Genomic DNA, 72,089 nt, shown 5'->3' with positions numbered 1-72,089 from the left:
GCGTTCTGGATATTGTTTTATGTGCATGTGTGCCTTATGTGTTAATTATGCATGTTTATTCATGTTTATGTTGTGGTGATTAATCGAAACGTAATCGAAACTCAATCGCAATCGAATCGCAAACGCTAAACGCAAGTTAATTAGGATGATAGTATGTTAGGTATATTAGTTGGGATTAAAAGTAATTTGAATAGGAAACCCTATCGCATCCCAACGCTCACAATTGCAATCGAAACCGCAAAACTCGTCGCACCGAACACTCGAATCAAGTGGCTAATCAACCAAGTGACCAGCCGATCGACCAGCCGCTCGATCGAGCTACCACTCGATCGACCTGCCATTCGATCGGGCTGCCACCCGGTCGACCAGCCCCTCTCCTCCCCTTTCCTTTTTGGGAAACCCTATAAATACCCCTGTCAACATCACAACTTACCACTTTGGCACTCTCCTGTCCGACCAGCGCTCCAACCTCACCTTTTCTTCGATTTCTCGCAATTCCGGTAAGATCTCATCCTAAATTTTGTACTTCCTTAATCTACACGCACTCCTACACCTATCTATCTTTTAAATCTTAACTTTTAACGGTGAAATCACTAGATTTGAGGTGTTCTAGGATGACGTCATCATGGTGTTCTTATGAACTTCATGTTTTGGCTTCAATCCACCAAGAACAACTTAGATCTGAACGATTTCCACACAAATAAACAAAGATCTTGCATAGATCTGAACATAATCATGGTGAAAAAGGATTGAAAGATGGTTTCTAACTTTCTTTCAACTCTTTTACACTCAATGCACTCAAAACCGATAGAATTGGACCTTGTTCTAGTCTTCTACTCTTTCTCAGTGTTGTGCTAGTTCAAGATCCGGAATCTATCCAAGAGACCACCGACCTCTGGTTAACCAAGAACAACCGTCTTGAACTGGTTAACTGGTTGAACTTGGGTGATTCCTGTTCGATCGGGCTACTGGGGTCAAGATGGGCTTCTATTGATTAGCGCGTTGTCACACCGTCTCGATAAAACTACAAAACTATCAAAACAACCAAGGAAGAAGACGATCAGGCCGACCAGGTTGAGTGACGCCCGATCGGACTGTTGTCCGAACAGAGTGCCACCCGACCGGGTTGCCACCCGATCGGCTTGCACCTTGGTCCCCACACTTAACTATTATTTCATCATTTCAAGTCTTGAACGAATTGTTGTCCTATCGGACTACCACTCGATCGGATTACCACTTCGACCATGTGACGTTTGACTCCAACACATAATCAATTGTCAAACATGTTTAATACAATGGATTGCCACCCGATCGGAATACAATCCGATCAAGTGACAAACTGCTGTGAACTTGTTCTCACAAAGTGTTCAACCTACCGGATTGTGGCCCGATCGAACGGTCCTTCGATCGATCGACCCGAAGGATAGAGACACTTCTATGTTTTCTTAATGCTACGAAGAAAACTTCAAAAGACAAGCCATCATACACAAACACATCCTTCTCAAAGGAAGAAACAATCCACTCAAAAGGTCACCCAACCGGATGACCATCCGAGCGAATTGTCACCCGATCGATCAGGTTGCCCGATCGGACTGCCATCCAATCGGAGTACCATCCGACCCTTGACACTTCACCCCATTTACATATCGCTTATCGTTATGCTATCGTTCTGATCAGGCTAATCTCACTCTAAGCACTCCCTTCAATCCATCATCGATGTGAGTATTCCCTTTTTGCTTTTCGCACTTTTGGGTGTTCATGCGTTACTTATTCTATAATCACATCGAACACAATATGCAACACTTTATCGCTAACCAATACCGCATGTTATACGTGACTTAATGAATTCTTGTTTGTTATGTTTACACATGGAATGTTGTCTACCTGCCTTAGCAACGATAGTACTATTTGTTTGGACTCAGCACCTGTTCAATCAGGGGTTGTTAAGGACAATTTGTTACATGGCTCACGGTGGTGAGTGTGTATTACGACCTGCCTTGGGCAGTCAAGCCGCATTCATTGGTATCGATAGGTTCATGTCGATAACTAACATGCCTCATTTTACACTGTGTACGTGCTGGTTATGCGTAACGATTTCGAACTCTATTATATCTATTAAACTTGTATGCTCCCTTTTACATTATGTGTATTGACTTTTACTTTAACGTACGTGACAGGTGCTTAGGATGCTTATATGCTTTGCTTGCTGTGAATCGAGGCTAGGAAAGACTCTAGAAACAAAGACAATTTATCTTTTTATTTGTTTAAATCTGAGTTATCGGAACATGCTTATGTTTGAAGAATAACTCTATCTGTAATAACAATATTAACTTATAGGTCATGGTATGGGACATGATATTTTAAACTATTCGGTAATATTAGTTGTTATGGAATTTCTTTGAACAATCTGTTTTGCTCAGTGTCGCGCCTCGATGAGTCCGCCATCGGTTGGGGTGTGACAGGAGTTTTGCTTTTTCCAAGGGAACCAAAGCGATTTCACTGATGAACTTGGAATTTCCTGCTGCCTCCGTCGGGCGGTATATCAAATTGTAATCATGCTCTGCTTCAGGATTATAAACCGCGTGGGGTTTACAACTTTTGTAATTCGGTTGCAATCGATTGAACACGCTTGTACTGTCTCCTCCGTGGTATGTTCTATCATACTCGCTGGTGTGGGTGTCCCGTCGCGGGGCCAACCTGGAGTGAACTGACTGCCTTCAATGAGAATGGGACTCATCATGATACTCTCTTCGTCGATTTTCAGAGTGAGTATACTCATATCTCGCTGGAGATCTAGAGTAAACTTCTGTGTCTTCTAGCTGCACCTGTGATGGTCCATCATGCTGGGAAACATGAGGTACTGATGGTGCTCGAGTACGGGATACAGGCCTTCGTGACTGAGTAGGAGGAGCAGTTTGTGCACAGAGTTGTGCATACACATCATTTATCGCTCCTTGGGATCTGACATACCAGGAGATAGGGGTTTCTCCAGGAGGTAGAATTGAGCTGATTGGGATTTCAGGCTGCATTCCTGGAGTGACAGGGTCATTCGGATGATTATCAGTGTACTGAACTTCATTATCATCTGAAGCCTCTTCCACAATCCCTTCAACTTGGGTATTGTGAGCGAAATTTGGCCGAGAGCCGGTTTGACGGTTTGTCGGAGTTTCTTCCATTGGAAAAACGGAGATGAAAAAGTGAATCGAAACGAGAAAAAATGAGTAAAACTGAGAAATCGGTGGGCGCTAATAAAGAAACACTGGTTTAATTGACCAAAATCAACTGAACCAGGGGGTTTGATTCTACATAAAAGGGTTTATCTCCTCTCGTTCGGTTCGTGGGTGACAGATCTTCTTCTCTTCACAACTGCAAAACAACCACCGTTAGACTCGCCACGGGGAGAATAGGTGTTCTCTCCGTGACCACCCTCTGGCGTGAGAATAAGTACAGCGTTTATGAAGAAGAAGAAGTAAAAGTGAAAGTGAAGTGAATGTAACTTGAAGATTATACCTGAATTATCCTTCTATTTATAACCGAAGTTTGGGCGGGAAAACCTGTTTGTGAAATATTGACGGAAAGTGCTATTTCCATAAGCGGTTATTTTTCCCTCCGTTAATCACTTAACGAGTGTGAAAGCACACGGATCGTGATCTTTGATCAACGGTTCTGGTATTGCCACGTGGAAAGTGGGCAAGTGAAGATCTCTCTTCAATTTCGTGCCATCATCGTGACTTTAAGGGAGCCTGGGATGATAACACGTGGCCATTCGGTTATAACCGTCTGGTGGTGCACGATGAAGTCTTCTAGAAGAACACAGCTGTAATCCTATGTGGCTCTTCTTCATATTGCTTCTGTGGTAGCAGAGAAGTAAATAATATCCAAGTCTGGATATTATTTATGCGGAAGTGTTTGCTAGGGTTTTTATCCTTAACTGTTATGGAGACTGGCGCAAGGATTTTCTTAGTTTCCTTTGGGCGCGCAAGTGTTGCTTGTTGCTTACCTTCTAAGTCTTCTTTGTAGGACCAGTGCGCGGCCGCGCAAGGTCTAAAGAAGGTTAAAAGAATGAGGTTGTGGTATGGTCCTAATGTAACAACTCTCACCAAAACTATTAATTATTATTTTATTTTGTCCAATAGGAAACCCTAATTGAGACCCTCAAGTAGTATTGCACGACCCCTAAAATTTTCAGAATAGTTGGAATCAGGATCAGGGCCCCTAAAACTCAAGGGGGTATCCCCTAATTATGTTTATCTGCTCAAAACGATTCTAAAACACGTAATTGCGAATTTCGTCAACTCAGCAGGCCTAAGTAGGTGACGAAGCAGGCCTAGCCTACTTTGGATTGCCCCGCGACACGCGACAGGGACAGGTGATCCTGTCTTGACACGCGGGCAGGTCCAAATCGTGCTATAAATTCAGGGGCTTGGGACTTGAATTGGTTGCCTGTTTCGACGTCAAAATTCGAATTGTACGCTGAGTTATACACTATTTACTATAAAAACACACACGAACACTAAACGCTGCCGCGATAACTGGGTAATAGCTCGATCACTTCTACGTTTAATGTCTGATCGATAAAAACCAATCCAATGGATGTTTAAGTGCTGCTCAAACTTGGGTTTATACTTTGTTATTCGTCGTAAATGCGATGGATGTTTAACTACCACACTTTGTCATTCGTTTTGAAGGTTTTGATCTCGTGAGTTATCGTAAAAAGTTGGATTAAAGTTACTAACCTAGTTTTCGTGTGCATTGTTATTTAAATTAGGTTACAAGGCTAATCAGTAGGCTAAACTCTGCCCATTTAAACTTGCAATGTGAGTCATTCTCTTTTCATTAACAATGTTTTACAATACTCCAAATTATTTTCAAGGTTATAATTACAGGGATTAAGTCATGGTTATCTTAAATCACTGGCTAGTGGGGTATTTAGCACATTACTAATTTCTCACAGTTAGGCTAATCAATCCTAACAGTGATAATCATCACTACTTGGGTGAAAGGACCCAATAGTGGTATGACCATCGTCACAAGGCTCTGACACGGCGCCAGATAAAAATAAGATAAAAGCCATTGTAATCGCTCTTATGCTGTAATTTATAGCTATGTGTCGTTTTATCAAAATTGAATGACCCACCAGTATTTCCCCGCTGACAAAATATTTTTAAAACATGTTTCAGGTGACCTACTGTGAATCAAGGAAAAAGTGCTACGGAGCACTAATCAAGCTTGAAGTAGTGGCTCAGTTAAATAAATAAACATGTTTTGTAAATCAGGGAATTTCTTCGGGAAATTCTTCTATTGTAAATTACGGGGTTAGTCCCTAGTGATGAAATAAAATAATCGGGCAGTTTCAAGTTTAAAAGATCCTGTTAAAACTTCCGCTGTCAAATCAAATAAATAATTACCACGGGTTTTTCTGCCCCGCGGCTCCTGGACCGGGTAACACCGGGACGGCGGCCGTGACAGAAAAAGGTGGTATCAGAGCCACTGATTTAAGCCAATTAAGTATTTAGAAATACTTAATTTTTCTGATTGCCATTCTGTGATGTTGTGGAATTTATAATTTACAAATTTTAACTTAAGGTTGTGTGCGTCTTCATGTGTTCTAACAGCATGAATGAACTATCAGAAGCCCTTCAAAACTTTACTATCCATACAACAGATATGGATACTACCACGGGCTATCAGGCTAATGTTGAGGAGCCAATGGTATTCCGGGCTCAACACGAGGATAAACCAAAGGTGAAAAAGAGAAGGAGGTTTGTAGGCTGGAGGCATGTGCGTAGGAAGAAACCAACGATACCGAAGGCAAAAGTTAAAAAGGTTGAGGATCCCAAAGATAAGGGAAAAGGGATAGAGATTGGAGAAAGTTATGGGCAAGCTCAAGAAATGCCACCCTGGGAAGAGCTAGATCAGAAACTGGCACTTAGTGACCTCATCGGACCTGCCGATGAAGACTTTTTCAATTACCCGGTGGAATCCCAACTCCCAGTAAAATTTGGAGCCGGGTGTCCCAGATCCCATTGTGAACCCCCAACCTCTACCCGCAGAACTGGAAAAATGGTGGACCACTGACTGGGAATTTCAAAACCTTTTAAATAACCCTAACACCTTTTTCCCCCAATTCGACCCGGAGCCTGCGCCAAACCCACCAATGAGTAATGAGAACTTGGCTGAACTCCGCCAATATGGCGAGGAGCTGATAGATGCAGGTAATAGAATCCGGGGAGTGGGAGAACAGATCTCCTGGAAGTACGACGAAAAGGAACGTCGTTTCTGAAATACCAGCCGATGGGGATAGTATGTGGTGTTGTGGTGTGTTTGTTTAATAATAATAAAATAATAAATAATATAATCTTGTAAAATAACTTAAAATAAAACTTCTGTAAGATAATCAGTGTGTACGGATGCATACTAATAAAATATATAAAATCAGATAGTCGCAAGGTCGACAATTTTGGCTGTACATGTTAGTGTGATTATGTGTTTCTCTGTTTGTTCTTTTTTCGTGTTAGTTGACTATTTGTGAATTTACAGTATGGGTAAGCAAAGAATTTCGGACATCTATCGTCAACTAGATAATTCACCAAAAGATAAGGGAACCTCATCCCAATCAAATTCCTCCAGATATTCAGCAAATACTAAGGAAGGAATATTTGTTCGTAAGGCACAGTTTGAGGAACCACCTACCACTAAGAAAAGACGTCGGATTATTAGAAAAAGTCAAGAAAAAGAAATGATAATTAATAAGGAAACTCAGGAAATAAGTACTAAACCCCCATGGGAAGACGAATTAGATGAAAAATGGGCAGATCTCTATATATTAGCTACTACAGCAGTAAATGCCAACCTTTAATTAAGTTAAACTGCCAAACCCGGACCAACCAATAAAATTAGATCTCAACACCTTTACCAATACTAGCACCCATATCATCCATAAACCAGAAACTTTAGAAAAAGGAAATAGAATAAAAGCACGCTGAGCAGAATATCCCTAGCTAGACTAAAATGCACAACCCTAGTATATTTTAAATTTCAGTTGTTGTAAGTTGTAATAGACATGTATATAAATAAAAGTCGACTATTTTAGCTATACATGTTTGGTGTGATTTCATGCGACTACTTTATTTACATTTGAGTGAAATTATTCATACCAATAACTTATCTATATATTGTTAGTTATCAGATGGAAAACGCTGTGAATGAACCAGTTAATGAAGTTAACCAATCGGCAAACAATAACGAGGATCACTTCTTAAATCGACAAGATATAGAAAATATTGTCGCTCAGGGAATAGCTAACGCTATTCCAGCAATCGTCGCTGCAGTTAAAAGTCCTGTTGAGCCTTCACAAGCTCACCTTAGTAAACGCACGCGCGAAGATAATTTCAGTAATAGTGTTAGCGGAGGAGGCGATAACGACAACTTAATTCAGGCCCCAATACTCAAAAGAATGAAAGCTGCAACACCTGGTTGCATTTACAAGGAATTTCTTGCCTGTAAACCAGCTGAATTTGCAGGCACTGAAGGGGCGACCGCCGCACTGCATTGGCTAGAGAAAACTGAAGCAGTAATTAAAATCAGTGAATGTGCGGAGGAAGATAAAGTCATGTACGCTTCTCACCTTTTTAAGGAAGAAGCATTAGAGTGGTGGAATACGGTATTACAAGCCAAGGGAAGTGACTCGGCTTATGCTATGAATTGGGAAGAATTTAGGCAAATGGTGGAAAGAAAATTTTGTCCTGAATATGAAAAGGAACAAATGGCAAACAAGTTCCTGAGCCACCGAATGGTGGATGTTAACTGTCGAGGTTATACTTCGAAATTTTTCGAGTATGCCAGGATTGTGCCAACTCTGGCTTCGCCAGAGCCAGTACTTATTTCTCGCTACATTTGGGGTTTGATTAGCGAGATCCGTAATATTGTCAAAGCTACCAGACCTCGCACAATTGATGATGCGGTGGAATTAGCCAATACCTTGACAGATGAACTGGTACGCATGCGAGAAGAAAACAGAAAGAAGGACCTGGCTCAGAAAATTTCCCAAGGATTCCGAGGGGGTAACGCTAGTAACAACTTCAGGAAAAGAGGAACTGGGCAATCCTCCACTATCCCATTTTGCAGGATTTGCAAAAGAAAGCATTATGGAAAATGCAGAGGGTATTGCAATTTCTGCAAAAATCAAGGGCATCAAGAAGAAGATTGCATGAGGAAGAAATCGACGATCTGCTTCAACTGTGGAGAAGCTGGACATTTTTGACCAGACTACCCTAAACTGGTCAAACCGGCTGACAATAAGGCTAAACCTGCAGAAGGAACGACTAAGAAGAATGCAAGAGCCTTCCAGTTGACTACACAAGAAGCGGATCTGATGCCGGATGTGATAGCGGGTACGTTTTTAGTTCACAACGTTTATGCGAAAGTATTATTTGACTCTGGTGCAAACCAAAGTTTTATAAATACTTCATTCTGCCAAGCTCTTAAGTTACCTTTAACCCAACTTAAGCAGATTTATGCAGTAGAACCAGCCGACGGTAACTCTGTTAGTATAGATCGAATTTTGCAGGAAGGTAAAATAGAACTTTTAGGTCATAAATTTTCTGCAAACCTGTTACCCATGAACTTAGCTGGATTTGATGTTGTGTTAGGAATGGATTGGTTAGTAGCTAACCATGCTCGAATCCTTTGTGATAAGAATTCCATAGAAATTCATACGCCCACAGGAGAAATAATCATGGTTGCAGGGGGCAAGCCACGAAAACCAATGAAATTCATTTCAGTCATGAAAATGGCCGGATATTCAAGAAAACAGGGTATAGCATATATGGTCTCGGTAGTAATTAATACCAAAAGTAAAGAACTTAATGACATTCCAGTAGTATCAGAATACCCGGATATATTCCCAGAAGAACTACCTGGATTACCACCCAATAGGGAAGTAGAATTTAGAATTCATCTAATTCCTGGAACTACACCGATAGCCAAGGCACCTTATCGGTTAGCACCCACTGAAATGCTAGAATTGAAAAAGCAGTTAGATGAATTACTAAGCAAAGGATTTATATAACCGAGTTCATCCCCTTGGGGAGCACCGGTGTTGTTTGAAAAGAAGAAAGATGGTTCGATGCGAATGTGTATCGATTATAGAGAATTGAACAAAGTTACAATTAAGAATCGATACCCATTGCCTAGGATTGATGATCTTTTTGATCAGCTTCAGGGAGCTAGATATTTCTCTAAGATAGATTTACGCTCCGGATATCATCAATTGAAGGTACAAGAAAAAGACATACCTAAAACTGCTTTCAGAACTAGGTGTGGTCATTACGAGTTTACAGTCATGCCTTTCGGATTAACAAATGCTCCTGCAGCATTTATAGATATGATGAATAGGATTTGTAAACCGTATTTGGATAAATTTGTAATTGTCTTCATCGACGACATACTTATTTATTCCAAAAGTCAGGACAAGCACTATGAACATCTACATGCACTCTTAACTTTGTTAAGAAAAGAGAAGCTTTACGCTAAATTCTCCAAATGCGAATTTTGGCTCCAGGAGGTGCAATTTTTAGGGCACATGGTGAATCACGAAGGTATTCATGTAGATCCCTCCAAAATAGAAGCAATCACCACGTGGAAAGTCCCATAATCAGCTATGGAAATTAGAAGTTTTCTAGGGTTAGCCGGATACAATAGGCGGTTCATTAAGGATTTTTCTAAGATAGCTGTACCATTAACTAAGCTAACCTGTAAAGCAGTGAAGTTTGAGTGGGGACCTAGGCAAGAAGAGGCTTTTAAGATTTTAAAGCAAAGGTTGACAAATGCCCCAATTCTTGCCTTACCGGAAGGAACAGAAGATTGTGAAGTTTACTGTGATGCTTCTAAGTTAGGATTAGGATGTGTGCTAATGCAACGCAAAAAGGTAATTACGTATGCTTCAAGGCAATTGAAAAAGCACGAAGAAAACTATACAACTCATGACTTAGAATTAGGATCAATAATTTTTGCCCTTAAAATTTGGAGACATTATCTGTATGGAAGCAAGTTTACCATTTATACAGATCATAAAAGTTTAAAGTACATCTTTGGGCAAAAAGAGTTGAACATGAGGCAAAGGAGATGGATGGAAATTCTAAGTGACTATGACTGTGATATTCAATATCACGAGGGAAAAGCAAATGTAGTCGCAGATGCTCTCAGTCGTAAGTATCATGAAAAGCAAAAGCGAGTTCGTGCTCTTAGATTAAATCTTCAATTAGATTTAATGGAACAATTAAGGAATGTTTAGGAAACAGTAATCAAGGATGATGCTGAGGGAATGAAAGGATGTATAAAAGAACTAGAGCAAGGCATCGATCGAATTTGGAGATTCCACAAGAAAAGGATTTGGGTACCTAAACAAGGAAACTTAAGAGATAAGATTTTGGAAGAAGCTCATAAATCTAGGTATACCATGCACCCAGGAAATAATAAGATGTACCAAGATTTAAGGAATAATTTCTGGTGGATAGGAATGAAAAAGGACATAGCTAGATATGTATCTAAGTGTCTGACTTGTTCGCAAGTTAAGGCAGAACACCAGAAACCTTCAGGACTACTCCAACAATTAGAAATGCCTGTTTGGAAATGGAAACTAATAACCATGGCCTTCGTTACTAAACTACCCAAGACCAGAAAAGGTAACGACGCGATTTGGGTAATTGTGGATCGATTAACCAAATCAGCTCATTTTCTACCTATCAAGGAAACCTTTAGCATGGAAAGGTTAGCCAAGTTGTACGTAGATGAAGTAGTGTCCTTACATGGAGTTCCACTCTCCATTGTATCAGATAGAATAGTCGTTTCACTTCACATTTCTGGACGAGTTTTCAAGAAGCAATGGGAACCCGATTAAATTTAAGTACAGCCTATCATCCCCAAACTGACGGACAAAATGAAAGGACGATCCAAACCCTGGAAGACATGCTTAGAGCATGTGTGATCAATTTTGGTGGAAACTGGGATAACCACTTACCCTTAATTGAATTCACCTATAACAATAGTTATCATTCAAGTATCGAAGCTGCCCCGTTCGAAGCACTGTATGGACGCAAGTGTAGAACTCCAGTTTGATGGGCAGAAATAGGAGAAAGTCAATTATCAGGTCCTGAAATTGTGCAAGAAACCATTAACAAGATAACTCAAATCAAGGAAAGACTAAAGACGGCTCGAGATTGCTAGAAAAGTTATGCAGACAACCGACGTAAGCCGCTAGAATTCCAAGTCGGAGATAAGGTACTCTTAAAAGTTTCTCCTTGGAAAGGAGTAGTTCGGTTCGGGAAGAAAGGAAAGCTAAGTCCAAGGTATGTAGGACCATTCCCAGTAATCCAGCGAATAGGACCAGTTGCCTATCGTTTACAACTACCAGAAGAGTTAGCCGAGGTACATAACGTATTCCATGTATCCAATCTCAAGAAATGTTTATCTGACGAATCCCTGGTAGTACCTCTTCAAGACGTTCAAGTAAATGAAAAGCTGAAGTTTGTTGAGAAACCACTTCAAATAGAAGACGGAAATATTAAGTTTCTCAAACACAAAAGACTGGTACTAGTCAAAGTCAAGTGGGATTCAAAAAGAGGGCCCAAATACACCTGGGAGCTAGAATCAGAAATGAAGCGAAAATATCCTCTTTTATTCCAGTAAATCTCGAGGACGAGATTTTTATTAAGGTGGGGAGGATGTAACAACTCTCACCAAAACTATTAATTATTATTTTATTTTGTCCAATAGGAAACCCTAATTGAGACCCTCAAGTAGTATTGCACGACCCCTAAAATTTTCAGAATAGCTGGAATCAGGATGAGGGCCCCTAAAACTCAAGGGGGGTATCCCCAAATTATGTTTATCTTCTCAAAACGATTCTAAAACACGTAATTGCGAACTTCGTCAACTCAGCAGGCCTAAGTAGGTGACGAAGCAGGCCTAGCCTACTTTGGATTGCCTCGCAACATGCGACAGGGATAGGTGATCCTGTCGCGACACGCGGGCAGGTCCAAATCGTGATATAAATTCAGGGGCTTGGGACTTGAACTGGTTGCCTGTTTCGACGTCAAAATTCGAATTGTACGCTGAGTTATACGCTGTTTACTATAAAAACACACACGAACACGAAACGCTGCCGCGATAACTGGGTAATAGCTCGATCACTGCTACAATTTAATGTCCGATCGATAAAAACCAATCCAATGGATGTTTAAGTGTTGCTCAAACTTGGGTTTATACTTTGTCATTCGTCGTAAATGCGATGGATGTTTAAGTATTGCACTTTGTCATTCGTTGTGAAGGTTTTGATCTCGTGAGTTGTCGTAAAAAGTTGGATTAAAGTTACTAACCTAGTTTTCGTGTGCATTGTTATTTAAATTAGGTTACAAGGCTAATCAGTAGGCTAAACTCTGCCCGTTTAAACTTGCAATGTGAGTCATTCTCTTTTCATTAACAATGTTTTACAATACTCCAAATTATTTTCAAGGTTATAATTACAGGGATTAAGTCATGGTTATCTTAAATCACTGGCTAGTGGGGTATTGTGCACATTACTAATTTCTCACAGTTAGGCTAATCAATCCTAACAGTGATAATCATCACTACTTGGGTTAAAGGACCCAATAGTGGTATGACCATCGTCACAAGGCTGTGACATGGCGCCAGATAAAAATAAGATAAAAGCCATTGTAATTGCTCTTTTGTTGTAATTTATAGCTATGTGTCATTTTATCAAAATTGAATGACCCACCAGTATTTCCCCGCTGACAAAATATTTTTAAAACATGTTTCAGGTGACCTACTGTGAATTAAGGAAAAAGTGCTACGGAGCACTAATCAAGCTTGAAGTAGTGGCTCAGTTAAATAAATAAACATGTTTTGTAAATCAGGGAATTTCTTCGGGAAATTCTTATATTGTAAATTACGGGGTTCGTCCCTAGTGATGAAATAAAATAATCGGGCAGTTTCAAGTTTAAAAGATCATGTTAAAACTTCCGCTGTCAAATCAAATAAATAATTACCACGGGTTTTTCTGCGCCGCGGCTCCTGGACCGGGTAAAATCGGGACGGGGGCCGTGACACCTAAGTACTTGAAGTAAGGTTTTTGGGACCTTACCCCTTCAACGTGATAACCTTGAGTTCAATATTATCGTTAGTTTGGTGAAATAGATGATGTATGGATGTTTATAATCATCATATTTGCTAGAATATGTGGAATATTTAAACCATTTAGAGATATCAATATCTACTCTCATACATGTCATAAAGTAGGTTTTGTGCTATGATGAAATTGGTCTTGTTTGTTCATGATCATCATACTTGTTTGTATGTGTGAGTTACTTGAACATATTAAGAGTTTGATTTAAATGTTCATACATGCCATGAAATTAGTTTTTGACATGGAGATGAACTAATGATTAATTAGTAAAAAGGATGGACTAAAGTATAACAGTTGAAAGTTCATGTTAGCTTGATGTTAATAAGTGCATAAACTTGTTGAATTCAAAGAAACCTGGTGATTTTTAATGGCAAAGTTTGATTAAAAATAGCCTAAAATGATGCCTACCAGGTATACATAATAAAATGCATAAGTGAGTTTTATTGAACTTGTTAGTGCATATATATGTCAATTGGCAGTTTGAAAGTCAATCAAACTGACCTATAAAAAGGATTGGATGAGAAAAATTGTTATTGAGGTCCATAACTAATCTAACCATCTTGTGGATATTGTATTATAGTTTTGACTCTTGACAAGCTAGGTGGAAGCTTGTAAAGGAATGGGTCAAGCGGATCAAAGGCATGAGAAACGATACCCGAACCGAAAATTACCCGAGACCGAACCTTAGTCATTTATAGAGGTATGATTTCGGTTCCAGTATTATTTAGATTTCGGGTATCAGGTCGGTTCTTAAACACAAGAAAACTGAATCAAACCTTGTGAATCGGTTTTACCAGGCAAATAGAATGGGCCAACTAGGCCCATCAATAAACAAAATCTTTTAACCTAAACATCAAAGAACCGTCGTTCTTTAATGTATACTAAAAAAAGATAAAAATGCTCGGATAGTCCTTGTGGTTTTGCCTTTTCTCACCTTTAGTCCCTAACTTTCTAAAATTACCTCAATAGTCCCCAACTTTTCATTTTTTGTTCCCGGATAGTCCCTGGGTCTAACTTCAGCTTGTTTTTTCTGTTAAGTGGGTGTGAAATGACCAATATACCCTTTCCTTAAAAAGGGCAAACCACAGGGACTAGATCAGAAACATTATCATCTTTCACCATTAAAACCCTTCTTCCTCTTCTCTGTGTTTTCTCCGGCGAACAAGACCCACTTCACCTCACCCTATTTCACCTTCGATTATCCCATCATTAATCACCGCCGGCGACCACCTCTCCACTGTCAAACCTCCGATCGATCACCACCAAGATTCACCACTTCTTCCTCTTCTTCTATATACTCGTAGCTAATCTTGATAATTTCTTGCACATTTTTATCAAGATCATTATTATTCTAGCAGTTAAGTCTATCATTCCATACAGATATTTCTTCAGATTTAACGGTTGTTGCAATAAGTTTGATAGCCAGTCGTAAATAACCACATTTTTTGACAATACTACATCCAGTGTGATACTTGTCAGGATCATGTTCTTTTAAGACTCCTGTAATATCCGAAAACAATTTGTGTGCTTCTGCCTCCTCCAAGACATCTACTTTGACTTCTTGAATATCTGAATTAGCATCAACTGCAATTTGTTTGCAAATATTATAGTCCCGTGATGTAAGCCACAAGTTGACTCCCTTTGGCAATGGACTTGTTAATCCAATATCTTCGAGCTCAATTGGCCCCCACACATCATCCAATATCATTAGAATCGTTTCTTTATCTGCTAACAGTTTTGCAATTGTTTTATTAAGATGATCTGCCCTTACCGATTTTGATCTACCGGGCAAATCACAATCCTGTAAGTATGCTGCTATATCGTTCTGAACCGAAAGCATGTTGGGATTTTGCCCCACAACTGACTTCTCAATCCACTTAAACATCTTATTCTCACTTGCAAACTTTCTGAGTTGTTCCATCATGGTGGTCTTGCCAACACCACCCATTCCGCACAAGGCTATTACTTGACTAGTCTCGTCGTCTTGTTGAAGGAATTTAAGAGCTTGCTTAAATTTCTCATCTCTTGATTTGAAGCCAGTAGTCTCACATGATGGTGATGATGCCAACGTCGATGCTGATGGTTTGGAATCGACTCTTCCAAGAGGTATAATGGCATCACTCCAACTAATTTTTTCTTCTTCATTAATAAGACGCTCGATCTTTTCAATAGTCTTCAAGGAGTTTCTTCCTGCTCGGTACCTCTTTTTGACGTGTAAACATCCAATATTGACGTCAGTTGAAATGCTTTGAACTTCATTATTGACATCTTCAACTTCTCTCAGCCAACCCTCTACACGAGCAGGTATCACTTTCCTATTTTTCTGGTTTCACAAACACTCCTAGTGTGTGAATCTTGGTGGGGTGTTGAGATTTGAAGTAGTTCTTGACCTAAACTGGAAAAAAAAAAAACAGAGGTTTTAATAAGAGTTTTATATGTAAAAGAAACAGGGGATTATTATTATTATTATTATTATTATTATTATTATTATTATTATTATTATTATTATTATTATTATTATTATTATTATTATTGTTATATTGTTGAGCTTACCACAAATGAAGAGTTTTATATGCGGCTACCACCATGGTGGTGATCGATCGGAGGTTTGACAGTGGAGAGGTGGTCGCCGGCAGTGATTAATGATGGGGTAATCGAAGGTGAAATAGGGTGAGGTGAAGTGGGTCTTGTTCGCCGGAGAAAACACAGAGAAGAGGAAGAAAGGTTTTAATGGTGAAAGATGATAATGTTTCTGATCTAGTCCCTGTGGTTTGCCCTTTTTAAGGAAACGGTAAATTGGTCATTTCACACCCACTTAACAGAGAAAACAAGCAGAAGTTAGACCCAAAGACTATTCGGGAACAAAAAATGAAAAGTTGAGGACTATTAAGGTAATTTTAGAAAGTTAGGGACTAAAGGTGAAACCACAGGAACTATCCGAGCATTTTTCTCCTAAAAAAATGAATATCTTATTGATTGATTTCACCTACAATCTTCAACCTAGACTAATTTCTTCTTCTAATCTATAATCTCACCTACTGCGAATCTGGATTTCACCCACCTCTTAATCGATCAATTCATCGCAGTCCTTCACTCCTTCTCATCTGTAATCTCACCCACTGCGAATCTGGTTTCTAGACTGAAATGGAGCGAATCTGGTGTGATTTGGTATCTAGAACTGTAATGGAAGTATAGAACAATATGCAAGATGTGTAATTTGGTAGCTAGGATTTAAGTGGAGCCAAATGGTGCTGCTCTAGAACTTTTGTATAAATAACAAAATCGGGTTCGGGTTTTTTGGGTCGAGTAATTGACGGGCCAGGTCGGTTCTTTGTATTTGCTCACCCTATTCGTTTGTTTTGTTTCAGTTGTTAACCGTTATGTTTACGTAAACAATCCCCTTGCTAATTTCTTTTCTAGGTATCACACAGTTTGCTAAATGGTACTATGGTAGTCGATTTTCTTCCCACGAAACCGTTTTGTTTTTCATTTTTTATATAACTGTGTACTTTTAAGATTAGTATCACAGGATGGGATTGGCACACTTATTAAGTGCTGTCATTTCCATCAAAAAAAGGTTTTTTTTTTTTTTTTTTAATTTTCATTTAACATTTTTTGATTTTTTATCTAGTAACATCTTATAATAGTTTTTCTTAAATAAATACACATTTTCTATTTATTTTTTTTTAACTAAGCTTCGATATAAACTTTACGGAACTAAGAGTTATACTCAAAATACCTTTTGTATAAGAAAAAAGATCCCATTTTTTGGGAATATAAACTTTATGGAACTAGAGTTAATTGCCAAAATCGTCCTTGAGGTTTGGGCACATTTGTCATTTTCGTCCAAAATGACATTTTTGTACCAAATTGCCCTCAATGTTTGTAACTTTTTGCCATTTCCATTCAAGCCACTAACTTAGTTTATTTTTTCTGTTAAGTTGAGTATATTTGGATGAAACTGGCAAATATAAAACCATAGGGACGATTCTGGCAATTTACTCAAATCCTTTTTAATTTCTTTTATTTAATTATTTTTGTCACATCTCTATACTAATAAATAAAAATAAAGTACACATGGATGAATTTTAGGCTTCCTTCTTTAATTATTGCCACTTGTCATTTATTAGGACTATTTTCACCACATGTCATGTTGTGAGTATTCCTACATTTTATTAACCATTTTATTTATTCTTGATTAATAATGATAATTAATAATTAATAATTAATAATTGATGGTTCATTGATTGATTTAATTGATTTTAAAATTTTAGTACGAAATGTTTTTTCTTCAAAAAACTTAGACCGTGGGGTATGGTATGCTTGGGTTGGGGCTTTGGTTGACACGTGTAAATTTCAAAACTCAATTCTCAAACCCACTTTGGATGGGGTATGGTGGGGCTTGGGTTGGGGGTATGAGTTGACACATGGGGGCATGTGAAATGGCTAGATTGGTTTGGCCATTGAGAGTCTGTCATGTCACCTTGCTAGCCCGCCCCACGTCCGGCTTGAAAGCCAAGCCCCAAGGGCCACGCCCCAACCCAAGCCCACCCGGGGTGGTGGCTTGGGCGTTTTCCCCCAACCCACGCCCCAACCCAAGCCCCATACCCCATGGCCTTATGTATTTTGTAAACGTGGTTAACATTTAGATTTAATTAATGCATTTACTGCATGTAAATTATAAATAAGTTGTAATTACCTAAATTCATGGTTGTAAAAGTCCCGCCTAGGCTCCGAGTACTCCCCGAGTACTCGCTACAAGGTAGGCTGCCGAGGCACGAGTACTGGTCTCCCAGGCCAATTACTCCCCGAGTAATCTCCGCCTAAGCCGAGTACTTCCCGAGTACTCCCGAATCCGACTAGGGAGCGCCTAGCGACTTTTGCAACCATGCCTAAATTCAATTATGCATATCTTTAAATGCGTATCTCAAGATATTATGATGCATGCAAGTATTGTAGTAACACTCTTAGTTGAAAAATCATTAGTTCATTACAATATTGATCACTTAAGTGTGAGATATTGGGTTCAAGTCTTACGAAAAACAAGATATTCGTTATTAAAAAACAACATATATAGAGTTTTTTTTCAAAAGGGCATAGTGATTTGGTGGCGATAAACATGGAGTCCCCATGTTTAACAAGGAAGAAAATAGGATGGTTAGGGGATTTTTTTTAGCATTTCTTTATTTTTTTATAAGAGAACCCATTTTGATAAATACTTTTGAAATAAGTCATTTTGGTAAATAATTTTGTCAACTACACCCTTTAAAAAAAAACAAAACCTCGTCAAATGTATACCAAAAGTTGTATAGTTTAACTCAGTAATATTATAGGTATACTTGAGACTAATAAAATAATTAAAAAAAATGCAAATGAGGTGCTTGAAAAATAGGTGGGGGTATACTTTTATACTTTTTTTTAAATTTTATTTAATTGTTTTTTAAAGATATACTTTTAGAAACATACTTTATAACTAAAAAAGTTTTTTTTACATGGGGGTTATAAAAGATTGCTCCTTGATGAGTTTAGCCAGCTATATATTGCATTTTATATAAATAGGCATTTAAATTTTATGATATATTATTATACCATTTATTTTACCATTATTACATGTAACAACATGTAATTTTGGTGATGAGATGTTTGGTAACAATATGTAATTTCGGTGATAAGATGTTTGGTAAAAAAAATTGAATTATAGTGTTTTTAATGTACAACCCCGTGTGATACACGGGTTTCTAACCTAGTATATAATAAAAAAAGAATATACATGGAGTTTTTAGAAAAAAAATTAAAAGTTTTGTCACATAATTTTTATAAATTTCCATCCAAATCACTAACTCAGTTTATTTTTTCTGTTAAGATAAAGGATGTTTTAAATTTTATAAATTAAGACAGAAATTAATTTACAGCTTCTTATATAAATCAGTTTTATAAAGAGAAAACGTCATTGGTGTGCAACACATAACAATCGATTACAACTTTTAGTATTTATCAGTTGTAGAGATAGAAAAAAAATTGTAAAACGTTACATATTTTTTAAATGTGTTGAGCACCTAGGAAATATGTTGGTAGAAATAAAATATTTATTTAATTAAGATTATGAGGGTAACTAACTAATACTTATTCTGAGTGGCTTGAGTAAAGAAACTTTTGGTTCATAGCATTATAATTACAATTTGGTAGGTAATTTTAAGGTTTACTAACGATACGTTGTTTGATTGGGGGGGGGGAGGCATTGACTTCTGTTTTTCCTTAGAAGCGAATTTAAAAGAGTAGAAGATGAATTACAAACTTGGTACATATGATAAGATTTTTTTATTTGACCTTTTTCAATAAGGTCATCACCATTTTAGTTTTATAAAATTTAGAGGTTTAAGTAGATTTTATTTTTATAAAACTGATCTATATAAAAAATTAGAAATTAATTTCTGTCTCAGTTTATAAACATCCTTCGCCTTAATAGAAAAATTAACTTAGTTAGTGGTTAGATGAAAATTAATAAAAATTATGTGACAAAGCTATTATTTTTTTCATATAAAAATTGCATGTATATTCTTTTTTATTATATATGTAACAAAATTAATTAAATAAAAGAAATTTAAAAGAGTTAGAGTAAATTGCCAAAATCGTCCCTGTGGTTTTATATTTGGCAGTTTCATCAAAATATCCTCAACTTAACAGGAAAAAATAAACTAAGTTAGTGGTTTGAATGAAAATGGCAAAAAGTTACAAACGTTGGGGGCAATTTGGTACAAAAGTGTCATTTTGGACGAAAATGGCAAACCTGCCCAAACCTTAGGGATGATTTTGGCAATTAACTCAAGAGTTATACTCAAAATACCTTTTTTTATAAGAAAAAGATCTCAATTATAACAATTGCTCAGTCTTAGGGGATGGGGTTTTGTCTTTGGTAGATTAAGGTTTACAATTCAGAAAGGGGTGACGACGCAGCTTGTTGTTCGTCTATCTTCTGTTTGATGTAACTTGTAAAGTATGAATGAGATAAAATATTGTTAGTTAAAAAAATTGGGAAACCTCACTTGATTGATAATAAAGTTGTCTTATTCAATTATTTAACAAAAAGGACCCTTTATTAAAGGAAATAATAATAGATAAATTAGACCTACATGTCTTCAGCTTTTCAACAAAGTGAGATATACCACTTTATTAAAGGTAAATAATTGTACGTAACATATATGATTTGATGATTTGGTGTTTCTTATCTATTTTACATGTGTAATGTATAAGCATTGGTGGTTTAATAGGAGTAGATTAGGAGTAACTTAGTTTACCATTAGAAAGGTTAAAAATAATATTCGAACAAATTTATGTCTCTAAACGGTATAGTAGTTTTGTGTAATCGAAATGAGCGAGAATAGCGATGCAATCTTAAAGAGTATGCTCCAAAGAGAACCAGATAAGAAGAATTTTGACTTCTGATGAGCATTACGTGCTCTAGCGGCTCTGGTTGTACAATTGGGTGAAGTAAAAAAAAGAGTAAAATACTCGGATAGTCCCTACGGTTTTGTAAATTAACACCTTTAATCTTCAACTTTTGGAAATTACACTGGTGCTCTCTGTGGTTTGACGAGTTATTACTCAGATAGTCCCTGGAGTAGATGTCCTTAGTTTTCACTATTAAGTCTATATGAAATTACTTATTTACCCCCTCTCTTTAAAAATATAAAAAAAAAAAACAAATGTTATACACACTCATATTATTATATTGAAAGTGTGGGGCCCACAACTCTTTTGTCTTGTACAAAACAACCGACCACCATCACCATAGTCACCCACCTCCACCTCCACATCTAGCTCCACCCACACCCACCTTCGCCACCTAAACCTAACCCCTACAACCCTCAACCCTTAACCCATCACAAAACACCACCACAGTCACCACCGCCACAACAGCAGCCACCATCTGAACCACTACCATCTCTATACCCATAAACCACCACCATCATCATCTTTCTTTGTCGTCAACACACCCATCGTCGTCACCACCGTCAACAACAACCATCATCAAAACCCAGCCAATAAAACCCTAAATCGGTTCTAAATCTACAAATTCAACTCAAAACTCGAAACCCTAGAGGCGACATGTACCTTAATCGACTGAATTTACCATTGTTAACATTAACAGCCCATCGTCACCATCCTGTTCGCGTCTCTCTCTCTCTGATCGATCTCTCTCTAGTCATTTCTCTCTCTAAATGTGGTGGATGAAGGGATCTGGGATGTAGGAGGGAGTTAAGGTGGTGGAGATATTGATGTTGGTGGAGTTGCAGGTGGTGGCGGCTGGTGGTAAATGGTGGAGGTAGGTGGTGGTGAGTGTGTATGTGTTAGAGAGAGAAAGAGAGAGATACAAGTGCTTAAGGTGACGGAGATGTTGATGTTGATGGAGTTGCAGGTGGTGACAGATGGTGGTACGTGGTGGAGGCAGGTGGTGGTGAGTGAGTGTGTGTGTGTGTGTGTGTGTGTGTGAGAGAAAGAGAAACATACAAGGGCTTAAAAGGTGAATAAGAAGGTTGGTGGGTCTCACCTTTAATTTTAATATGTCTACTTTTAGGTGGTGTTTGTTTTTTGGCCAGAAGCACTTCTGGCCACTTATGTCTGCGCCGCGCAGACGCGCGCAGAGGTTTGGATGTTGCAGCTTGTTTGTTTTCTTGCAGACCTTTCATTAAAAAAGGTCTGCGAGACCTCTTCACCATGCAGACATGTTCCATCCTCTTCCAACCTCTTCTCCTCTTCTCCCTCTTCTCCCTCCAGCCGACACCACCTCCTCTGCCACCACCACCTCCACCACCTCCACCTCCGACACCACCTCCTCCGCCGCCCACCCCTGCTCCACCACCACCTCCACCTCCGACACCCATCTCTCTCTCTCTCTCTCTCTCTTCAGCAGAATCAACCTCCGACACCCATCTCTCTCCCTCTCTCTTCAGTTATCACAAAATTACCAACAGAATCAAGAACACAAATCAACAGAATCAAAGAACACAAATCAACTCCCAACATGTCAAAACCCACCACAGAATCAAGAGAGAGAGAGAGAGGGAGCGGCAGGAGAGAGAGAGGGAAAGAAGAAAGAGAGATCGGTGATGGCGGTGGTGGAACGACGACGGCGGTGGTGGGTTTTGATGTTCTTCATCTTTAAACAAACCCCCAAATCGAACGACGGCGGTGGTGGGTTTTGATGTTCTTGGCGGTGGTGGTGGTTGCGACGGGGGTGGGTGGTTGCGACGGGGGTGGGTGGTTGTGGTGGTGGTGGTGGTGAGGCAGATGGTTGTGGCGGTGGTGATGCAGAGAGAGAGAACAAGAGGTTTGTGTGTGTAAAGTGTGTGTTTGTGTGTGTTGAGAAGATCTTTCTGTAGAATAAAAAAAAAAACAAACCCTCTTCTCCTTGCAGACTGCAGACCTTTGGTCCACCTCTTCTCCTGCAGATGCCTGCAGATGTGGTCCGCAGACTGCAGACCTTTTACCTCTTAAAAAACAAACACCACCTTAGTGTTTTAATTTAATACTAAGGGCATTTTGGTCATTTTATATGGAGTTAACGGTGAAAACTAATGGATATCCATTCCAGAGACTATCTGAGTAACAACTCATCAAACCACAGGAAGCATCTGTAAAATTTCCAAATGTTGGGACTATATGTATTATTTTATAAAACCAGAGAGACATTTTACTTTAAAAAAAGTCAATAAGAGCTCAGATACCAAATTGAGAAATGGTAAAAGGAGCGTTTGGCAATCGTGATTGATAGTATTCCAAAAGTGGCAGTACATGAAGTATTATACAATGTAGATATTTACAATATCTACCATCTACTATGACTAATTACAATGCGTTGAATATATGCATATATGTTTATAAGCATACACCACATTAATGTATTTTATACAAAGATCCTTGCCTGGACGATTACATTGAAAGACAGACTTTCGTTGCCACCCAAGATTTTATAGCTCTTTCAGTTAGGAGCGATTTTCGATTCGATGTCAAGTTTATACATTCCAGACCCACAGCTGTCGAAGACGAAGCTGTTATCTAAAAGCCTTGCAAAAATCTAACATCTACTTTCGTAAAATTTACGCTATACTTTAGTTCTACAACATCTGTAACTTGTCTTGTACCCTCCTGTTCGCGGTAGTTGCTTATAGATGCGAATCTAACTTCCACATAAATACCTCAATCTTTTCGTCGAAGATCATATATTCCGTAACTCGACTAACCAAAACTTGTAATATCCAAAGCTCGTTTTAACCAAGGCTATAATAACACTCAACATATTATTTGATCGAGTCCAATGACCTACCAATGGTCTCACTCACAACACTTTTAAACTCATAACTTCAAGCCATAATTTCAACCCTAGGGTCACTCATTGATCCGGTGGAATTGTAGTTACTCGGTAAAATTCTTTGGTTATCAACAATTGTACAAATAGAATTTATTCTATTGTTGATATACATATCATGTTATTCAAATGATTTACGCTCTACTTGCGATATGCGTATATAATGTATATATGTGTGGGTCATCAGGGGGCAAAAGTGAAAGTGCACTAATTTTAACGTTGTATTACTAATTTTGTGAAAATAAAGCTAAAAGTTGAGGACGGTTAATCATGCATCATGTGGTGGCGTTCATAGCTGAAAGACAAAAGGGTACATGCACTAATCGGTCTTTGTCCCGATTGCTGAGTGTTATGTGTCTTATGTCCAAGGCTTGATGCAAAACTACTATCAAGCCGGGGGTCTCAGTGGAAGCAGCCTCTTTATTCCTACGGGGTAGAGGTGAGGCTGTCTACATCTTACCCTTCTCATACCCTACCTTTGTTTTGCTATTGGTGAGATTTATTGAGTATGATGATGATGATGTTATTCAAATGATTGTTAGAGTTGTATGTATACATTAGGTGTTTTTTTTACTTATATGTATACACTATTATACCTTATTTGTAAAACACACTTATCAATATAATCTCATATATCTTCTCTCCCACATTTGTTGGTTATAGGGACTTGCTTATTTATACCATCAAAGTAATCTTCCTCAATCATCCAATCTCTTACAACTTCTTACTCTAACTAATGGCTTCCTCAAGCATTAGTGCCATTACCAAAGGTAATACTTTTCTTATGAGAATATATATATATATATATCATAGTTTTTGAATAAAAAAACAATACAACCTCACATATATGTATATACAATGCTTTGCAGGGTCACAACAATATCCATTCCCTTCTAGTTTAAATGCTGCTGCCAGCTTTGTGTCTATAAAGTTGTCCGGTAAGCATAACTATGCAGGATGGCAGGAACAGATGCGGTGTCTTCTCGATAGCCATGATATGCTCGGTTTTATCGATGGGGGATTCTCGGAGCCTATGGAATGTAGTGGTTCTAAGAGGATGCTAAACATCCCCGCTTTTGAGGCTACGCATAGAAAATGGAAAAGGTCGGACACCCTAGTGAAAGGATGGATATTCGGCTCCTTGAGTGAAGATGTCATGGAAACTGTTGTCGGTCTCCAAACAGCGTATGCTGTTTGGAAAAAGCTAGAGACAAATTATAATACTCCGCCTGCAGAAGCTCCAGCTCCTATCGCGAAGGCTAACGCAACCTCCGGGAAAAAAAGTAATTAGTATATATCTATATGTGTATATATTAATACTAGTCATGTTATTCAAATGATTTTGTTATTTTCATATGTCCATAGGTGTGGGGGAATACTCCCAACTATGTAGAGCTATTCAACAGAGAAACCTGCCTAAAACTAAAGAGCTTTTGAGAAACGACTCGGATGCATTGATTGACGTACTCAACGTTGACGGGGAGAGGGCACTACATCTTGCGATTCTCGAAAGTCATGAGGATAAATTTGATTCTTCTCATCACGGTTTTCTAAAGAAACTCCTACATGACATAAAAGATTCGGAGATACTTCCGAGTCTAGTGAATAATAAACAGCAAAACGCGTTGCATTACGCTGCAATGCTTGGCGACAAAAGAGTTGCAGAGATGTTGGTAAAGAGAAACCCACACTTGTTATTCTGTGTCGATAGCGACAAGTTCTTGCCTATCACCAGAGCTGCTTTTCATTCTCACAAGGCTACTTTTACTTATCTTCTTAAAGAGTGTAGAACACATATTAAGCTTAGCGAAAAGGATAGATACCACAATCCATTTATCGGCGAAAATGGAGTTTTGCTCATCACCACTACAATCTGCTCTGGATTTTTGGGTTAGTTACTTAGTTAGACCATCCACAATACCTAAAAGTGTGTCTTGTAAGTCGTCACATCACAAAAACACTCATTCTTCAAAAATACCGAAATCCACATAATAAAAAAACCTAAAAGCACCCAAAATAATTCTACTTCATCAACAGGCATTTAATTTTTTAACCACTTATTAACACCTCTCATTCTCACTCCATATTTTATATCTTAAAAAAAAAAAAACAATCCCATTTGGTATTAATTATTAATTATTACTAAGCTATATGATTTATTCTGCAGATGATGCATATTCCTTGCTCCAAGAGCATCCTGAACTGGCTACACTAAAGGTCCCTGGTACTATGGGTCTATTATGGTGTATTGCGCAAAAGTGGGATGCATATCCGAGTGGCAAACGATACAACATCTACCAAAGATTTGTTTATCGCAGTATGTTTCTTCACTTGGCTTTCAATTTCCCAAACCTAAAACACACTTTTTAAGTTGTACCCAAACAAACATACTATAGATTCTTCTGATTAATTCATAAAGTTGCTATATTAATTTTATTTATGAGAAACGTATATGCCGTTATTAGGCCTTGTGTAGTGGTAAGACCACATAAACCCCATAATATGTGACAAATGTTAAAAAATTGTGAAATGTGGGGTTATAGGAATAAGTGGCGGACCCAGGAATTTTACTATGAGGGTGCGGAATATTTTTAAAGATTTTAGGCTCCTGAGTATATATAAAAAAAGCGGTTCATATCGGGTCGGGTCATGTAAAACAAAAGAACATCAAACTAAAATTTATGTAAACATAAAAAAGTTATCCTACACATTTAGAAATCTATCCTACATATTTTAAAATTTGTCCTACACAACTCGTAATCTATCCTACACACCTTGTAATTTATCCTACATTCTAAACTAATTTTTAATATATATTTTGAATAATAAAAAATTTAATGTAGTTAGCAATTAAAGAAGAAAACTACATATTAATGATCTATGTAAGTTTATCAATATACCCTTACAATAACATTAAATACGGCCAATGATCTCTAGATCAAGTGGTAGAGGGCTTGCATTTCTTTTGAGAGATGCATGTTCAACTCCCACTTGGTGCAGAGTGAGGCACTGGTGGGCAATGATAGGAGACCCAGGGATACCTGGGTTGGATCCTTGAGCCAAACGGGTTTTACCGGTAATTTCACCGTCGTGCCTACGGGCGGGTGGGTTACCGGGTTTTCCCCGGAATTGGTGGTGGACTCGGGTTACTCTCGGAGTACTCCGTTTGTCCAGTGGGTGCCCCGAGAGTGCTCGGGATTGAGTTTGTTGGCCGTTCAAAAAAAAAACAATAACATTAAATACAAATATTAAATAAAACAAAATAAAGCATTCTTATTTGTTAAATTTCTACTTTTTTTCTAAAGAAGTTCTTCTCATCTTAACTCATCACTATATATATATATATATATATATATATAGAATTGCGCTAAAATGAGAACCACCCCGAGTTGTAAAAACCGCGAGAACCACACCATCCGGGTCGCCGTTTACCACAATTTTTTTACAACTAAATGTGTGTATTATCAACACATCCGTAAAAAAAAATTTAAACGCCGCGCCCGAGGGGGTAGTTTTTTACACCACAAGTTTGGTGTAAAAAAAAGAAAAAAAAATAAAAACACCACTCGGGGTGGTTCTCATTCTAGCGGTCCCCTATATATATATATATATATATATATATATATATATATATATATATATATATATATATATATATATATATATATATATATATATATATATATAGGGAAGGGCTCATGCGAGAACCACCCTTATTGTGAGAACCTTGAGAACCAATGTGAACACAACCTAAAATAGCTAAAAAAACCTAACCCCACCCCACCCCCCCCCCCACAAAAAACCTAAACCCCCCAACCCCCCCCCCAAAAAAAAAAAAAAAAAAAACCTAACCCCCCCCCCCCCAAGTTAATGCTAAAAAAAACCTAAAAAAAACCTAACCCCCCCCCCCCCAAAAAAAACCTAAACCCCCCTCCCCCACCCCCCAAAAACCTAAACCCCCCCCCCCCAAGCTAAAATGCTAAAAACTAAACCCCCAAAAAATTTAAAAAAATCTAAAAAAAAATCTAAAAAAATCTAAAAAAAAATGTTTGAATTTTTTAATATTTTTCATGTTAAAATCGCTACTTTTAGAAGCCAAGAAAAAAAAAACTTTTTTTTAAAAAAAAATTTAAAAAAAAAAAATTTTCTTCGAAAAGTAGCGATTTTTTTATAAAAAATATTAAAAAATTCACAAAAAAAAATTTGTGTGATTTTTAGCTATTTTTAGGCATTTTCGGTGTGTTCACATTGGTTCTCGCGGTTCTCATAATAAGAGGTGGTTCTCGCATGATCTTCTCCCTATATATATATATATATATATATATATATATATATATATATATATATATATATATATATATATATATATATATATATATATATATATATATAAAGGGTGGGGTTCTAACTGAGTGAACAAATCTTGGCCACTGATTTACACACGTGGATGGCTAGGATTTCATCATCAAATCGTAAAATACACTAGTGTATTTCATCATCAAATCCTTGCCATTGATCTGCACACATGTATGGCCAGGATTTGTTCGCTCAGTTCGCAAACTACACTAGTGTTCACTCTTGAACCTAATCCTATATATATATATATATATATATATATATATATATATATAATTGTATAGAAAACACATAGTTATTGAGATAACCTAAAAAACTTTAACCTCACAACATTTTTTTTATCTTGCAAAAAAATCACACGTGTAATATGCATGTTTTAAGGGTTTTGGACAAAAAAAAAAGATGACCAAATTTAAAAAAAAATAAATAAACAAGTTTTTGTGTAACATATCTAACAGTCATGTGTAACATACAGTCGTGTTGCGCAAAACTTGTTTATTGTTTTAAAAAATAACCTCTCGACGTTTTTTTTATTTTTGTTTTTTTTTCTTCTCAAAACCCTTAGAAACATGTAAACTACATGTGTGATTTTTTTTTTCAAAATCAAAAAATATTGGAAGGATAGAGTTTCTAAGTTTTCTCAATAACTATGTGTTTTCTCTCAATACCTAATATATATATATATATATATACATATATAATATATATATATATATATAAATATATATATGGAGGGGCTCATGCGAGAACCACCCTTATTGTGAGAATCTTGAGAACCAATGTGAACACAACCTAAAATAGCTAAAAAAACCTAACCCCCACCCCCAAAAAACCTTAACCCCCCCCCCCCCAAAAAAAAAAAAACCTAACCCACCCCTCCCCCCCCCCCGCCCCCCAAAGCTAAATGCTAAAAACTAAAACCCCCAAAAAACTAAAAAAAACCTAAACAACCCCCCCCCCCAAAAAAAAAAAAAAAAAAAGAAACCTAAACCCCCCTCCCCCACCCCCCCCCCCAAAAACCTAAACCCCCCCCACCCCCAAGCTAAAATGCTAAAAACTAAACCCCAAAAAACCTAAAAAAAAAAAAATTAATATTTTTTATTTTTTTTTTGGCTTCGAAAGTAGCGATTTTTATATAAACAATATTAAAAAAAAAATTGTGTGGTTTTTAGCTATTTTTAGGCATTTTTGGTGTGTTCACATTGGTTCTCGCGGTTCTCACAATAAGAGGTGGTTCTCGCATGATCTTCTCCCTATATATATGGTAAGGTTAATACGAGAACTAGCTTTAAAAAGAGAACCACAAGAATTAGTGTGAATACAAACAAAATAAACCCAAAACAAACAATGAACCTCCCACCCCACCACCACCCAAAAACCTATAAAAAAAAAAAAAAAAAAAAAAAAAAAAAAAAAAAAAAAAAAAAACCTTAACCCCCCATCCAAGGTAAATGCTAAAAATTAAACCCTAAAGCTAAACCAATACTAAATGCTAAAAAAATCCATTAAAATCACGACTTTTTATTAATAATTTTTTTTAATCAAAAGTTGCGATTTTAATGGAAAAAACTTTTAAAAAAATGTGTGTGTTTTTAAGCTTTTTAAGGTAGTTTTGATTGAGTTTACAAGTGGTCCTTGTGATAAATAGTGGTTCTCATGGTTCTTCCGATAAATAGTGGTTCTTAAACGATCCTCACTATATATACACACATATGGAAGGTTCCTGTACAATTAGCTAATTTCCAACAAAGTATAGAAGACCACAAAAATCCAACACATGGACTTTAAGCCAAGGGTATAAATCCATGTAATCATGTAGCCTTATACTTGTCTGTTTATATATCGCATATTACATAAATTTTTTTACGGTTCTATTTCAATAATAATAATGGGTATAAATATATTTCAAAGGTTATAACGGAGAAGGTGTAAAAGGTAAATAATAAAAAAGTAAAAAAAAATGGCTTAAAGGTAAGTGTATATGTATTTTGAAAAACCCCTTTAGTGTTGATTTTTTTCTTTAACTCTACTTTCTCATTTTTTAACAATCAGATATTTTTATACAAAATTATCGAAGAAAAAATCTAACACAATGCATAGAGTTGTATATGTTTGTGTGTAAATATGTGTGATCGCCATTCATTTATTTTATTTTGTAGATATCGTTACAAAGGATCGCAGGAATTATGCATGTATCAACAGCTTTAACTCCCATGATGAAATTCGCCTCACATACATGGAGAAATACGTCTACCCTGGTTTGTGATTTATAAAGTCTAATTAAATAGCCCAAAAAAAAGACTTTTGTGATGCAATATTACTTCATCTACTACCCTAAACCATTTTTAATAAAAAATCAATATATTAATTTAAAAAAATATAAAACATTTAACTAAACAAAAATAATATTATTATTATTATTATTATTATTATTATTATTATTATTATTATTATTATGGACATGACAATAATAATACGAAAATAAAAATTTAGTGATAAACATAATAATAAACCAAAATTAGTTGGCCTTTCATGAAACATTAATTAATAAGAGGTTTAGAATGTCAATTTGTTAACTTGATGGGAGTGGCATTTAAATAATATTTTTATTAATTTGTTATTTTTTTCTCAAATAAAATGGAATAAAAAAGGTACTTTTTCAACTTCTTCATCACCACATCCTTTGATTCATTCTACCACTAAAAGTCCATAATTTTCCACAAAACCTTAAATACTTGTGTTTAGTTTTCCTCAAAACCCCCGAAATCAACCCACTTCGGCTTCCACTACCTTTCAATCCTACCCACATGTTAGATGTCTTTTTCATTTATTTGCATTTTTCATATTATACATTATGTAGGGGTAATAAGGGTTGTTTTCTATTTGTTTGAGGGTCTTGTGTGTAAGTTTATAAAAGATATCTCATCTCTTAGCTAAGAGATGAGAAGTATTTGACTCAAATTCTGGATATCCTCCAGATTGCTACGTAGCATTCAATTTATAAAAGATAAACTTACACATAAGACCCTCAAACAAATAGAAAACAACCCTTATTACCCCCTACATAATGCATAATATGAAAAATGCAAATAAATTAAAAAGACACGTAACAATACTCCCCCCTTAACCTACTTTTTGCCCTCAAAAAGTACTTCAAGAAACCTTGTCTTCATCCCCTTCCGTTGCTTGTTTTTCATCATCTATCACTTCAAGTATGTAAAGTTGTTTTTTCTTACACTTGTGTCCCGGAACGAACCTTTCGGTACACCAGAAACATTCCCCCTTTGCCCTTTTTTGCTCAAGTTCATCACTCGTCAAACGCCTCGAGCTAAGAATTCCCGGTTTAGAACTTGATGGCTCGGTTGTTCGACTTGGCAGCAAGGGTAGTTTTGAACCATTAACGGGAGGTGTTATTTTGACATCTTCGGGTTGCAGCCCATCCTCCACAGCGTTGAAACGCTTCATCAAGCATGTGTTATTGATAGTTTGAATTCTTGCTAACCCATACGCCTCACGTAGTATTTGAGGCTTGAACATCTTTACCGGACCTTTTATTTCCGGCTTCAAACCCTTCAAATATAGGCTAACAGCATAAAGTTCGCTAACGGTAACCTTGTTAAGCAAGCGATCGAAACCTGAATTATATTCTTGTAGACCCTTGGCGTCATCAGTAAGTTGAACGAGAGATGCAATCTCTTCCATAGGGTCTTCAAACATTGCATCAGAAAAACGGGCAGAGATCGAACGAACATAGTCCGCCCATGGGACCTCGGCAACCGTGGCATTACGGGTCTTCAAGTAGGCACAGTGCCATTGGAGGGCATCGCCTTCCAAGTGAACCACAGCACAGTGTAATTTCGAGTCATCGGGGGTGTCATCCATCGAAAAAAAATGTTCGCAGCGATAGACCCACCCCTCAACATCGTCCCCGAAAATTTAGGGAAGTCGATCTTACCTATATGGAATGGTTTGGATGTTCGTGAGTCACCATCTGGGCCGGAGAAGGACCCGAAGGAACTACCCGACGACTGCACGGCTTTATCACGTACCGCCTTCAAAATCTCTTCCATCTGCTACGAAGATTGTTCCTGTTGCTTCGTCAGGGCCGCTAACGCAGCTTGGATGTCGTTGATTGCCTTACCATGGGACTTGAGGGTGTTGTCGATTTCATTATTGCGGGTGTTAGTCATGGCGGCGGCAAGGAATTCCGATGAGGAATCGGAATGGCTCTGATACCCTTGATAGGGTTATAACCGTATTGCAGAGAAATAAGCTAAGAGATGAGAAGTATTTGACTCAAATTCTGGATATCCTCCAGATTGTTACGTAGCATTCAATTTATAAAAGATAAACTTACACACAAGACCCTCAAACAAATAGAAAACAACCCTTATTACCCCTACATAATGCATAATATGAAAAATGCAAATAAATGAAAAAGTCACGTAACACCACAGCCCCCTACCCGCACGACCGGCGCCAACGTTGTCGGACGAGTAGGGTACCTGAAAGGGCTTCATTGAGTGGCCTGGCCCCCTAACATTAATTATAAACGATCATGAATGGCATTCAAGCTTTATAAGTTTTCGTTAGTTAATCACACCAACTTATAATCATGATCAAAATTGAACACTTCGCAAGTATATCCGGGTTAGTTTTTAACTATTCGAATCCAACATGATTAATGTTTGTAGCATAATTGTCGTTAATTTATATTGGTTAAGTTTTTGAAATTATATGTCCTGATAATCACTAAACTGCACCTGGTTTCTATGTAGTCGCCAACTGGATTTATGTCAGACTCTGGAGATTGGCAATTCAGAATGGTAAGGAAGGTTTCACTTAATATTATACAATAGTTTATTATATATGTTATCGTTAATTAAAATTAGTTTCATACTTAGGGGCGAACCTATGGTGATGGGTGGGTGGGTGGACGCACCCCTTGAGAAAAAAATTAACGTATTTTATAGGCAAAAAGCCGAACGCACCCCTTAAAAATATGGTTTAACCTCTAAATTGTTCAAGTATTTCACATATACTAACAAGTATGATGATCTTACACATACTTTAATTGTCAATTTCATCATACTAACAATAATATTGAACTTAAGGTTACGACCTTCAAGTTCCTCTTCACATAAAGTTCATCAAATCAAGTTTTATAACATACCTTATGCTTGGAAAGCTTAGATGATCACAAATTTGAGATCATGCATCGATTTAGTGTTGAATCCTTCTTTAATTTTGGCATGTCTTGAGATTTTTGGGGAGCTCTTCTCCTCTCTTTCTCTTTTTCTTTCTCTATGTACGACACACACACAAGTATGTGTGTGAGTTTTATTTTCTCATCATCTTCTATTTTCAACTTTCAAGAGTGTGTCATTTAGCTCCTCCATGTTTTATTATCTATTTCTATGTTACAACTCTTTATCTTTTAAATAAACAAGTATACTAAGTAGGTTAAACATTCAATGTTGTATACTTCATGTCACTTATCAAATGAACATAATAATTCACTTTGCCAAAGTCGAGGCGTTACAACCCGGCCTAGATTAAGTTCCGATAGGTCGGGCCCTTCATAACTTTATCTTATAAAAACGTTTATTCACCTTTTATTTAATCATTACGTTTATTTATTTAAATCCTAATGTTTATCGGATTAACTTTTACCACTAATGGTATTTTACCCGCTCATTGCAGTTAATTTGGTTTATTTACGAAAACTTTGGGATGTTACAATTTTCTTAAAAAAATTACAAGATTTTGAATACCCATTAGTCCGTTACATGATTACGTGATTTTGAATACCCATCACATGAGTACATGATTTTGAATATCCATTACGTGATTACACATTCAACATAAACCATTACGTGATTACACAATCAATATATAAATCAATTAGCTGATTATACATTCAATATGATTTGTTATAACTTTTAACTAATGTTATTACAATTATGCTTATTACGTGATTACACATTCAATAATAAGAACTTGATTGTTTATGCTTTATTACATGATTAAATCTCTAATATATGACATTATGTGGTTATTATAGGTTGATTTGGCTAATGTTTTGTATACAATTTATCCTTAATATGTGATTAGACCTGAAATATTAGTTATTCCATATGAAATATTATGTATTGCATGTTTTTATTTTTACGTAATTACATAATCACTCAGTGTAGTTTCACATAAAATACTATAATAAAATCACGTAATCACGAAATGGGTGTTCAAAATCACATAGTCACGTAACAATACATAGTCAACTATTATTACGTAATCACGCGATCACTTATTGTGGTTTCACATACTATAACGAAATCACATAATCATGTAATAAGTATTCAAAATCACGTAGTCATGTGATGGGTATTCAAAATCACGTAATCACGTAGTGGATATTTAAAATCATTTATTTTTTTTTTAAGAAAACTATAGCAATAGGATGCTCAAATTAAAGAGAATGAAATGCTCGATAATACGATGTAATTTTTGTAATAAAATATTAACGTATGAAAAAGTTAAAGTCGTTTGAAATTCAAGGGGGAATGAGTTCAAGTGAGAAAGGACCAAAAATACCCTTTCTCTATGTGTTTCTTCAATAGTTTGAACCTTATAATTACGAAAATGTCACCGCATAGTTTTAAGCCATTGATCTCGGAAGATCAGTGACTGGGTTTCTCATGTATCCTTTTACAGATCTTGATACGTCTTATCATAGTTTTTTTTTTTTTTTTTTTTTTTTTTGAACGGTGAACTTCATGTATAATGTTACCACACTCTCCAAATCGGAGAGCCCCGTATTGCCCTACTCTGGCCAAGCTATGTTGTCTTAACTGGGCCCACGTTGGCTTCAAAGTTTGGCTTTTTTGGGTGTTCCCCCGGGAAATCATACCGCCGGCTACCACTTGGCAGTCCTTGTGCCACTACAAGAGCAGAACTCTCTGGCGTAACCCACGGTGGGATGGAAACCCGGTTAGGCTCGGGAATCGAACTCACAACCTCACACAATGCCTAGTTCAAATCCTTCATTGCCTATATCCACCCCATATGATACAAGTGAGAATTGAACTTGAGTCTCCATTAGAAAATCCAAGCCTTTTACCACTAGGCCACAAGTAAAGGGACGTATCATAGTTATTAGTTAAAACTATTTTATATTGTTATTTTTTTAAAGGTGTGAATTATTCGCGAATGTCGGGAGGTCTAACATACGTTGTCTTAACCGGGTCTGCACTGGAGAGCCTCCTCGTACCATAGATCCCCAATTTAAATCTCTCAATGAGAAACCCTTATCACATAGACTCGAATTTGACATCTGGAGGGGAAAACTCACCCAAACCCACCATTTACTATTGTTTTTTTTTCATTATATAATTCCCTCCTTAGCTAAATTAATGAAAAAATTAACCACCTCTAATACAAAGCATATGGAGCTCCTTTGGGCTGAGATGCTTTGCACTTGAAAAAATTAGCAGGAGAGCTGCATTTTGAGGAGATGCACTTACTGCATCCACAGCTCGAATTCTACCTTATAGCTTGTCATATCATATTTTAAACCTTTTTAAATAATGCCATTTTTTCCTACAATATGAAACCTTTACAAACCTCTAGGGCTAAGCAACTTACGGTTCCAAACCGTAGAACCGAACCATAACCGCCAGATCCGAACCGTATTGTTGTATTTCGTGTCCGGTTCTTAGATTTGAGATAAAACGGTTCTTGATTCGGTTTCGGTTATAACCTACGGGTTCGTTTAAAGAACCGTTAGAACCGGTGTGGAGAGTTCAAATGAGAAGAAACTTTTTGTAAGAATAAAAAAGAAGAAATTTCAACCAATAAGAATGCTTCAATTTACGTCATCTAATTTTTGTATTTAATATTAGTGTAAGGGTATATTGGTATAATTAGATAGATCATTAATTGGTAATATTCCTTTTTAATAGCTAACTACATTAAATTTGTAACTTATATTCAAAAAAATATTTTTTTTCAAAGAAGAAAAAATAATTTAAAGTGTAGGATAAATTACGAATTGTGTAGGATGAATAACAAGTTGTGTATGATGAATTTCAAAACGTGTAGGATAAATTTTAATGTGTATAGATAACAATTTTAGTGTGGAGGATGATATTCTTTATGACTAATTAATTAGTCAAAGATAACAATAAATGAGATGAGAGAAAAATTATTTAATATTTTACAATTGTACCCTTTGTTTTTTTTTTTTTTTTTTTACTCAAATTAAATTTTTTTCTCAAATGAACCTACCCCTATATAGAACCGATTTAGGTTTAAACTTTAAAAAGATAAATTCAAAAACCCTATTAATTTAATTAAACTTTAAATATTGTATTTAAAAAATGTCTCTAGGATTAAAGAATGTAAAAAATGGTTTTTATATAATGTTTGAATAAAGTTTTTATAGTGGTTAACTAAAAGTTTTTTTAGTTGACTTTTGTTTTTTACATTGTATACTTTGTATTCATGGTTTGAAACATTTTATTGTTTCTACTTTTACTTTTATTAGTATGAACTTTGGATGTTACAACCCTTAGTTGTATGTTTTAGAAGGTCTTATTGTTTTAATTGTTTTTATTTTGTTGTTAGTTTTAGGATTTAACTAACAACCGGTTCTGAGAACCGTTTAAACTGGTTCCGAATCAAACCAGAACCGTTAAAATACAGCTCGGTTCCGGTTCCGGTTCCGGTTCCGGTTCCGGTTCTTATATTTAGTATTAAACGGTTCCGGTTCGATTCAATTTGGTCCGATTCTGAACCGTTGCACAGCCCTACAACCCTCCACCTCACAACCCATTTTTAAGCATGAAAATATACAACTAATATTTCTTGTGTGTGGAGCCCGCTTATCTCGGTCCGTGTGGGGTTTGCTTTGTTCTGTTGACTTGGAACGGCCAGACACAAGCCCACCCCACTACGCAAGGCTGGTATTCTGCTGTTGCTGCCATATCCAAGGGCGGACCCAAGCTTTGGCTTGGGTGGGCGGGCGCCCCTCATGAAAAAAAAAATTAGTGTATTTTCGAGGTAAAGATCCCGACTGCATCCCATAAAAATTTGGTTGAACCCTTCGTTCGCACCTCTAGAAAATAATTCCTGAGACCACCACTGGCCATATCAGAGCGTCGTGTATGCTCCTATCAAAGTGCAATGTATTTGTGAGATAGTCGGGTCCAACTTTTAATATATTGTTTTGAGGTCCCCATTAAAAAAAGAGCGGTAACTTTTAAGTTATATATAGAGTTAAATGCTTGGTTGGTCCCTGTGGTTTTCAAAAATTGCAGACTTGGTCTTAGTGGTTTACTAATTACACGCTTGGTCCCAAAAGTTGTCAAAAATGCACTCGGTTGGTCCCCAGCCCTAACATCAGTTAAATTTCTCAGTTAAGTCCATGTTAAATGACCAAAATACCCTTGCTTATTTACAAAACCCTCTTCATCACCATCACCATCATCATCTTCATCTTCATCTCCATCATCTTCATCGTCTTCTGCATCCACTGCATCATCTTCATCACCATCGTCATCTTCATCACAAACCCACACCCCATCTCTATACATCTTCATCACAAACCCACACCCCATCACCGGCAACGGCACACCCAAATCCCTCATCTCACCAATCTCCCACACCCATCTATTTTGGCCCGATTGAACGACCAACCACCACCAACCAGTGGTGGCGTACAGCGACTTGACGACACAGAAGAGAGAAGAGAGAGAAAGAGGGATATGCAGCGACGGCGACGGTGTTTTCAGCGAGCTGCGGCAGGGCCACCGTCTGCAGCAGCGACGGCGATATTTGTTTTTGTTTCGACAGATTCTTCTGGTAAAACACCCCCTGTTTATCTTTATTTCCTGCGATTGAAGGTGATATTGTTTTGGCTCTGGCTGATGAAGATGATGATGGTGTGGGTACGTATTGGTTTAATCTTGTGTTCTAATTGATGGGTTTTGTTTTGATTGAGTTCTTTATTGTTAATCCTATCTTGATTTGCATTTATCCAAATGGGTTTTGTAGATTTTCTTGATTTTATTTTCTGATTAAATTCTTGGAGAAGGAAGTTCAGGGATGTCTAAATTCGAAGGAGTTCTTATGTCTGATCATTGGCTTTAAAGCCAGTTTACACAAGTTCAACTTCGTAGTCTTAAACCGAAGGTTTATTTTCATATCCACATGTTAATCGGTCTTGATTTGGTGTTATTGGAAGATTAAATTAAATTTGTTTGATACCCTTTACGATTCAAGATTGATTTTGGTTGTTAATCTGTAGTTTATATCATCAAAGAATCAAAATGGTGAAGTTACAGCTGCAGATGATGATGATGATGGGTAGGCAGGCCCTCTGTTTGAAGTTTTTAAATTGTTCAAGGTAATATCGTCATTTCACACATAGTTAACTGGGAAATTTAACTGATGTTAGGGCTGGGGACCAACCGAGTGCATTTTTGACAACTTTTGGGACCAAACGTGTAATTAGTAAACCATTAGGACCAAGTCTGCAATTTTTGAAAACCACAGGGACCAACCAAGCTTTTAACTCTTATATATATAGGGTAGGGATCCTAAGAGAAGTCCACCCTATTTGAGAAACTTTAGAAGCAATCTGGACCACACATTTTCTCTAAGCAAAAAATCCAAAAAAAAAGGTGAAAAAAATGCAAATTTTTTTTTTTTTTTTTTTTTTTTGGAAAAATCGCAGCTTTTTCTTTAAGGATTAAATTTTTTTTTTAAACAAAAAAAATTGGGATTTATACACATGTGTATTGTGACACTCGAGGTTTTTCCGAACGATCACCTTGTAATATTTTGTGTGTATATATATATTATTAAATGGAAACGTGATTTTTGCATGACATGTGATGTATGTATGTATTATATGTATATATAAGAGTCGAGACCACGACCCGAGACCATGACTCGCAACCAGGCGGTTGCGAGTGGGCCACTCGGTTGCGAGTGGGCCGTTGAGCCGAAACCGGTTTGGGCCGAAACCCCCAAGCCCAACCCGAAAACCTCTTGTATAAATCCCACCCTTTCCCCCACTTCTTTCATTTTACACACCAACACACCCCTTAAACTCTCTCACTAGAAACCCTCTCCAAACACCACTTCTCTCCTTCTCTTTTCGGTTCAAGCAAGGATCCCGGACTAGAAACTCGGTCAAGACTATCACTCGGACATACCTTCTTCTCGGCTCTCTTTTCTTTGATTTCGGCTCCTCCTTTCATAACCGGTTAGTACTACCTTTTGTGTTATCTTTTGTGCATAGAAATTATGTGTGATTAATAAACTAGAAAAATGTTTTGTTAGTAATTTTATGCATGATCTTTAGGTTGTTTTGTAAAGATTGAATATATATGATGACATGTTTGAAAATGACTTGATAATGGTAGTTTACAAGTGTTCATGGCCAACTATACTATGCTTTAAAGTTCTTGCTAAGATGATGTTGTAAACATAAGTTTCGGATATATATATATATATACATATTGTATGTTCTTTGTTCTCGCAATAACAATCTTGTTGTAATATGTGAGGTTTGGTGCAAGTAAATGTATGATTTTGTTAAGGTGAAAACCCTAGAAACTATGAACTTGATGAACTAGTTGAAGATGGGTTGAAGATTTAAAATGGCAAAGTTTGATCTATATGGTTTAATGGTCAAATGAGGAAAAGTGTTTGTAGAAATCTTATTGGTAGTTTCCTAATCTGGGTCTGAGTTTATGTGTACAATTTGGACTGTCTTTTCTGCATCATCACGTGTATATGAAAGTGACAGATTACGACTCGCAACGACAGCATTCCGACTCGCAACGACGGCATTACGACTCGAAACCACACGGTTGCGACTCGCAACCAAAGCATGACAAGTCGAAACTACGAGATTTCGACTCGAGACTACGGCGGTTGCGACTCGCAACCAACACGTGACAACTCGAGACCACGGTTGCGACTCGCAACCACAGCGTGACAAGCCGAAACCACCTGGTTGCGACTCGAGACCAGCTGGTTGCGAGTGGGCTGTTCATTTTAGTTATTGGGCCATTCTGTGTTGGACTATCTGTTAAATGGACTTTGTGATGCTGTGTTCTGTTTACCTGTATGTATGTTACGTACCTGTATGTGTTCTTACGTGATTACTTGTACACCGAACCTGACCTATACCGGTACCCATGTTAGGACGTGGTGACCAACGTGATTGACAAGTAACCTAAACCTACCGAGCAACCCAAGGTGAGTTCACAACTTAAAAGCATGCGTCCCGGTGGTTTGGGACACGAGACTAACAACCCTATCCCCTGGTAAAAGGGGATACCATTTACATACCTTCCCTAGTTATTGGGAACAAAACTTACTTTTCCTTCCCGGGTATTGGGAAACCTTTTGGTTAATTACTGTTTATACGGATTGCAACTAACGGCACTAAACGAAACTCTATCACTCAAGTCCCTACTACAAATACCGATTAGTCGCCGGGTTAGGCGAACGGGTTATTAGTTGATAGCGCTATTTAGGTGTTTACCAGCCTCACACCGTGCCCTGGTTTGGGACGGTCGTGAACTAATGTACTCAGAAATCCGTCAATGATGATAGAACATTGACATCGGGGCATCCTGCGGATACGCAACGGTTACCTAGTGTTCGGTATTGGAAAAACAGTTTAGTCGCTAACTTTTGGGGTAGCTCCCCAGGGCATGTATAAACGGATAAATTAACCGGCGAAACAAAGTTTTTGGTAATTAAAACTGGACCACTAGTGAACTCACTCAGCATTATTGTTGACCCCTTACTGCATGCTTTGCAGGTAACCAGTGACGATGGAGCTTGCAACTTGGGAACGTGTAGTGTCTATTCACCCTTGTGTTGGGTGTTACCTTATTTTGAAACATGAACTTTGTTCTAAACTACCTTACTTATGCTTCCGCTACTTATTACTGTTTTGAACTTAAAACTTTAAACTCTGAACTTAATATTTGCTAAGCTTATGAATAGTAAGTATTACTTTTGTTAACAACTTAAGTATTCGGTATAATTGGTGGCTGGATCCTGGTCAGTCACGCCCCCGAAGCGGGTGTTATCCGCAGGTGGATTTTTGGGGGTGTGACAGATTGGTATCAGAGCCATTGGTTATAGTGAACTTGGTTTTAAAAAGGGGAAAATCTTTTTGGAGAAAACCAGACTATAACCTGTGACTCGCGACGACACTACACTCCAAGTGCAAGGCTCGACACATTTGACCTCATAGCTCGGACCAGTGTTTACTTGTTTACTTTATGTTTCCTGTTATGCTATACGTACTAGTGTGCCTAACTAGATAGATACACCTCTCTCTTCTATCTCATTCTCGCTACACTACGGCATCACACTTATACTGTGTTTTCTGGTTATGAAGACAATGAGTGGACGCGGAAGAGGAAACATTAACATGACGCAGGCTCAGTTCACTAACCTGCTCAACACCGTGGCTGCAGCTTTCGCAGCTCACCCTATAGGTAAGCTCGTTGTTTTAGGATGTTTAGATCCTACCGCCACATCGACTTTTCGCCTCTAAACCTATACGTTTCGCTTCTCACCCTATAGGTCAGCATGCACCTGCGCAACCACCAGTGTGTACTTTCAAAACTTTCATGGATTGCAAGCCTCTCCCTTTCAACGGCACTGAGGGTGCCATAGGTCTTCTGCATTGGATTGAGAAAATCGAAGCTGTTTTTGCTGTTTGCGAGTGTCCCCCTGCGAACTGGGTGAAGTTTGCTACTGCTACGCTTGAAGGAAGCGCGCTTTCTTGGTGGAAGGCGCAGATTCAGATGTTTGGGTTGGAAACTGCAAATGCTACTGCGTGGGAGGATTTCAAGGATATGATTAAGGATGAATACTGTCACCGGGATGACATCCACAAGCTTGAGAATGAGTACTATGAGCTCAAGATGGTTGGGTCAGAGATTGAGACTTACACCAAGCTGTCCAACGACTATGCTGCTCTCTGCCCAAACATGTCTCGACCAATGTACCGAAGGATCGAACTGTACATCAAGGGTTTGGCTCCAGAGATTCGAAGCCATGTCACTTCAGCCAACCACACTACCATTCAGCCGATTGTTCGACTTGCTCATAAACTTACTGATCAGGCCGTAGAAGAGGGCCGGTTGCCCAAAAGGATCGGTGCTACTGTCGGAACTTCTAGTGACAGCAAACGTAAGTGGGAAGGAAGTCAAAGCAAGGATGCTAACCCCACTCAGGCCCCAGCACAGCAAAGGAAAACCGAAAACAACAAGGGCGCTCAACAACAGGGTGGCTATCGTGGAAACCACCCCAAGTGCAACAAGTGCAATCGACATCACAGCGGGCAGTGTGTGAAGGGCCAGTGTCAGCGATGTAACAAAATGGGGCATGTGGCCAAGGATTGTAGAAGTCAGTTCCCAGCTAGATAGAACCAGCAGCAACCCCAACAGCAACAGCAGCAGGGAAACAACCGGGCATGTTTTAAGTGTGGAGCCGAGGGGCACTTTAAGAAGGATTGTCCTGAACTGAATCAGAACCGCAACAATAATCAGGGAGCTGGGAACAACAATCAGAACAACAATGCTGGGAATGGTGCTAGAGGAAGAGCTTTCGTGATTGGAGCTGGTGAAGCAAGGAATGACCCCAATGTCGTGGCGGGTAAGTTCCTACTTGATGATCGTTATGTTTCTGTGTTATTTGATTCCGGTGCCGATGCTAGTTATGTATCCCTACGTATTAGTAAGAAGCTTAAGCACCCGCTTTCGTTACTAAGTTCTCCTCACCTCGTCGAGTTAGCTAATGGTAGAAACATCGAGGCCTCACATGTTGTCAAGGGCTGCAAACTAGAGTTGTCTGGTCAGACATTTAGTATCGACCTTTTCCTTGTTACTCTTGGAAGCTTCGACGTCGTTATTGGTATGGATTGGTTATCCAAGCATCGCGCTGAGATCCTTTGTCAAGAGAAAGCAGTTCGTATTCCTCGCCGTTCTGGCAAACCCCTCATTGTACAAGGTGGCAAAGGCGGAGAAGTCTCAGGCGTTATCTCGTTCTTGAAGGCCCAGAAGTGTTTACGGAAAGGGCACACCGCTATCTTAGCACTTGTTACCAACACGCAGGAAAAGGAAAAGAGGATTGAAGACTTTCCAGTAGTGCGTGACTACCCCGAGGTATTTCCTGAGGAATTACCTGGACTCCCTCCCCATCGTCAGGTCGAATTCCAAATCGAGCTAGCTCCCGGGGCAGCGCCTATAGCTCGTGCGCCTTATCGACTAGCCCCCGCAGAATTGAAGGAACTCTCGACGCAACTACAAGAACTATTGGATAAAGGATTTATCCGCCCTAGTTCATCACCCTGGGGAGCACCGGTACTCTTTGTTAAGAAGAAGGATGGCACGTTCCGAATGTGCATTGACTATCGTGAGTTGAACAAGGTTACCATCAAGAATCGTTACCCTCTCCCGCGAATCGACGATTTGTTTGATCAACTGCAAGGATCGAGCTACTATTCTAAGATTGATCTGCGATCAGGCTACCATCAGTTAAGGGTCCGTAACGAAGATATTTCCAAAACTGCATTCAGAACTCGTTATGGTCATTATGAATTCCTCGTTATGCCCTTCGGAATGACCAACGCCCCTGCAGTGTTCATGGATCTTATGAACCGGGTATTCAAACCCTACCTCGACAAATTCGTGATCGTTTTTATAGACGACATCTTGATCTACTCGAAAAGTCAGGAAGAGCATGAACAACACCTACGACTTATCCTCGAACTCCTTCGCAACGAGCAACTGTATGCCAAGTTCTCGAAATGCGACTTCTGGCTTCGAGAAGTCCATTTCCTTGGGCACGTGGTTAACAAGGATGGAATCCACGTCGACCCAGCTAAGATCGACTCTATAAAGAATTGGCCTACCCCTAAGACTCCGACTGAAGTTCGCCAATTTTTGGGATTGGCAGGTTACTACCGCAGATTCATTCAGGGATTCTCAAAGATTGCACAACCCCTCACTACGCTCACTCAGAAAGGCATCACCTACAAGTGGAATGAAGCACAGGAATCTGCTTTTCAGAGGCTTAAGGATAACCTCTGCAGTGCTCCTATTCTCTCGTTACCTGAAGGCACTGACGACTTTGTGGTCTACTGCGATGCGTCTATTCATGGGCTCGGTTGCGTGTTGATGCAACGCGAGAAAGTTATTGCTTACGCCTCTCGACAACTTAAGACACATGAAAGGAACTACACAACACACGACTTGGAGCTAGGAGCAGTGATATTTGCGCTTAAGATATGGAGACATTACCTGTACGGTACCAAGTGCACCATTTACACCGATCACAGGAGTCTCGAGCATATCTTCAAGCAGAAGGAATTAAACATGCGACAACGTCGATGGGTCGAACTTCTGAATGATTATGAATGCGCCATCAAGTACCATCCGGGCAAGGCCAATATTGTGGCAGACGCCCTCAGCCGGAAAGACACTATACCACGGCGCGTGCGAGCATTACAACTTACCATCCAGTCTAGTCTCCCTACCCAGATCCGAAATGCTCAGACTGAAGCTCTGAAACCGGAAAACATCAGGGCTGAGTCCCTGCGAGGATCGAGACAGCAACTAGAACAGAAAGAAGACGGCGCCTACTATGTGGCAGGGCGCATTTGGGTCCCACTTTACGGAGATCTACGAGAGCTTGTAATGGACGAAGCCCATAAGTCCCGTTATTCAGTACATCCTGGTGCAGATAAGATGTACCACGACTTGAAAACCACTTACTGGTGGCCTGGCATGAAAGCCCACATAGCAGCCTATGTTGGCAAGTGTTTGACCTGTGCAAGAGTCAAGATCGAGTATCAGAAACCAGCAGGCCTACTACAGCAACCCGAAATCCCGAAATGGAAATGGGAACAGATTTCCATGGATTTTGTTACAGGGCTACCTAGATCTCAACGCGGGAATGATACTATTTGGGTGATAGTAGATCGTTTGACTAAGTCTGCACACTTTCTGGCCATTAAGGAAACAGACAAGTTTTCTACCTTGGCAGAAATCTATTTGAAGGAAGTAGTCTCCAGGCACGGGGTGCCAACTTCTATTATTTCCGACCGAGACGCTCGTTTTACTTCCGAATTGTGGCAAGCTATGCACAAATCCTTTGGCTCACGTTTGGACATGAGCACCGCTTATCATCCGCAAACGGATGGGCAGTCTGAACGCACCATCCAAACCCTGGAAGACATGCTTAGAGCATGTGTGATCGATTTTGGCAAGAACTGGGAGAAGCATCTACCGTTGGTGGAATTCTCCTACAACAACAGCTACCACACTAGCATTCAGGCGGCACCTTTTGAGGCATTGTACGGTCGTAAATGCCGATCACCTCTCTGCTGGGCGGAAATAGGTGACAGTCAACTCACAGGCCCAGAACTAGTGGTAGATACAACGGAAAAGATTTCCCAGATCAGGCAACGCATGGCGGCAGCTCGTGACCGTCAGAAAAGCTACGCTGACAAGCGTAAGAGACCGTTAGAATTCCAGGTCGGGGACCGGGTTCTACTTAAAGTCTCACCCTGGAAGGGTGTGGTTCGTTTTGGTAAACGAGGCAAGCTGAATCCACGGTATGTTGGACCGTTCGAAATTACCGAGAAAATCGGTAAGGTTGCTTATAGATTGAACCTGCCTGCAGAGCTGAGTGCAGTGCACAACGTTTTTCACGTATCTAACTTGAAGAAGTGTTTGTCTGATGAAACACTTGTAATTCCTTTTAAGGAACTGACGATTGATGAACAGCTACACTTTACTGAGGAACCGATTGAGATCACGGATCGAGAAATCAAAACCCTCAAACGTAGCCAGATACCCCTTGTGCGAGTTCGTTGGAACTCACGGCGCGGCCCAGAGTTTACCTGGGAGCGGGAGGACCAGATGAAGTCCAAGTATCCCCAGTTATTCCCAAACGAAAACCCCAGCACTGAAGCTACAACCGAATTTCGGGACGAAATTCCAAACTAACGGGGGGATGATGTGACACCCCGTTAAAACACGCTAGCTTGGCAGTGGCTGCTTCAACTTTCGGGACGAAAGTTCTTAAAACTTGGGGATAATGTGACACTCGAGGTTTTTCCGAACGATCACCTTGTAATATTTTGTGTGTATATATATATTATTAAATGGAAACGTGATTTTTGCATGACATGTGATGTATGTATGTATTATATGTATATATAAGAGTCGAGACCACGACCCGAGACCATGACTCGCAACCAGGCGGTTGCGAGTGGGCCACTCGGTTGCGAGTGGGCCGTTGAGCCGAAACCGGTTTGGGCCGAAACCCCCAAGCCCAACCCGAAAACCTCTTGTATAAATCCCACCCTTTCCCCCACTTCTTTCATTTTACACACCAACACACCCCTTAAACTCTCTCACTAGAAACCCTCTCCAAACACCACTTCTCTCCTTCTCTTTTCGGTTCAAGCAAGGATCCCGGACTAGAAACTCGGTCAAGACTATCACTCGGACATACCTTCTTCTCGGCTCTCTTTTCTTTGATTTCGGCTCCTCCTTTCATAACCGGTTAGTACTACCTTTTGTGTTATCTTTTGTGCATAGAAATTATGTGTGATTAATAAACTAGAAAAATGTTTTGTTAGTAATTTTATGCATGATCTTTAGGTTGTTTTGTAAAGATTGAATATATATGATGACATGTTTGAAAATGACTTGATAATGGTAGTTTACAAGTGTTCATGGCCAACTATACTATGCTTTAAAGTTCTTGCTAAGATGATGTTGTAAACATAAGTTTCGGATATATATATATATATACATATTGTATGTTCTTTGTTCTCGCAATAACAATCTTGTTGTAATATGTGAGGTTTGGTGCAAGTAAATGTATGATTTTGTTAAGGTGAAAACCCTAGAAACTATGAACTTGATGAACTAGTTGAAGATGGGTTGAAGATTTAAAATGGCAAAGTTTGATCTATATGGTTTAATGGTCAAATGAGGAAAAGTGTTTGTAGAAATCTTATTGGTAGTTTCCTAATCTGGGTCTGAGTTTATGTGTACAATTTGGACTGTCTTTTCTGCATCATCACGTGTATATGAAAGTGACAGATTACGACTCGCAACGACAGCATTCCGACTCGCAACGACGGCATTACGACTCGAAACCACACGGTTGCGACTCGCAACCAAAGCATGACAAGTCGAAACTACGAGATTTCGACTCGAGACTACGGCGGTTGCGACTCGCAACCAACACGTGACAACTCGAGACCACGGTTGCGACTCGCAACCACAGCGTGACAAGCCGAAACCACCTGGTTGCGACTCGAGACCAGCTGGTTGCGAGTGGGCTGTTCATTTTAGTTATTGGGCCATTCTGTGTTGGACTATCTGTTAAATGGACTTTGTGATGCTGTGTTCTGTTTACCTGTATGTATGTTACGTACCTGTATGTGTTCTTACGTGATTACTTGTACACCGAACCTGACCTATACCGGTACCCATGTTAGGACGTGGTGACCAACGTGATTGACAAGTAACCTAAACCTACCGAGCAACCCAAGGTGAGTTCACAACTTAAAAGCATGCGTCCCGGTGGTTTGGGACACGAGACTAACAACCCTATCCCCTGGTAAAAGGGGATACCATTTACATACCTTCCCTAGTTATTGGGAACAAAACTTACTTTTCCTTCCCGGGTATTGGGAAACCTTTTGGTTAATTACTGTTTATACGGATTGCAACTAACGGCACTAAACGAAACTCTATCACTCAAGTCCCTACTACAAATACCGATTAGTCGCCGGGTTAGGCGAACGGGTTATTAGTTGATAGCGCTATTTAGGTGTTTACCAGCCTCACACCGTGCCCTGGTTTGGGACGGTCGTGAACTAATGTACTCAGAAATCCGTCAATGATGATAGAACATTGACATCGGGGCATCCTGCGGATACGCAACGGTTACCTAGTGTTCGGTATTGGAAAAACAGTTTAGTCGCTAACTTTTGGGGTAGCTCCCCAGGGCATGTATAAACGGATAAATTAACCGGCGAAACAAAGTTTTTGGTAATTAAAACTGGACCACTAGTGAACTCACTCAGCATTATTGTTGACCCCTTACTGCATGCTTTGCAGGTAACCAGTGACGATGGAGCTTGCAACTTGGGAACGTGTAGTGTCTATTCACCCTTGTGTTGGGTGTTACCTTATTTTGAAACATGAACTTTGTTCTAAACTACCTTACTTATGCTTCCGCTACTTATTACTGTTTTGAACTTAAAACTTTAAACTCTGAACTTAATATTTGCTAAGCTTATGAATAGTAAGTATTACTTTTGTTAACAACTTAAGTATTCGGTATAATTGGTGGCTGGATCCTGGTCAGTCACGCCCCCGAAGCGGGTGTTATCCGCAGGTGGATTTTTGGGGGTGTGACATGTATATTGTTAATCTTTTAACTATACATATATGTATATTGTCAATTATACATATATGTATATACATGTTTAAAATTGAAAAAATATGTGTTATAAATCCTAAACCTTATACCATAAACACTAAAGCTAAACCTTAATGCTAAACTCTAAACCCTAATGCTAAACCCTAAAGCTAAACCCTAATTCTAAACCCTAAAGCTAAACCCTAAAGCTAAAACTAAACCCTAAAGCTAAACCCTTAATGTTAAACCCTAATGTTAAACCCTAAAGATAAAACTAAACCCAAAAGTTAAAGCTAAACCCTAATGCTAAACCCTAAATACTATTATTAAACCCTAATGCTAAACCCTAAAGCTAAACCCTAAACCATAAAGCTAAACCCTAAACCCTAATGCTAAACCCTAAATACTAATGCTAAACCCTAAATAACACTTATTTTTCAATTTTAAACATGTATATACATATATGTATAATTGACAATATACATATATGTATAGTTAAAAGATTAACAATATACACATGTGTATAAATCCAAAAAAAAAAATTTAAATAAAAAATTAAATCCTTAAAGAAAAAACTGCGATTTTTCCAAAAAAAAAAAAAGAAATTGCATTTTTTTTACATTTTTTTTACATTTTTTTTGCATTTTTTTGCTTAGGGAAAATGTGTGGTCCAGAATGCTTTTCAAGTTTCTCAAATAGCCTACTACTTCTCACATGATCCTTATCCTATATATATATATATATAGAGAGAGAGAGAGAGAGAAAGAGAAACGGGATCGGGAGAAAACGCTCAAAAGTGTGAGAACGGTGAGAACGCTTTCTGGCCCAACACGTGTCACGCCGCTTAGAAAAGGGCGGAGGGGCTTTTTTGTCCTTTCATCTTCTGCTTTTCCTGTTCCGCTTTTTCCCAATGTTGTTTTAATTTTTGGTTTTTGAGATTTTTGCCGTTAACCAAATTCAATAATTAATGGCATTTTAATTGTTCCATTGTGTCAACATTTTGGCGTTTATGACGTTTATGGCGTTATTCACATCGTATGCCAATGAAACCCAGGGGGCAGGAAATCTATTTGAATGGTGTTTTCCAAGGCGTTTAAACAAGTTGGCCTATTGATCTGTTATTTTTTATAAACATTTTGGCGTTTGTGGTATCTTGGCGTTTTACTATTGTTAAATTATATTTCAACCACAGGAAAAAAAATACAAGGGACGGAAATAAATTAAAAATCCTAATTGGATCTCTTTTTTCTAATCTTCAGTGTCATCAGTCTCTCTCTTCTTTAATAGTACAAGAACTGTCATCAAATATATGGCGTTTTATGTAAAACTTAACAAACCCATGGGTTTGATTTTTTTTGTCTGCTCGTCTGTTGAACTGTGTTTTTGTGTGGATGTTTCGAGACATAGATCTATGGAGTGAGTGGGTTTTTCGCTTTTTCTTTATCTGGATCTTCATCTTTATAGTGAACCCACTCTTCCGTGTCATTGACCTATTCTCCTCATCCAAACCTTCTTCAAGAACAAAAAATACAAAATGTCATATGACTGGCATCAGTATCTTTTTCCTGAAATTTTGTCCATCTCATGCAGCAAAATCTTTTCTGAGGTACTTCCCTCTTATAACAATTCATTTAGTTTATTTGTTGGCGTTTTAAAGTGGGTGGTATTTAGTAGTATTTGGCGTTTGTTTTTTTGGTTTGATCAAATGGAAGTTGCTGAGATGTATCATTTTATAGGATGTCTTTTTGGCGCCTAAATTAGGTGGTGCATTATTATAATAAAGTATTTTGTCTTTTCAGTTACTCTTTTGTAATTAATGTTTTTGATAAGCTTTTATCTCTGAAGTCTATAACACGTCTCATCTTTCAAGTTTGGCGTTTTAGATTCTTCAGTATTTAATGATTTTGTATTTACTGTTTCTAGTTAGATTTTCAAGTTTGCTTTTTATTTTTTTTTTCTTATTTTTATTTTTTTTATTTGGGTTTTTTATAATAATTTTTCAAAGTAATTTTATTATAGTTTGGCAGTTTTTTGGTGGCGTTTAACTGGATGATATCGTTTTAAACAAGCATTTTGGCTATTTTGGCGTTTTTATTATATAACAATTAACTGACAAGGAAAAAAAAAAGAATACATAAACAATTGATCTTCCAAATCTTCTCTGTCTCCAGTCTCTTTCTTTCTCTTTTTTAAATCATGTTAACTGGCTGGTTAGACTTTCGTATGATTCATTTTGTTTTTTTGTTTTTCAAGTAGTTTTTTGTGTTGCTGTTTGGAAACACACAGTCTGACATCAGCATCTTTTTCTTGAATATTTGTCCATCTCATGCAGCAAAATGTTATTGAGTTTATATCCTTCAGCCAACAATCTTGAATTTTTTCAATCAACGATGTTTGATTTTTTTTTAACTTTTTTGGCGTTTTACCGATAAAAAGAACGCCATGAAATAAGATCACCTTAAACCTCAAATTTTTGATCATGCTAAAATCAATAATGTTTTGTTGTATGAGATGGACAACATTGTTAATTCTCGGTTAAGAAAGATAACTGACAATGTTGTCCACCCCATACAGCTAAACTTTATTGACAACAAACCTCAATAATGTTTTTGTATGTTTTGGCGTTATAAATTTGATGAAAGTATAGGATAAGTCAATAAGATTTTACTAAATGAAATGGACTATATCCTCACTTTAGGATTTTGTCTATTTCATTGAGCGAAATCTTACTGACAGCCAAACTGAATTTAAAAAAAAAAAAACGTTTTTGGGTTTGAAGATATTTGATGTTTGGGTTTTTTTGGCGTTTCTAAGGCGAATGGGTTATACGAAATATGGCGTTTGGGTTTTTGTGTGTGTTTTTAACTGAAGGTGTGAGATGTTGTATATATAGGATTTTTTTGGCGGTTTTTTAAAGCGGGATTTTACTATAATTAAGTTTGGCGTTTTATATTTAATGGCGTTTTACTTAGAATAGTCTGTGATTTTTGTTTTTGGCGTTTTATTTCATGATTTGGCGTTTTATGTGGAGTAGTCAAAAGACCCTTTTTACCCTTAATGAAGCGCGTCCACGTAATAAAATTGATGTTATTTACGAAAACGTCACCGCGCCAATCTAGTCCATAGATTGTTTTGATCGGACGATCGTTAAGCGTTCTCACCGTTATCACACTTTTGAACGTTTTCTCTAAATCCCGACCCTATATATATATACATATATATATATATATATATATATATATATATATATATATAGGGGAGGGATAATTTCTTTTGTTGTGAGAACTCAAAAACTTCTAAAAAAATTTAAAAAAACAACTCAATTTTTGAAACTTTTTTTTTGCTGTAAATCTACCATTTTTAAAATAAAAAAAAAACTTTTTTTTTGAAAACAAAAATAGAAAAACAATAATTAGTATTACACATGTGCAACATTACGAAAAACCTAAACTGGCCAACCCCCCCCCCTCCCCCCAATCCCCCAAAAATCTAAAAAAAACCCAAAACCTAAACCCCCCATAAAAAACCTAAAAACTAAACCCAAAACCTAAACTCTCCAAAAAACCTAACCGTAAAAGCTAAACTAAACTCATAACCAACCCTAAGGCTAAATAGTATTGCATATGTGCAATACTCTAATAGTAGCATTGAAAAAAGAACGACACGTTAAATTTTTTGTTTGTGTCGAAAAAATAACCTAAATCCTAAGGCTAAGTAGCATTGTATATATATATATATTGAAAGTATTGGGAGAAAACCCATAGTTAGGACGAAACCCAGGAATCTCTAACCTCCCAACAAGTTTTTTAAAAAAAAAAATAATAACACATGTAATATACATGTTTTTAAGAATTTTGAGCAAAAAAAATGCCGAGAGGATTTAAAAAAATAAACAGGTGTTGTGTAACACAACTGTTACATTTGTTAAACAGGATTATTACATATGTTACACAGAAACTTGTTTTTTTTTATAAAAAATTTGTAGGCGCTTTTTTGAATTTTTTTTTCTCGAAACCCTTAAAAACATGTATATTACATGTGGTATTTTTTTCAAAAAAAAATGTTAGGAAGTTAGAGTTTCCTAGGTTTCCGCCCTAACTATGGGTTTCATATATATATTCTTTCCCTATATATATATATAGATAAAGTATAATGTACATCAGGGCTTAACCTACATTAACATACATGACAAAAAATATAACGTGCGTTATTATCATAGAACGTGCGTGATTATAGTCCCATGCGTGATTATGTGGTCCCATGCGTGATTATGTGGTCCCATGTGTGATTATGTGGTCCCATGCGTGATTATACCCCAGATCCAATGGTTACCATTGTCTCCTATGTGATGTATGATAAGGCTTTTTGTATGTTAACCTTACTCTATATATATATATAGTTAAATGGTAAAATGAGAACCACCTTGTGTTGTGAGAATCGTGAGAAATTTTGCTTTATGTACGAGTTTTGTCACCATTTTTGCACAAAGTTAGATGAAAATGTCACAAACACGTCTATAGAAAAACAAATTGCCGAGCCGATATTTATTCTCCATTTACACCGATGTAAATTTGTTTTACAAAACTGGTGATGTCATCCCGTATATTTTCTTACATCGATGTACATGGAGAATAAATATCGGCTCAAAATTTTTCTTATCAGATGTGTTTGTGACATTTTCATCTACATTTTTGTAAAAAATGGTGGCAAAACTCGCAAGGGAAGTGAAAGCTCTCCCAATTCTCACAACTTACGGTGGTTCTCATTTGAACAAGATCCTATATAAATACACATATACACACACATATGTGTGTGTGTATATATATAGATATAGAGAGAGAGAGAGAGTTAAATGTCATTTTAGTCCCTGTGATTTGAGTCATTTTGCCAGTTTAGTCCAAATGTTTCATTTTTCGCATGTGGTTCCAAAAAGGTTTCACCGTTGCCATTTTAGTCCACTGGGTTAACTTCATCCATTTTTTTTCTCTTAACGAGAAGGCAATTCGGTCATTTTATATGTAATTCTGTTAACTAGAAAGGCAATTCGACCATATAAAATGATCGAATTGCCCTTCTCGTTAACAAAAACATTGATGAAGTTAACCAAGTGGACAAAAATGGCAATGATAAAACCTTTTTAGACCCACATACAAAAAATGAAACCTTTGAACCAAACTACCAAAGTGGCCCAAACCACAAAGACCAAAATGACATTTAACTCTATATATGTTCTTTTTCAAACCACAATAAATACAACCATACAAGTTCACATTTTACCACACCTACAATTCCACTTAAATCAAAATTCTCTATATCATATTCATTATTTATGCAATTGTGAAATGATGGCGACTCATAAGAAAACCCACATGCTTGAGTACTAAAAATAAAATGTAACTATTGGTAACTTTTTGGCAATGTAAGTATTGGAAAGAATGTTTGTAGGATTTAGAAGAAAATAGGTGTTTTGAAGCATTTACTGGATACCTGGCCCAACCTACCAACTCCTCTTTTAGGGTGTTTGATGTGGCTGGTTGTGGTGTCTAGAAAGGAGGGTGAAAAAGGTGAGTGGTCTCTGAAATATAACACAAATGAAGAACCAAACTTTCTTAACATCTTTTAACCATTGTAGGGTATTTAATAAAATGGGATTTATAAGCCAAGAAGTTATACCTTATGCTAAATACTTTATGTTGATAACTAAATTCAGCCTTAAATTTTTGGTATCCATCAATTGCCTACAGTGCCACATATTACGAAACTACACGAGGAGAAAGTGAAACATAATAGAGCTTTTATGATTCTCAAGCGTATATGCGTTGAAGTTAGTAAACTAAAGTCAGGTACTTCTGATCATTATGGAGATGCATTTCTTGTCGCGATGGAAAATGATACTCCAGAGGTACTAAGTATGATCATCGAAACTTTCCCACAGTCAATGTGGACTAGTGATGTTAATGGTTATACTGTTTCTCAAATTTCAATAATGAACCGTTGTGAGAAAGTTTACAACCTTTTGGTAAATATGATGGTTCTTCGCAAATTTTCTCATAAATCAATTATCGACAAAGATGGAAATAACCTCTTGCACTTGGTTGGGAAATTGGCACCTCCACACAAAATCAATAGGGTTACCGGTGGGGCATTACAAATGCAAAAGGAATTACAATGGTTTCAGGTGAAAATGTTATTCTATCTTTCCAAGTGAAAAAGAATAAAAATTGAATAAATTTTAATTTTGAACTATTTGGTTTAACATCTATTAACTTACAGGAAGTGAGAGAAATATTACGTCCAGAGGACATGGAAGAGAGGAACAAAAACAAAGAAACACCAATGATGGTATTCAGGAAAGAGCACAAGGATTTGAGACAAAAAGGTGAAGACTGGATGAAAAAAACGGCGGATTCATATACTATCACAGCTGCACTTATTATCACAATGGTTTTTGCAGCGGCTATTACCGTACCAGGTGGGAACAATGGGGAGACTGGGCAAGCAACTTATAGAGAAAGTCTCAGCTTCATCATATTTGTTGTCTCTAATGCTATCTCATTATTCACATCCACCACGGCCTTGTTGTTGTTTCTATCCATTCTCACGGCACGTTATGCGGATGATGATTTTCTCTACAAGTTACCCAAGAGATTAATATTTGGCCTTGTGATGTTATTCATATCAGTGTCCGCCATGATGATAGCCTTCAGTGCAAGTTTATATATTAATTTTGAACATGACAAGCCATGGGTCTTGATCCCAATCGCTGCATTAACATGTCTACCAATTGCTTCATTTGCAACATTGCAGCTACCATTGCTTGTTGTTCTCATCACTTCAACATATGGGCGTGGAATATTCCGTAGGAGCATGCTTAAGATAGAAGCTGCCGAGTTTAATGATTTAGTTCCAAAATAGGATAGAATCTGCTAGCAATGCAGATGTATGTGATGTTGCATCTTTGATTTGGTTAAAATTTGGAGCTAAAGAATATTTGTAACATGTATAATTAGATCCGCAATATGTAAATCATCAAATCCTTGTGATTCTTGGTGTTTTAATGTTGATTTCCACTATTCAAACAAAATAAAAAAGAAGAATCCTGAATGGGTATGGTCCTAAATAAATCCAACACGTATTAAAAAGTATTATCTATCTCACAAAAAAAATACATTTGCTCAAGCTCAAGACAATCCAGTTAACTAAACAAATCAGCAAAACCCAACAAACCCGTCAGCAAGGGGTAGTGTTTTCAACATATCGGGGCTAACATTGACGTTGCACCCGAATAGCTTAGCCGGCTTCCTTATTTATTTCCAATGTAATCGAGAAGTTTGACGTTATCTTTTTAGATTATCCTTTTCATCCTTTACGACGACAATCTATGTTGTCGCCATTTTATACTATTATTTCTGGTATTATTAATTACACATGCAACTTTCATTTACTATTAATGTCCTTTACATCAATGATATTTCATATTAGTACAATTTCATGTCATCACGCATCACTGCTGACCTCTCCTCATAATTTATAGGATGTGGGTATCACCTCACATTTTCATAGGTTGACCCTTTTCTCATACGGTTGTGTTTGAATTTCATTGGGTGTTGGACAAGTTCACATCGACAGTGAGAGACTTTTCATAATTTTTCTTTCATCGATAGTCTTTGAAAGGCCGGTGGGATTAAAGCTCAACAATAAGTCCACATCCACACTGTGTAGGAACCAGGTTGGATTTGGTTCCGGGTACGAACCAATTTTTTTTATAAAATGTGGAACCGGGTAAGAACCTACGGGTTTTTTGAACCCGGAACCGGTTCTTCAATAATGCGGGTAGAAACTGGAACCGGTTCCAGGTCGGGTCTACCGGGTCGGATTTGGAACCGGTTATTATGCAATCGCCATCATATTAGGTATATAATAAGTATGTTAAATATTAAATAGCCTAAACGTGTGTGTTTAACGAGGCTAAACATATCAAAATCTCCAAGAAAACGACTGCGTAAAAGTTACTTTCTCATTCTACAACAGTTACAAGTATCTATTCCTCCCTCATGACAACATTATACCTCTACTTCTTCTTCTTCGACTTGCTCGCCTTTGATTGAGTGTAAGCAGTTCCCTAAAATAAACAACATTAAACCATCGAAATTTATCAACGACGAATAATAATAATGTAACAAGATAATCCAAATGGATCATGACAGCAGAGGCAGCATTATTGACCCATTTATAGCTAAAATGGATATGAACTGAATAAAAGTAGAGTATTCAGAAAGCATAAAACTAATTTATTTCCGCAGTTTACCATATTTAACACGTAAACTACTTATAAATTCAAGACAAAGGAGGGTTTGTGACATTATCAAAATAATAAAAAAACAAACAAATTTAATGAAACTTTTAGGTGAGAGATACCAACCTCTAGCCATTCATCCATAGATGCATCAACGCTCCGAGTTCCAGTTTCCACCTTTGGTGCCTTTTTTGTTTTCTGAGTAAAAAACCAGCAAAATCAACCGCTTGTTTTTGAGTATTTGAAAATTTCTGATTATTTTAAAAAAAAAAAAAAACTGATAAATAAAATAATTAAAAAAGGCTGCATAATAATACCTTGGAAAGATTTTGTATTTGACCGCGAATCCACAATCCGAGGAAGACAAGAAGAGAAATTCCAAGGGAAACTAGAAAGACTGTCTCCATGCTGACTAGACCACCGGCTTCAGTAACTTCAATGGTACCGTTGTAGAACGTATTTTGATATGGTAGTTGGTCTATCTCATAAACTATTGTTCCAACAAGATCAAACGTTCCAGCCTTCAATAAAACAAGAAAGGGTTACCCTTTTCGACATGTCACCCAACCCGCCTATTCAATGCCGCTTATTAATAATAGTGGTGAACGACTGCAAAAGTGGCGGATCTACCTGTAAGAATTTGCTGACAGCGAATATATAAGGGAAAGCAGCTTGAACCGAAGGAGGAATAGATGCATTGTTGAAAACCTGTTAAAATAAATAAGATGTGAATTAGATCAAATTCCTGTGTAATCAACATTTTTTTTTCTAAGGCAAACACCATAGCAGTCGAGAATGTGGACGATAAATTACAAATTAGGTTATTACATCTTTTAAGCAACAAATACCTTTTAAAAAAATGTAAACATACATATGGGGTGAATATGTGTATTTAAATGGTGTTTGAGTGTTCGGCAAATCTGCTTTTTATAAAAATAAAAAGATTGACCAAAAAGGGCATTATTGTCATAGAAGATGCTACTTTAAACGGCAGTAAAAAGAGTCTAACATTAGGTTTAGACAAAGGGTAAATAAGTAAATTTACACGAATAAGTATTACCTGAGCAGAAAGATTCTGAACCAACATACGGTGATCAAAGGGGAGATGAACACTAGCATGAACTGCAAGAACCTTTACAGTTTGATCACCTAATCATCAAACAACAGAAAAAAGTGAGATCAATTATGCTTGATATACAAAATAACAACTAGCACTGAAGAATACAAATCATACCAATAACTAATTAATATTATAAGCTCAAATAAATACAGAAAATTAAGTGATAGGGAATCATCAAAATCGGATAAACAACAATTTCAAGAGAGTTTGTTTGGCCATGTTTTTGCTGCTTGAGATGATATTTCAAAATGAACATTCGTATATTCGTGAAATATTTAAGTTAATAATATGACAATTTGTTTTTACCATCAATTAAAATATATAATAATAAATTATTTGTAAACTTTTTTTTTGAACATAATTCCCCCAATAATACAATTTGGTAGAGTATACTATAATCAGTTTTGTTACAGGTGGTATGAATATGACCCCTAAACAATCGGAAACCAATTAAAACCAATGAGAGAATAAAACGTCACCCTCGTTTTTCATTCCAATTAAAACTTCCGTCTCTTTCCCTGCCACTACCGCTGCGGACAAGAAATAAAGAAGACATATGTTAGGGATTTTTTTCCAAGAGACAAAAATGCTTCAAGAATAAAATTGTATCTGCAACTTAATCTTGATTTTGACTTTAAAAAAAAAAAATTTACTTACTTTTTGCAGCATTCTTTGGGAAAACACATACTGTTTCTACACCTGGAGCTGGACTATAATTCCCACTACCGAAGTCCTGAACGTCATCGCCAACAATCCCAAGATCTCCTCCTTCCTCAACCGTTTCAGCAACCAGTTCGGCATCTTCTGAATCTGACTCAGACTGACACCTGGCAACTATGGAGCAACACCATCAATTAACACAATCTCATAAACATATGAGCAACGCCTACACGTGAAATGGCTTAAACAGGTAGTATTATCACTACTGCTTTAACAAAACCAAAGCTCAATCATGTAAAGTATCAACATCATCAACACAATCAAACTTAGAACAAATTTATTGAGACAGATCATGATTAAAAAACCTTAAAACTGACACTCAATTACACGAAACAGATTTGACTTTCCCAATAAACTAATTAAGTGTACTCAATTCTTCAAATTGCAAGTAACACCTACAACAGACGTAATTTCTAAAACCAGAACAGCCAGCTAAACAAAAGAATTAATCCATTTAATACTGAAAATCAGCAAGTTCAAGTAACGTACTTAGCAAGTAAATTACTTTGACAACTTGAAAAATCACACAACTCAAAATCCAATAAGGATTTAAGATCAATTACAGATTACAAAACTTAAAAAGATGCATAAATAGATCTTAAAACACGAAAGTTATAATAAAATCAACAATCATACAACAGGTTACTACAAAAAATTATGTATAATTAACAGAATCTGATGGAACATATGAATTTAGATGAGAGATGAGATGGAACCTTGAAGGAAGAATGAAGATGATAGAAGGAGGAGGGCGATGATGAAGGAAACCCTAATTTTCGTCATTTTGGGAGGAGATTCAACAGCGATACAATCGAGTGGTTTATGGTTGGTAGGTTTTGTTGAAGTCTTATTACAACAATATTGGATCTAAATTTATTGTTTTAAAATTAGATATCTATGTTTTTTTTAGTGTTTGACACAAACTAATTTAAAAAAATTATGAAGATATAGTAAAAAAGGAAATGGAGTGAATTTTAAATTTTTTACTTTAAATTTTAGGCGTTGTCCTTTATCTTTTAAACTAGGTTATAACCCCGTGTATTACACGGGTTTAATAAATGAATTTTCTATATCAAATGATAAAGCATTATCTTTTTAAAAGCCTCCTTTATTGCACGGGTTGAAGAAATGTAATTTTATATATTAAATAATAAAATAAGTTATATCTATAAGAACCATATGTATTGTACGGGTTGAATAAATGTAATATTATATACCAAATAATAAAAAAAAAATTTTAAAACCATTGTATTACACGGGTTGAATAAATGTAACATTGTTTACCAAATAATAAAAAAAAGTTATATTTTAAAAACCCCCCGTGTATTACATGGGTTGAATAAATATGATTTTATATACCAAATAATAAAAAATTATATTTAAAAAAACTAACGGTTTTTTTTATATTTAAAGTAGGATAAGAATGAATATTAATCTAAACTAACGGATTTTTTTATATTTAAAGTAGGATAAGATTGAATATTAATTTTTATTTATTTAGTTAATATAAGATTGAAAAAATCATATGATTGAATAGGTGGGAGGTTGTATTATGATAAATCGGTTAACCTGAATGATAAAGATAATAGTGATTGTTGAACAAATTAATTAATCGAATTTAACAGAAACATTTGTGATGTTAGGCGGATTTTTTTTTAATTATTTGAAAGTTAATATCAACTTTGGAATTCATATGAATTCTTATTAGATTTGATTAAATATTATTGATAATAAAAATTTGTATTAGATTAGATTTTAGATTTGATTAAATATTATTAATAATAAGAATTTGTATTAATTTAGATTAAATATTATTATTTTTAGTATTATTAATAATTTTAATCAATTAAATGAGAGAATGACAAGTGTCACAAAAACAGGTTTCTTTTTATTATATATTATATAGTATAGATAGATATGATATAACATTATATTATAATGTGTATGTACCATGCAGACATGTAGTACACAATTTGTTAATAATCTAACCCAATGCATTATTTAATATAATAATATCATAATTTGATGTTACAACATTACAATATATATGCCGTTCAAAAGAAAAATGATATGATATATGATATATGACATATGATATAGGATATACCATTAATGTATATGTATTTGAAAAAAGTGAAATAATAATGTGTACAAAAATCCACCGTTGTTGAAAAATATTATTGATAATAAAAATTTGTATTAGATTAGATTTTAGATTTGGTTAAATATTATTAATAATAAGAATTTATATTAATTTAGATTTAATATTATTATTTTTAGTATTATTAATAATTTTAATCAAGTAAATGAGAGAATGACAAGTGTCCCAAAACAGGTTTCTTTTATTATATAGTATAGATTATTATTTAATGTTATTTATTTGTTTATTTACTTATATTGTTAATGATAAGCCGTAAAAATTTTTAGTATTATTTACTTTTTATTATTGTTGTTATTATTATTAACATTATTATTATTATTATTATTATTTTATCTTTTATATAGTAAATGAAAATCATTTATAAAAAAAGGTGTATCCTTAACTAATTTTTAAGCCGTAAAAAATTCAAAAAGATGATGAAGTTGGGGAATAATTGAATGCAGAGAAATTGTGAAAACTTTTTGAAAAATTGTTTGATTATTGTGACAACGATGACTCTTTTGTTGAGGGTTTTATGTTTATGTGATGTGGATGAAAAACCTTCTATGTCTTATGTTTTTAAGGGGATTAATCCGGCATAAATGGGAATTAAGACATTATTTTAAGAAAAGGTAGCTTTGTAAAAGCCATATATGGATATAATCGATACTCGATGGAAAAGACATTGTGTTATTGTATTCTTTAAGCGACATACTGGTTAAATTCCAATATGATAAAGAAAATCTTTGTAAAACTAAAGAAGTTTTTAAGGTTATTCTTAATATGGGTGAGAAGAATTTTTCAGGTGATGATGTTATAGATGTTACAATGCAATGGCTTTAGGCAAGTTTCGTGATGGACCTGAATGTTTTGGCAGGAGTAGTGTTATGTTATAGATGTTACAATGCAATGGCTTTAGGCAAGTTTCGTGATGAACCTGAATGTTTTGACAGGAGTAGTGTTGTTGCTTCTCGTAATGCTACTTAACCTAATAAGATATATATTCTTAATGTTATTTTAACTATATTAGTTTGTTGTCATTTTGATAACCATTTTTTTAGCCGACCCTGTTTCTATGCCTTTTTTGTCCAATAACATTTTTATGGTTTTTTAATTTAATTCTATTACACTACAATGCCCATATCCCCACTACACCCGTTTTAGAAAACGTCTCACAATGTCTCATTGCTGACTAAGCTGCCACATGGCGTAAAACGCCCAAGAGTAAGGGCATTACCACTACACATGGTCTTACAAGTTTATAGCTAGGATTTCATAAATTGATACTATAATTATTAAGTTTATAGCTAGGATTTCATAAATTGATAAATATCTTTCATTCGGTTAGTGATAATATAAATATGTGTAAATAAAAAAATTTGATACTATAATTATTAAGTTTATAGCTAGGATTTCATAAATTGATAAATATCTTTCATTCGGTTAGTGATAATATAAATATGTGTAAATAAAAAAATTTGATACTATAATTATTAAGTTTATAGCTAGGATTTCATAAATTGATAAATAACTTTCATTCGGTTAGTGATAATATAAATATGTGTAAATAAAAAAAAAACACACAACTGAACCAATCATCGTCGAATAATTTATATTATTATTATTATTATTATTATTATTATTATTATTATTATTATTATTATTATTATTATTATTATTATTTTATCTTTTATATAGTAAATGAAAATCTTTTATAAAAAAGGTGTATCCTTATCTAAATTTTTAGTTTAAAATTATTATTGTTATTTAACATAGATAAATAGAAAAGTAAGATGAGAAAGCATGAGGAAGTGACACGTGTCAAAAAAGATTTTTGTTTATTAGTATAGGAAGATTGATAAGTCTTATATTTAATTAGGGGTGTAAACGAGCCGGGCTGAGCCCGAGCTCGGCTCGTCATGTTTTTATGAGGCTCGAGCTTATAGTAAAAAAAGGGAATGGAGTGAATTTTAAATTTTGTCCTTTAAATTTCAAGCGGTGTCATTTATCTTTCAAATTGATGAGTGTTGTATTTAATTAGGGGTGTAAACGAGCCGGGCCGAGCCCAAGCTCGACTGGGCTCGAGCTCGGCTCGTCATGTTTTTACGAGGCTCGAGCTCGGCTCGGTTCGAGCCTACTTATTTGAGGTCGAACTCGGCTCGCAAGTAAAACCCAAAGCTCGAGCTCGGCTCGACTCAACTCAACCTATTTTAAGAATAACCTCAGACGAGCTAAAAACTCGACTCGAACTCGTTTCAATATCGCTTAAACGAGACAAAGCTCGGCTCGACAATGTTATCATCACTATTATTATAGTTTATAACTAAATAAATTTTTGTTCGGGCTCGTTTAGACTCGCGAGCCTACACGAGCTTTGTATTTCAGGCTCGAGTTCGGGCTCGATAACTAAACGAACTCTATTTCAGGCTCAGGCTCGGGCTCGTTAAAGCTCGGCTCGTTCGAGCTTTTAACCGAGCCAATAACGAGTAGCTCTCGAGCCTCTGGGCTTGTTTACACCCCTATACTTAATGTTTTAAAATCTTGCACGTTATGTCCTTTGGTTCTAACCCAGTTAATTTTTTCTATCAAGTCGGATCATGTGCAAGGCACATAAGGGTATATTTGTCTTTTTACCTTATTTAAAAAAAAAACATTTAAAAGAACAAAAGAAACCATCTTTGGGACACTTGTCATCATATTATTAGACCATGTTTTATGGATAATTATTATTTTAGTTTAATCTCTTCTAATTAATTATAGATAATTCTCCTACTAAATATTATTTAGTTTAATTATTACTTTTATATTTATCTATTTACTTTAAATTCAAACTTAGTTATCTAATTTGATATTAGAGTAAAATATGATTTTGGGCCATATGGTTATATCACTTTTACCTTTTTAGCCTAAAAAGAATTTTTTTTAACATCTGAGCCCTCAACTTCTTTTTTTCTAACCCTTTTGGACCCCCAACTTTTTTTTCTAACCCTTTTGGCCCCTAAAAGTAAATGGATGAGGTTAGTGTTATGAGCCAAAATGGTAAGAAAAAAAGACGTTGGGGGCTCAGATGTTAAAAGATTCACTTTTGGACTAAAAGAGTAAAAATGATATAATCATAGGGGTCAAAATCGTAATTTGCTCTTGATATTAACTATGATATTGATTAGGGGCCATACGAACACTTCCATTTGTTTAGGTTAGTGTAGTTAAGTGCAGCTTTTGGTTTGGACAACAAGTTTTTAGGTTCAGGTTACTGCAGTTTAGTGTTTAGGCTAGTGTAGTTTAGTGCAGTGTTTAGGTTAGTACAGTTTTTGGTTTGGACAACAGGCTTTTGTACAGTGTTTAGACCGTGAGGTATGGTGGGGTTTGGGTTGGGCTTGAGTTGGGGTATTTGTTGACACGTGGAATGGGAGCCCTTCCACCGCCTAGTTACGTGTCCTTGGGGTATGGTGGGGCTTGGGTTGGGTGCACCGCGTGGCAGAATATTCAAAAAAAATTACAAAAAATTTATAAAAATCACATAACATTTATAAAAAAAAAACCTACAACTTCATTAAAATTTTAAAAATTACATAATCCTAAAAATTACAAAATAACAAACCTAGAGCGTTAAATAAATTTCAAAAAGGTCGATCTTGTCGAACGCATTTCGCTCCTTGCCTCGAAACTCTATGTTCGCCACCGCCACCCGGTTCTCGTGGCTTAACTCGCCGCTCGGAACGGCTTCGTAGTAAGCCTTGAAACGGTCGAGCTTGGGCCGTAGCTCGCGCCATTTATGTTGGCACGCGTTGAGGTTGTGGCGGTCGTTACCGACGTTATGTCGGTAGGTTGCGAATGCTTCTGGCCAATATTTTGTTTGGTCCGGTGGCCGCCCCTTCATAGCGTCAACGACGCTTGTGACGAGAGCCAATTCTTCCTCTTGGGTCCAGGATGCCATGTTCTTCGGCTTGGGTAGCGGGTTCGTGGATGAAGTGGGTAGTCAGTGGGGTAGTGGGGGATAGCGATGGTTTGGGATGGACCACATGGTGGTGATGTGCACAAAATGCAACATATAAATTACATCAATTGTGGCATAAAACTAACCCTTTTTAGTACTAATGTTGGAAAAAGTGTGTTTTTGTCTTCCTTTTGTATTTTCAGGATTAAATGAGCTCAAAAGAAGAAAAAAGGTAGCTAAATCTAACATAAATACAAGAAAAGGAACAAACGTGGCATGCCCGACCTCCCGACAGCATCTTCCCAAGCAAAACAAGAGAACAGAAGGCTGAACACGCCCCGTGCTCAGCGAGCACGGGGGCGTGCCCAAGTGTCAGCAGAAAAGACAAAGCTGTAGAAGCTTCTATCACCCACCACGGGGGCGTGCCCACTGGACACGGGGCCGTGGTCAACTCTAAGATTCGCAGAATCTGAGGAAATCTTGATAGTACAGATACGCTTCTGCACACGTGGTCGTGCCCATCGGACACGGGGGCGTGATCAACTAATGCAGACAAACTGCAATTAATGAAAAAAGCGAAGGAGGATGGACACGGGGCCGTGCCCAGCGGACACGGGGCCGTGCCCGAGTGTAACACCCCGAAAATGGGTTTGACAATCAAACCACGATAATAGTAATGACGGGTAAAATACCGTTAGTGTTAAAAATTAACCCGGTAAATATTAGGAATTAAATAAATAAATCTAACATTTATTAAAAGGAGGATAAATACTTTACAAGAAACAAAGTATATAAAAAGGGCCCGAGTTAACAAGACTTAAAGTAAAACGGGTTATGACCCCCGGAACTTACTAAGTTAAGTAGGAATAGTTAACTTGGTTACTAATGGGTAATTAAGTGAATGAAAGTTTAAACTTATAACCCTCTTTATAAAAACTCTAAACATGAGGGGCTAAATATGGGTAACTAGGAAAGTGATTTAATTAAATCATTTATAAAAAAAATTAAAAACACACACACACATGTGTGTGTTTTCGATCAACCAGGAGGAGCCAGGAGAAAAAAGAGAGGTTTAAACCCTAAATCAAGAGAATCTCCAAATTGAGGGATCAATTCAAGGCCAAATCGATGCATGAATACATAGAAACGATCACCTAGTCATGGGGATCGTAAGGTATGTCAATTTTTTTATATTTATGAAGTTGAGATTTTGATGAACTTATGAGAAATCGAAATTCAAGCTTGAATGATTGATGTTTGGGTGAAACTAGGATGAATTCATGTTTAGAAACAAACCCTAGTTGAAAAACTTGATGAATTAGTATTAAAGACTAGGGATTTGATGATTCCTCTTGCATGTGCTAAGTGGGTTTTGACTAAATTCGTGTATGTGATTCTTTTAGGGGTTTTGATTGCTAAAAAAATAGTGTTATGATGTCAAGAACATGCTTAAATTGAAAGCTGAATTCAAACGGCTCTTGATCAGAATTTACAGCCGACTTGTATTGGCTGTAACCTGGACAAAACGTGATAAAAACATGTATTTCTTGAGTCTAAAATGTAATTCCAGGAAATATCTTTAAAATCCCACTGGAATCGCATTTTTTCGACGAAAATTGAGCGTTTTATGAATTTTTCCGTATCAAAGGTTCAAGCTGCGTTTTCTGGCAGAATTTGTAGCCCATTACGAATGTCATAACTCAGTTTAGGAATTGAGTTATGATCTAAAATTCTTACTGTAGAAATTTTTAAGTGATTAAAAGAATCGCCAATTGGAATTTCGTCAATTGGATAAATGAGGAATTTTAAATGAATTTTTCCGTAAGCTGCAGTCAGAAGTGACGAATCTGATTGCAGCTTAGTAAATGAATTTTTACGAGTTTTTGGTAAAGAGTTAGATCTTGAAATTTTAACACAAGGTCTAACCCTCCGAGAGGTACGCCACATAAAAAAAATCATAATTTTTGAAGACTTGTAAACAGGTTAAACAGGTCATCAAAAACAGCCTATTTTCAATGATACGAAACTTGATTGTTGATGTTATAAATTATGCCCACAATGTTCATATGTTGAAATTATGAATCAAACGCGTAATTTCCTAGTTCGACTAATTACATGTGATGTGGGGTAATAGAAATTTTAATCATAAAGTCGATTTAGCTTATATGCACATATCATATAATTAAGGGTAGTTAACTTTTGAAGAGTTAAACTAACCATGGACGGAGTCGAATAGTAGTTTTGACATAGAAAATACGTAAGGTGGAATAGTCGTGGTTATAATGACTAATCTAACCACCTTGTGAATTATGATGATAGTTTGACTCTTGATAAGCTAGATGGAGGCTTGGGAATGAAGCGGGTCAAACGGAGCAAGTACGAAAAGGAAAGCGTAATTTGGATGCGAGGTAAGTAAAAGCTTACACCCTTTTTAGTATACATCAGTTGCGTGTATTGAAAATGAATAATGGAAAATGGTCGTTCGGACTAAACGGGTCAAATGGCATTGGCAAGATCATTTGACAATATTATTTGATGATCGCTTGTTGAGTTTTGTGATTACAGGAAATATCATACGTTTCGCGTTGGTATTAATTAGAAATTAATTGTAAGATATTTAAACAGGTCAATCTTATGACTCGAGCCAGGTACGCCTAAATAAATTTAAAGTTAAATGTGTAATTTTGGTCAAATAGATAGTGATGGTCCTTCGCCGTAAAATGAAGGACATAAAATTGACCAAAAAGTCCTTCTTGGGTAAAACGGGGAAACGACCCTTAGAGGTTGTTTAGGAATTTGTGTTATGATTACGAAGTCCGTAGATATGTATAAAAATTATAGGTAATGACATTCATGGGGCGAATGTCTAAAAACGGGTCTTATGCGTAAAATGTCTAACCGAAGGGTAGAAATTGGGATTTTGGATTCCTTATGTTAAATCCACCACAAAATTGTTGTGGTGGAATAAAATTAGTTGTTTAGTATGTGAATAAAAGATGCGAAGTGAAAAGAGTGACTTTAACGTTTAAATGCTCAAAAGTCCCCTAAACGGGTCAAAATAGACCAAGAAGTAAATTGTGGTTAAATGCTTAGATAGATACAAATGAATCGGTAAATGTAAACGCCTACGTAAACTCTTTGGTGGTAACGAAAACGTTAAGGTTCGAAAAGCCCGGGATGGGTAAATATGATAGGAATTAACTATTGATTCTATAGTATGTAGAGTGATGATAATGCCAAACGGGTCGAATAATCACCTAAGAAATTTATTATCCAATCATGTATAAATCCGATTTTATGCAAACCAATGTGATAAACGGGTTAATTTAATTACAGACGCGTAGGAAAAAGATTCGTACAAAACGGATAAGTAGATAAAAAGTTATGGCATTTTGAAGTTGTGTTTTTGTAAAAACTTGAGCTGGGCAAAAAAAAATGCAGACCCAGAACCAGACCTGCTGGAAAATGGTCTTCCCCGCGCCACGCGAAGGGAAACCATCAAACTGGTGCGACACGCGGGCGCTGTCGCGGCACGCGAACGATCTAAGGTAGTCTCTCGCGTGGCGCGAGAGACGTAAAACCTGGAAATCTTATTTTATTTTGTTAGTTTGACTATGGAACTTGTTTAAACTCATTTATAAGTTATCAAAACTAACTTTTTAGTTTGTTTTGATCATAGGTAATGTCAAGGGTTCCCAGATGAAGATCAAGCTCAACGAAGAACCGAACATGATCAAGATACAAGCTTCCGCACTGCGTTTCTTTGAAATTTTTAAACGACGAACTCAATTTCATTATGTTGTATTATTTTTAAATTGTAAAAGTTTTTAATAAGCTCGTATCTTATATGAATGTGTGTTCGTAAATACACATTTAATTAGCTGTTATTTGTACAAAAACCGTTATATAATAGTAAGGGTGTTACAAGTTTACGGACGCGTAGGAAAAAGATTCGTACAAAACGGATAAGTAGATAAAAAGTTATGGCATTTTGAAGTTGTGTTTTTGTAAAAACTTGAGCTGGGCAAAAAAAAATGCACACCCAGAACTAGACCTGCTGGAAAATGGTCTTCCCCGCGCCACGCGAAGGGAAACCATCAAACTGGCGCGACACGCGGGCGCTTACCAACACTATACTACGTTCACGATGGTTCACTTGCCCATATGTGTGTTTAGTGTTAGTAAATATCGTGTTTTATAAATTTAAAACTTGGCTAAAAAGTGTAAAAAGGACTTAAAAAAATACACCTAAATATATTACACTACACACGCATCAAGTTTTTGGCGCCGTTGCCAGGGACACAAGGATTTTAAGAAAGTTAGGAATCAACGGCCTAATCGTTTTTTTTTTTTTAATTTTTCTATTTTTTAGGAGTTTCTTAATTTTTCAGCTTCTGCAGAAATCAGCACGGGTCGTGCCCGCTGAACACGCCCCGTGCCCAATCTTTGGAACTGGCAATCCTGTTTTACGTCAGACAGTAAGCTGAACACGGGGCCGTGCCCACTCAACACGCCCCGTGCCCAAGATTCAGTTACTGAAAACAAAACCGTAAGATCCCGACAATTGGTAATTTCTGACAGAAACATGAGTGATACTGATACTTTTTACTTTCGGCACTCTTATGGTACGTGGTGTCAAATATGTGGAGGCTCCCATAAAGAATTAGAGTGTTATTTTCTTAATTATAAGCCCCATTATATAGACCCATCGTTTTCCTGTAGCCTTAAGATGGGCGAAAGTAAAAATAATCTCTATCTCTCCCTCGAATGCGCTCAACCGGACCTTCTAGGAGAAATGCTTCTTGATGAACTATTTCAATTAGAAGATCTAATTCTTAATTGGTTAAAAGAACTTAAGATGGATTTCGTTGATTCATCGCAAGACGATACCCAAGAAGAATTGTTGGGATCGCATTCAAACAACTCCGTTGTTCCCGATATTACCTTTAACTCTAGCGAAGACTTGGGCGATAGTCGTCCCTGTGCTGATTGTGCCGTGAAGGACTCTCCATCGACTTCGTTCGGTGCATACATAGACCTGAGCGATTCGGCATACACCTTCTTTAACGAGAGCCCGGGAAAGGGTTGGACTTGTCCACCTACATTTAGCATAGGAATCACTCTCACCGACAACCTCTTGCGTTTTCGTCTTAATCTAGAGCAATTAAGGTATCTTAGGCACTTTGGGGTTGTTCCATCCAGTAAGGAACCTCCCGATCTGGATAAGTTCCTTAGAAATAGACAAACTTCATAGACAGCCATTCGACACGGGGCCGTGCCCAGGTCAACACGCCCCCGTATCCACCAAAAGATTCCCTTCTGACTTTTTGTCAGAATACGGACAAAATTTGTCAGGATCTTGCCTGCACACGGGGCCGTGTCCAGCTGACACGGGGTCGTGTCCAGCGTGCTGTCGTTTTCTATAAATGCAGCCAAGAATTCTGCTCATTTGGATGATCCAGGGACAAAGATTTGAGAGGATCTTCTCACATACCATCCTAGGTATTTTCTAAAAGAAGGTTCTAACACCCATTTTATCCTTTCCTCTTTTATCCATTGCCTTCTTCTTCATCTCTCTTACTTCAACACCTCCATTAAAGCTTGAGATCACCATGATTCCAAGCTTTATTGTGATGTTTGTTAGGTTTTTGTTCAAGGAATCTTGTTAAAAATAAGTTATATAACATTGTTTTAAGTTATTTCTGCTCAAAAATACTTCATAAGTTGGAAAAAATAATTTAAAACTCTAAGATTCCTTGCACCAAAAATCTGCAGAAAGGTGAACACGGGGCCGTGCTCATTGAACATGGGGCCGTGCTCATTGAACACGAGGCCGTGTCCAATGTGCTGTTTCATCAAAATGAACTCTTTTTGGTTTTTTTTCGTAGAATGTCAAGTCAAAACAGTGGAACCTCTTCTGCACATTCCAGAAAAAGTCGAAGGGAGAGAAGGTCTTCAATTGAAGCTACTCTCGTACTCTACGTAATGGCATTACGTGAAGCTCTTGATGAGATGACTTCGGTAGAGGAGGTCCTAATAGACCGTATAAATGATCTTACGGTGAGGCTGGAAAACAGTTTTCAAGAAATCAACCTCTTGCACCAATAGTTGAATATCCTTGTGACACCTCCTATGGAACCCATTCTCCCTCAAGAGGATTGGAACCTAGCACTAGGAGTCAACAACCCCATCGGATGGGATGACATTCCCACGGAGCCTTCTTTTGAGAACTTGCAAGAAGTCCCGGTAGAAGTTACACCCCCTCAAACCGATGCCAACGAGCCCGCCTTCCTTCTCCCAAGGGAGATAGAAGAATGGCTCGCCGACGTTTGAGGTACCCATGATCCGGAGGAGGAAGTTCTTCAAGCCGCTTCAAACTGAGAGAATTATCTTTTCAGAAATTTTGCTAATAAAATAAATTTTAGGCTAGAACTTCTTGGTTTAGACTTCTTATGCTTTTGTTGACCTATCTATCTAGAATTTTAACTTATTAGGAATATTATGTAAGTCTCTCTATGGTTTAATGAATGATGGTTTTAGTTAATTTGGTGTTTGGATGATGTTGTAATGGGTTAAAACACACTCGGGATGGTGAATGATAACAAGGGAAACTTGAACCAGCACCCCATGCACAAAAACAGATCCGTCCGACAAATTTTTCTTCATTACAGTAAGTTCGGCACGGGCCGTGCCCGCCCAACACGGCCCCGTGCAGCACAGTCTGCAGGAAATGCCCAGTTCAGGTAACTGGACACGGGGCGTGCTCACTGAAAACGCCCCCGTGCCCAGGCTTCTGTTTCTCTTTAATAACTTTTGTTACTGACGATCTGAACACGGGGCCGTGCCCGGACACCACGGGGGCGTATCCAGACGCCCAGTAACATAAAAATTGCTTTTTTACACCTTTTTACACATTCAATCAACCTAAAAACTTATTTTTGGGACACATTAAGGACAATGTGTAATTTAAGTGTGGGGGGGATGCTAATCCTTGAATCTTGCAAGTCCTAATTAACAAGCCTTACACAAAACTCTATTGGAACCGCTAATCATCCCAAATTTTTTCAAATTTTTTTCATTTTTTCTTACTTGTCTAGGTTTATTTTGGGAATTTCAAATTCTAAAAAGGTTATATTTTTATAAGTTTACAACTGATAGTGTCGTGATAAAAAGAACCAACATAAGAAAACGGCATGACAAGTTTAGTTAAAATTTGATTATATATACTTGATCACATAAAAACCCATTCCCACAAAAAGTGAGTTTTGAGCCTTTATCGAGCATACAAATACATATCTTTAAACTAAATGCTCATTTTTCGTTTCTTGTGTGAATAGCCGCTTGGTTCTTACAACTCTAGAACTTGCCACGACAATACATTCCCGGTCCTTACCAACTTAAACCCAACTAAGTAAATGATGGAGGCATTAGGTCTAACCCTTTTTATTTCTACACCATTATTTTTTGTTTTTTACCACCTA

General features: G+C 37.1%; 2 protein-coding genes across 4 annotated transcripts; one reads left to right on the top strand and one right to left on the bottom strand.

Annotated features, from left to right (window-relative positions):
• The first annotated feature begins 24,181 nt into the window (after window positions 1-24,181).
• On the top strand, window positions 24,182-55,486 carry LOC110920664. Of its 3 annotated transcripts, XM_022164850.2 has the most exons (9): window positions 24,182-24,322; window positions 24,422-24,835; window positions 24,918-25,442; window positions 25,720-25,869; window positions 30,068-30,166; window positions 32,687-32,734; window positions 54,140-54,573; window positions 54,669-54,774; window positions 54,850-55,486. In XM_022164850.2, the coding sequence occupies exons 1-9, from the start codon at window positions 24,289-24,291 to the stop codon at window positions 55,308-55,310; spliced, it is 2,271 nt and encodes a 756-aa protein (XP_022020542.1). In that variant the 5' UTR covers window positions 24,182-24,288; the 3' UTR covers window positions 55,311-55,486. The 3 variants fall into 3 exon arrangements, with proteins under 3 accessions (XP_022020542.1, XP_022020540.1, XP_022020541.1); XM_022164848.2 differs by having other exon boundaries at window positions 54,669-55,486; XM_022164849.2 differs by lacking the exon at window positions 32,687-32,734 and having other exon boundaries at window positions 54,669-55,486.
• Window positions 55,487-56,304: 818 nt separating this feature from the next.
• On the bottom strand, window positions 56,305-59,401 carry LOC110921105 (translocon-associated protein subunit alpha). The gene is made up of 8 exons (XM_022165374.2): window positions 59,248-59,401; window positions 58,469-58,645; window positions 58,291-58,341; window positions 57,752-57,840; window positions 57,322-57,399; window positions 57,009-57,212; window positions 56,818-56,889; window positions 56,305-56,517 (listed from the first exon to the last, which is right to left on the bottom strand). Exons 1-8 carry the CDS (start codon window positions 59,312-59,314, stop codon window positions 56,467-56,469), a joined length of 789 nt encoding a protein of 262 aa, XP_022021066.1. The 5' UTR covers window positions 59,315-59,401; the 3' UTR covers window positions 56,305-56,466.
• Between the last annotated feature and the right edge of the window lie 12,688 nt (window positions 59,402-72,089).

This window comes from Helianthus annuus, chromosome 17 (genome assembly GCF_002127325.2).
Source record: "Helianthus annuus cultivar XRQ/B chromosome 17, HanXRQr2.0-SUNRISE, whole genome shotgun sequence".
Lineage (NCBI taxonomy): Eukaryota > Viridiplantae > Streptophyta > Magnoliopsida > Asterales > Asteraceae > Helianthus > Helianthus annuus.
Note: the sequence above shows the minus strand (reverse complement) of the source record. Positions and strands in the feature narration are given on the sequence as shown.

Bases quoted from the DNA above. Each gene is read 5' to 3' on its own strand.
- LOC110920664 (XM_022164848.2), top strand. From the start codon at position 24,289: ATGGCTTCCTCAAGCATTAGTGCCATTACCAAAG. The intron at 30,167-32,686 runs GTTTGTGATTTA...GTTTCTATGTAG, and splicing joins GGAGAAATACGTCTACCCTG to TCGCCAACTGGATTTATGTC. The intron at 54,574-54,668 runs GTGAAAATGTTA...ATTAACTTACAG, and splicing joins AGGAATTACAATGGTTTCAG to GAAGTGAGAGAAATATTACG.
- LOC110921105 (XM_022165374.2), bottom strand. From the start codon at position 59,314: ATGACGAAAATTAGGGTTTCCTTCATCATCGCCCTCCTCCTTCTATCA. The intron at 58,646-59,247 runs GTTCCATCTCAT...GTTGCTCCATAG, and splicing joins ATCTTCATTCTTCCTTCAAG to TTGCCAGGTGTCAGTCTGAG. The intron at 57,213-57,321 runs GTAGATCCGCCA...GTTTTATTGAAG, and splicing joins CTGTCAGCAAATTCTTACAG to GCTGGAACGTTTGATCTTGT.